Raw genomic sequence first — 72,089 nt, forward strand, 5'->3', positions numbered from 1 at the left:
GCACACCTTGAAATGATTATAACAAAATTAAAAAATGGGCTAAGAATTGCCAACAAAAAAGCTACATGCATAAAATTTCTGAGAAAACCTTTAAAGATTGGGCTGGATGTAATCAAGAAAATTAAAGACATTATGACACTAATTAAATTGTGACTAATAAAGAAGATTTGAAGGAAATCAGTATCAGCAGAGACAACTTAAAAAGAGCAATCAACACCCTCCCAAATAAAGCTACAATTGGGCCAGACAAATTCCCACTTTTTATGATTAAAATATGTAGCTGTTTCATCATCGATATATTATTACACGTATTTCAGAGAATAATGGTGGAAGAGGATTTCTCGAAGCTGTGGAAAAGCTAATATTAAAACCTATCCCCACAATAAAAAAAACTTAAATCTGTAAAACATTTCAGACCAATCGCTGTTGGATGCTCTTTGCAAAAAATCTTCGAAAAAATAAATCTGGACATCATCATCCAACATTGCTTCAAACACAGCCCTAAATACCTGCACTCAGTACTACCTCAGAGATGGAACATCACCAACCTCATGGGAACACTACTATGGATCCAGCGAGCGCTAAATAAAAAGCAACAAGTGGATGTCGTTCTTGTAGATGTGGCAGCCGCATTCCACAACATATCCATCCCAGCACTAATAGTTATTTGAGGGACTAATTCCTCATTACGGGAAATGTCCTCCATTTGTTTACGAACACTCTTCTGCGCAGACAAATCACAGTAACAAACGGTAATGTGTGCATTACATACCAAGTCGATAAAGGAGTCCACAAGGCGGCGTATTGTCTGCTACACACTTTGCATAGCCCCCGAACCCTTCGTAACTGAAAACAGGAAGCAATTCATCACATATGCGGACGATATGAAATTATTTATTACCTCAGAAGACCAGAAATCTGCCACTGGTTAACGCCAAAAAAAAGAACTACAAAAATACCTCGAATCTATCGGGCTACACCTAAGTGAAGACAAGACTGCTCAAATGACCACCGCAAATAAAATAAAGTATTCAATAATAATAAAAAGTCCGAGGAGCATGCTGTATGAAGCAGTGAAATTATTGTATAGGGCGTATTCATGGTAAGAACATACCCAGATCCTTGACATAACGTGACTTCGACAATGCTCCCGCATACACACTGCTTGGATTCACTCAGTTACCTTTTGGCAGAGTAGAAGCAGCAAGATTATTCCCTAGCTGATTTGGAAGTCTCCTCCTAGATGGTTACCAATAGGTTCGTTTCGGTGTAAGATCTAGCTGCCGGCCCGCGAACATCGGTACACATGTGAACCCTCGAAATATAAGGAAATCTGGATCTCTCCAAGTCGTTCATTTTAACCTCAAAAGACATCAAGGGATAGTTGACCGAAACTTTGCTCCGGAGACTAAACATGTGTTCCACTACATCAAGCCTCGAATAAGCAAAGTGGTGGTATTGCACCAGTTCATGATCGTCATCTACTACCTAGATCGAGGAGTTCATTCTCGAAATCCGGTTTTCAATAAAATGTTCAAAACTCTTTTTAAACTGGAATACGCTTTTTAGAGGTTCTTTTCCAGAAATATTAATCTTTTTTTTTCTCCCAAAAAAAACAAAATACCGATAGATGCTATGCCCTGTTAATACGAAGAAATAAAAATCCCAGCAAGTTATAATATCAAAAATGAAATAATACTTGACCGTATATAATGTCAGATTTAAAAAATTCCAAAAATTATTATTATGATTATTTACTTTTTTAATCGACTGTTTCTGTTTAATTTTCATTGGTTAGTTATGTATCAGTATGTTCCGTTCTCTCTCGGTTAAGTCGAAATCTGTGATCTCCAAAAAATAAAAAAGTAAATAATCATAATCATAATTTTTGGAATTTTTTAAATCTAACATTATATACGGTCAAGTATTATTTCATTTTTCATTGTCTCGCATATGCATCTTCTTCTTTGTCCTCGCCTTCTTCCCACGTTCATATCATATGGGGTCGGCATTCCGTTCCTTAATTCTCTTCCTCCATTCCTTTCTAACCAGGGCTTCCTCTCTCCTCCATACTCTCTCTCTTTCAAATCCTCTGCCACCTTGTCCTTCCATCTCAGCTTAGGTCTCCCCCTCTTCCTCTTCCCTATCACCTCGTCCCTAGATACTCCTCACTTCTTCGTTCCACATGACCAAGTCACCTCAACCTAGATTCCTGTATTTTTTTACTCAGAGGCCCCACCTTAACCGTAACTGTAATGTAGTCATTTTTAACCTGTCCTTCCTCGTCACACCACACATCCATCTTAGTATCCTCATCTCCGCCACTTCCATCTTCTCCTAATGGGCCCTAGTAATCGCCCATGTCTCAGCACCGTACATCAATGCTGGTCTAACCACAGTTTTATACACACTTCCCTTCATTCTACAATTAACTTTCTTATCACACAGCACCCCCACTCATCTTTCTCCAGTTCAACCATCCATATTGCACTTTGTGCTGTATTTCTGCACTCAATCCTCCATCACCCTCAACGTTCGATCGCAGATACTTAAATTTCGAAACAGATGGTAGCTTTTCCTCCTGCAGTTTTATAGAACTCTCAACTTCTCCATTAAATACCATATATTCTGTCTTTGTTCTACCTATCCTCATGCCTCTATCTTCCAAAGCTTTCCTCCATTCCTCCAATTTCTTCTCTGCCTTTCCTTGGGATGATTCGCACAGTACAATATCATCCGCGAACAGCATACTCCATGGTGCTCTACTCTTCACTTCTCTCACCAACACATCCATTACCATATCAAACAGATATGGGCTGAGAACTGATCGCTGGTGCAGACAAACGGGTGAGACGAGTCGAGCAACCGACAGAGCTACAATTATTGGATGAAATTGGCCTACGAATTGCTTTGCGGGAAACCTTAAATCGCTTCGGTAGTGGAAGAGGACAATATTTTCGTTTTGCCATAAAAGTAAATCTTCGACGTTTATTGCAGACTGAATATTGGATTATGGACGGTATGATCAAAACTGTTCCTCATTTTTTTTTTTATCAGCTTTATACAATACGTGCACCGGGTTGCTCTAGAAATTATCGAATTCTACCATTTATGTGTTAATGACAAGCAAGATTGAAGAAAGTTACAAATGGTTTCTTTCAAGATTTGAATGATTTTACCGAATGAAAATAAATTGAACTGAAGCCACAGACAATATTAACTGATAGAGAATTAGCTGCAATAAACGCTTATAAAAGTGAATTTCTTGATGCGTTCAACAAAGTTTGTTTCTTCCACTTCGGGGAGCGTGGTTGATTCAAGCGAGTGGATTGGCATCGAGGTGCCAATCCACTCGCTTGGATCTAACGAACAGTTTTACGTTGATGCTGGGCCATTTGTTTGCCTTGGCGTCTATTCTGTCTGATGAAATTCTAGAAGCATTTAAAGTCCAGAAGCCCCATTTCGCAAGGAAAAAAAAAAAGAAAAAAAAAAAAAAGATAATGATGTCATTGAGTTGTTCGAAAACAAATATATTTGTTTCCACCAGTTTGTTGTCTGTGTATAACTCCATAGAACTAGGATTTCCACGTACTCAAAATATCGTTGAAGCTTGGCACAGAAGAGAACATAATTGGACGACTGTACATTAGCATCTGTTATATCATCGAAGAATTTCAGAAAGAACAGCGGCAGTTACAGATGCCTAAGTTGAATGCATGGTGAACCATTTCCAGCACCGAAGAAGGCAAAAATCGATCGAGAAGCGAGAATTTTGATGATTGTGAATGACCGTGGAAATCGATCTGTGATGAATTACCTTCGTCCAATTGTCCATAATGTTTCATTCTAATTAATAATATTGTTAAATTAAGTTAATTTAGGTTTTAGTAAATTACAATTATATATGTTATTCATAAATATTATATTTATTTATGTAATTTCTCAAAAAACGTGCAATTGTTATGTATGTGTTTCACACAAACCTAAAACCAGTGTAAATATAAAAATAACGAATAAAATTAAGTTTTAAATTTACATTTGAGGCCCTTTTTCTAATTATTGCCATATGCACAAGTAGAATATTTTAATATGAAGTGAATATGAAAGAATGGGAGATCGAAATAAACATATTTAAACGCAATGAATGAAGTACAACTGGAAAAAAACTATTAATAAATAATTTCTTACAAATGTACAAGTTAGTGCAATTGCATCATTTCTGTACATAGCCATAGAGTTAAAGACAAAATCGCGGATAACGGTATTTATCTCTAGGTCGAACGTTAACTGAAGCCTTAGCTCAAGATAACTTAAATCTTAACAAAGCCATAAAATCTTTCATTATTTATCAAAAATTAATAGTAAAATTATAATTTACCCGAATACAGATTTTGAAAAAATATTGGGTTTTTGAGCATCGCCGATTGATCTAAAAGTAAAAACCTTCGATGACGCAACTGAATGTACAGTAATATTCTGTGAAATTTCCCTGTGAAATGAAAAAATTACCTTCAGATTAAATCTACATGTCCCTGCGATAACCAAAACTAACGAGCATGGAATTGCTATTACAAATGAGAAAAAAAGTCTCATCGTCAACTTTAACGAGCGAACCCATCTGACCTCTCATTAGAAATGAAATCATCGGAATATTTGATTTGCAGGTCATTGCCAAAATCATATCATATGAAGGCTGCCTTGGATATCATCATTGATACAAAGTTAAGTTTCAGTAGGCAAAACATTAATGCAGCATGGAAAGGCCAAAGATATGTGGAAAACTGTGTGGAACAGGAAACAGTATCTATGAACACAGTAAAATAATCATTAACTATCCAACTCTGCATTCTAATATATGGCTCTGATATCAATGATCACGAAATTTGCAGTCAATGATAACGAAATTCCACAACTATCAGATTACAGTAGTTTAAATTTAATGGTGTTCATAAGCTTTACTGCGTTCCATTTAGATTCAAGGATTTTTCTGGTGCACTGAAGATCGAGATCTGAGTATTCGACTTGAAGGCTTGAGCTAATGTTCAACCTAGAAATAAATACCGTTATCCGCGAATTTGTCTTTTAGCAATCAGAACTTTCAATTGCTGAAATAAATACACTACGTCCTTAATCACGATTGAAAGTCTTCTATCCGCCAAACAAGTCCACAATTTTCCAAATCTATTGCATTTTGTATATATGTATATATATATTTTTTTATATATATATTTTTAATAGATTTGCGTATAAACACAATGCTGTACATTCGTTGGTACGAAAAATGTTTTGAACTTCCCTTCGCTCGTTTACAGTTGATATTTGTGCATTTATTTGTTTCGAAAATTAATTTTTATTGATATTAATATCTCTGGGCTGTATCGTTTCATATCATTGTACCAAAGTCAGGAAAGCCATTAGTAGAAATATGTAGACGATTAAAGTTGATCTCGTGTAGGTGAGAAAGGTATAAACCTTTAGAAAATACTATTTAATTTATAAGATCTTTGGAATTTCTGTGTCGTCCATTCGGTCTCATTCTACAAAGAGGAATTACAATCTCGTTTCATGAGTGCAGTTTTGGGCTCCTTAACTGGTTAAATCTCCGAGCCAAATTTCCCTACACGGGAAGTCTAACACTAAAAGTGTTAGACTATTTAACATTTCAAATTTTGAAATGTTAAATAGTCTAAATATTTAAACACATACAACGTTTGGAACAGCTGTTAAATCGACTATTAGTGTATTAACAGAAGAAGAATTATACCTGGATCCCTCACATAGAGCGATTTTACTTTTGTTTTGTTTTGGTTTTCAAAAGAGGAACTTTTTCGTCGAGCGGGGATATAATTTCCGGTTTGCATGCTGTATCTGTCAAGGAACTTATTACGAAAATCTCAATGTTCCCGGAATATGAATCAAAATGGAGATTTTTCTGCATTTGACTTCATATATATATGCCTTTCGTTACTTAATTTCTGTGTCAGTCTTTGATCATATGTCACGCATTGAAAATTACTAGTTACGTTTTTTGCTCTACATATTTTAAAGCAATTTTTCGTTCATTATGTATTCAAAAAGACCATCTTCAACTCTTTATGCTGCTAAGAGGAAATGTATTAATTTAGAACCGAAATTGTAGCGCTTAAGCTTGAAAAGGGTCATCAATGTCGCTAATTTAATGGAATTGGATGAGTCTATTATGCATGCTATAAGGATATATAAAGACGAATTAAAGAAGTTTTATTATAACCCAGAAGTAGTGTGAGTATTTCTTTTAAATGAATGCCCAGAAGAGCTTTTATTTCTCGCAAGGAAAAGTCCACACTTGAGTTTAAGCTGGCACAAGAAATCCTTACCATTTGCTCTTTTTTTTTTTAAATCAGATGTTAAAGAGGATTTTAAGTTGAAATTCATGATAGTATATCACAGAGAAAATTCAAGGACTCATATATAAAGATCTCCCTTACTGTTGTGTGACGATCAAATAAGAAGGGGTGGGGAAAAGATCGAAGATTGGATTACTTCTTATTTTTACCTTGCTGGAGAGAAATATTCAAAAAATAAAATCCCACACAATGTGTTGTTACTTCTCGCCAAAGCCTCACGTTAACCCATTCAACTTAGACGAAAATCCGATAAAATTAGAGTGAATTTCTCCCAACTTATAACAGTAGCCTTGATTTAATCTATGGATCAAGGCGAAATATACACATTTGAGGAGACCGATTTAAAGAAATCTAATTCTTTCACAAGGAAAAGAATTCTCACCACAAAATTCAACATCACGTAAAACATTAACAATATTGGAGAATCTTTGGAGTGAAATCAAATGTTTAACGTTGGATGTAGTTTGTAGAAAATATGGATGTAAATATCTTTATTTTCCAAGGCTCTGTTCAACAAACAGCTGTAATAATGCATATTGCTGAACTTTCACAAGATATGGCTTTCAATGAGGTCGAAGATGTAGATGACAGAGTTGTTAAATATGCATTATGCTGCTCTTTCAAATGAAGTCTTACTTTAATTGAAAAGGACGATAATAGCTTCGAATTATAAGGAAGAATAAGATTGTGAAAGACAGATCACTCTCCGGTGAAATTTCAACTAAAAAGCCAAGCGAGTTTTCACTTTTACGATGCGTACTCAGTTAGTTATTGAAGGGCTGGTGCATGGATTCGCTATTTTTTTATCAGAGTACTGAATCAATGTACTGAGTGTTGCAGGGAAATTTATAGGCAGAGTTAAAGTTCTAGTACTATGCAAAGTGCAGTCGCCAAATTGTTTGGAAACAGTCCATTATCGACACCAAGCACAAGCACAAGGTGTCGATAATGGACTGTCGATAAGTGGAACACAATAATATAATGCATGCATGCAGGAAAAGCAATGAGGCTGCTTCCAATACAGACTCAAAATAAATCCATGCAATAATTTCGTATTTTTGGTGAGATTTTAACGATATTTTCTCTTGTTTTAGTTTAATTTTATAATATTGGTTATAAGTAAATATTCCGATTTTTGTAAGGTTTTATGCATGTGCAGTTATCGCAAAACAATACTTTAGAAACTGAACTACAGATGAAACTTTTTAATTATTTTCATAAACAAATTGATTAAATCAATGAACCCGTTTTAAACTGATGTAGATTTTTGGAAAACTAATACTTTGCACAGAAGATCTTTTGAGAGACTCATTGTCTAAACTTGATGTATCTATTGAAGTTTTAAACCCATTGGTGAAACGTATAATGATATTTCTACACTGTGTTTATTTTGTGCTTATTTTTATGTAACACGTATGTATTTTGTAGGCAATAAATTGAATTTTTCTAATAATATTTCTAATATTTCTAATACTTTTACAAAATAAAAAAAATTCACTAAAAGACTACAGCTCATATGGTTTAATCAGTATTAATCATAGTCCAAATGAATTCATTATAACTGCATAGGTTTACCCGAATTTTTAAAGATCGATCCCCGAAGCAAAAAGTCTAGTAAAAGCCGAAAATTTTAAGTCCTGAATTCGAAAAACAATTCTTTCGTTATAATGAATTCACGCACTGCTGGATTTATTTATGGCAAACCTTTCTACTCTAGTAATGTTCTTACTCTTCTGGAATTTGATTTTATTAGCAGACAGCGGAAGCCTTTAAAATCAAAAGGATGACTAAAGAGTCCAATACCCTATAGCAAGAAGTTGTCATCTGCTCGAAATCCACATTTCAGAACGTACCACAAATAAATAAACTACGACCTGGGATCCAGCCATTGAACAGTGTTCATTGACATTGGGAAGAACAGTTGTTGATTAAGTTAATTTACTAATAGATAAACTGATCGCTTTTAGAAATAATTTCATTAAGACCCTATTTATGAGTGACTAATTATACGTTTCTGTCAGAAGAGAGTCATATTTAAATACAAAGTACAGCATAAGGGTAGACGTAACCACAGGGATACGTACCAACTGTGAAGTGCTACACTTAGGGTGCTACAAAATGAAAAAGACCTGGGAGTAATTGTGCAGACAGATATGAAATTTGCAGAGCAGTGCAAACAGGCGGTTAGAGTAGGACAAGTGGTATTGTTAATGATAACAGGAATTTTGCTAGTAGGAAAAAGGAGGTGATTATCCCTTTCTATAAGGCAATGGTTAGGACACGCCTTGAGTACTGCGTACAGGTCTGGTGGCTCATGTTTCGACGGGTGAAGAGTTGCTTGAACGAGTACAAAGAAGGGCAGCAAGATTTTTGGGGGTTCTCTTCCCAAGAAAGACTTAAGTTCTACGAACTGCAGGCGTCTGATTGAGGTGTATGAAGACTTGAATGGATTGGGGGGGGGCCCAAATCTGAAAGGATCCTTACTCTGGCTCAGATTAACAACGTGAGGGGCCATAAATTCAAATTGAGGAAAGACAATTGTAGAATATATGTGCGGAAATATGCTTTTGTCCTGCCAGCGGGTAGTTGATTGCTGGAACAATTTGATAGCTTAAATAAATTCAAGCAGGAACTGCACAAAGGTTTAGACGAATTGGATATGTGAATTGTTTTTTTTTGTTGTTGTTTTTCTTTTGACTGAGGCTACATAAGCTTACTTTCTTGCATCAGATGCCTCCTCTACTGCTGCTATTACTGTTTAATGATTTGGAAATTCCTAACATTTTATTGCCATTAACTATTGCTAAAGCTAACCCTACATTGCTGAAAACTGTAAACTGAACTACGTATATTTTAAAATATTCTGCCCCCCCAAAAAAAAAAAAAATCCTGTTCAGAATGGACAATCGATTCACGAAAATAGCTGAACCGATTAACCCGCGCAACATTACAGAGAGAAGATATTAATATTTTAAAAGCCAAAAGCGCAGACTAACATGTAATTTAATGTTATTTTATTTTATTCATGTTAAATTATCATTTTATTTAATTAACATGAAATTATTTTTTTTTCATTAACATTAATTTATTTTATGTTAATATAATGTTATTTTATTTTCATTATTTCAGTATTTTTTTAATTAATGTTAAGTTATTTTATTTAATTAACATTAAATTATTTTATGCTAAATTGATACTATTTTATTTTCATTATTTTGCCTACATTAATTTTCCACTTTGCCATTCTCAAGATAATTTAATTAATTGAAATTCATTATTGTTCCTTAATTTTTTATAGTTATATTACTTTAATTTCCCGAATAGATTTGGGTCTATTTGTTTTCCTGGTTATGATGTTTAATTCTCTAATGGAATTACCCATAATCCCTTGTTAATTCCCTCAGGGATTACTATAACCTCTGGAATCTATGTTTTCACAAAGAGCCTATTATTCTCAACTCAATTTGGCAACCAATCAGGATGCTCATTGTCGATATCCTTTCAAACAGCCTATTAATCCCAATCCCGATTTTCAACCAATAAGGGCTCATTGACCTATGGTATATATAAGATCGTTATCTTTCCGGATCTACTGATATATTCCTGGATCAGTGATATTGCCGATTTGAGATTCTTTTACTGCCGACTTCTAGTAAGTATTTTATTGTATTTTCTGTAATTTAGCTTTTCTGATCAAATAAGTTAATTTCGATTGTATTTTACTGAGTGCAATTTGGTTCATAAATTACATTTAGATCGTACAAATAATGTTTCTATTCTTTGTTTAAATAACCAAAAATTTGTTATTTTATCCATTAATAAGTGAACCCATGCACACTTCCAAATTTACAGTACATATTTATAAGCCAGTTTAGTTAATCGAATATTCTGGAAGTTCTTATCATTAAAGGGTGAATAACTAACTGAAAGTTTCTAATCTATTAAAATTTCTTTTATATTATATTATGGATAATGTTAGGGTATAATGTTAAAGTAAAAGAACCCGAATATACCTAAAGTTCCATTTTTAATCCAAATTTCGTTGGGTATCATTTCCAGTGATTATAGAGATATTATACTAATTGCGTTATTTTACTTTTGCTATTCCTATAGCAAAAGTACCATAAAAGCAAGAAACCAATACACGAATTTTGTAAAACTTTCCATTACATCTATCTACAAAATTTCGGAAACATTATAGTCTAAAGCTTTTTAGAATCCGTTGAGAAAACTGTGGCCAAAATATACGGAACACCTTAAATACCGTTGTTTAAAACTTTAACGAACAGAGAAAATCCATTTTTCTGATATGTTGATTTATTTTTAATTTTTCTTATAACGATAGGCAACAGAACCCGAATAGACCTCCGCTATTGTGTTCCTTTTATTTTGAAGTTAATATTCCTTTCACAACTTAACTATTTTCTTAGAAACGTTTTGACTCATATTTTATGTTAGATTTCTTAAGTATTCATAGTTTTTCCGAATATTTTTATCGGTAAAGTAAGAACATTAAAGTTGTCTTAAATCTTTCCCCCTCTAATCCGTTAAGTTTTGTATGTATTTAAAGACAGGCGCATTTCGAGTTTTGGCAACTTCTGATATTTCTCTCGTGAAAGGTATTTTTATTTTTCTATAATTAGGCGTTAAAATATGACTAAAGGGGATTTTTCTGGTTTATATTATTAACTTTTTTTAAAAATTCACTGAAGTTATTAAGAATCTTGTTACTTTTTGCAATAAAATATTATGGTTTAAAAACCAGCAGGTATATATAAATAGGAGGTATATTGATTTTTAGTATTAAAATTACTGAATGAGTTATAGAAGTAAACTAAAGTAGTATCGACCGTCAAATATCCTTATACCAGTATTCTATTGCATTTTCAAAATGCAGAAGGAGAAATATTCCAAGTCCAGTGTTTGTTAAACACTGTTTCGGTCCTTCGTCAGATCTACATGCAGATACCTAATTTAAAAACTTGGTAGCTTACCGAACTAGAGATTCGTCCTCGAAAAATACCGCTTTGCATCCAATTTTTGTTGCATACGCTTTCAGGAAGAAATATTTTCCTTCTGCTTTAATTTATGATTAGTGCAACGCAGTTACAAACCCTTGTATTTATTATAGCATTAAAGCTTAATTGGCATCAGTTATACCAGTGCTGGTCAACCCGTTTTTAAATACGGACCATTTTTTTTTTTACTTAATTTGAAAACCGCTGACTATTTCAATTTTTGTAATTGAGGTCATGGACAACAAAAAAATTATAATCGTTTGCACATATACTTTATATAATAATAACGTTTTTAATGGTTGTAACAAGCATACACTATTAGCAACTTTAACCGTATTGCTTTATGAGACCAACTAATTCGGCGACATTGGGGAAAGAGCCCATAAAAGTCCTTACGGAAGTCGAACCTGGTTTTTCCCCTCGGTGTGTGGAGGATGATACCTATATCCACTTGCCATGAGTGCAAGAAACGTTTTTTGTAGTACAATAATATATACCCATACTCTCAATTCCTGTGGATAACAAGGCTGGGAACCACTACTTTACAGCAATTATATAATTTACTTAAATGTTAAGGCTAGAGAACGGGTTCAAATCCGTGCTGTTTTTGTATTCTCTGTCTTGTGAATCCCTCTCGACCCCACGTCTAGCCTTTCTTTGATGCACTAGTTGCCTATCAATGTTAAAAGCCCCATAACCGAATTATAGACTGGGTTAACCGAATCATTCATCGCTGGCTCAATTGCATCGCCATCAAAGTAAATTTTAATTTCCCTTTCGAATTTTAGAAAAAAAATTATTGTTAAAGTAGTAAATAAATTATCCTAGAGTTTATCGAGGATGGAAGTGAAAGTTTCGACTCCTAAATCTGCTAACGTAAATTAAACAAAACTCGATTCTCGTTTTATTGTTTCTGGAGGTCTTGACTTACGAATGATTAAAGATAATTTGCAATTCTGGTTTTATTAAACGTTCTTAGAATTTTTATACTTTTCTATTCTGTATAAGCTGCTGACTAGACGTGGACTCCATTCATGGCTTCACTTTCGATGAATATGCATAACTAATCGTGGACACGTTGTCCTCAATGATTTGTACATGCACCTGCATTGTGTTTTTCTCTTTGCCAACCAACATTACACATCAAAATGCACCTACTTGGGAAGTGTTCACTCAATAGTTCAATACAATTTTTTAAAAAAAAAAGATATGAGGCTTTTAGAATTCTACGAAAAGGCTCGTTTCTTTTTTAGAAAAAACTAACGAATACAATGAACGCTTTAAAATGTTATTACTTTTTATAATTTATTTCGAGAAAAGACTTGAAAAAGCTTGTTATAATGGTAATGAAAACTTTTAATTTCATTTAAAAAAGATATTGTTTTAAGTGAACAAAGTATTAATCAGCTTTACTAACAGTTCGGTTATTTTTTTCTTTTATTCTAGAGATAAGAATTTGGATTTGCCTTTGGTGTTGTAACTTTTCGGAAAGATGCCTGCGGTTATCGAAATTCCTCTCAGAGATTCAGACGAAGTAATCGAGATACGTAGTGATAAACTTCCAGAGGGCACGGAAGTATTGGAAATTCTTCGACACGAAGAGGCTCCCCTTCGTTCATGGATTGATCTTGCTATTGAATACCATCGCCAAGGAAAACAAGAGGAATTCAGGGACATATTGGAAGCTTCAAGAAGGGATGCAGGCTTAATATATGTGGATGTTCAAAATGACCAGATGCGATCCCTGGATATTCTGGCCGCTTACTATGTACAGCAAGCAAATAAGGAAAGAAACAGAGAGAAGAAAATAGAGCTCTTTAGAAAAGCAACGTTGCTTTACTCTGCAGCTGACAAGATCATAATGTATGGTAAACAACACCTTCTGGGACGAGCTTACTTTTGTTTTCTGGAAGGAGACAAGATGGAACAAGCTGAGACGCAATTTAATTTTGTCCTCGCTCATACCCCTGACAGCGTTCCAGCTTTGCTCGGAAAAGCTTGTATATTATTTAACAAGAAAGATTACACAGGAGCTCTTGCGTTTTACAAAAGAGTCCTTCGCACCAATCCTAAATGTCCGGCTGAAGTGAGAATAGGAATTGGACACTGCTTTTACAAAATAGGGAATCATTATAAAGCAAGGTTGGCCTTTGAACGAGCCCTACAGTTAGATCCAAGATGCTTAGGAGCCTTAGTAAGTTTGGCTGTCATGCAATTGAATGAAATGACACGAAAAAGCATTAGAAATGGAGTACAGATGCTAGCTGAAGCATATAGCGTTGACTCCAAGGATCCGGTGACACTTAATCATTTGGCTAATCATTTTTTCTTTAAAAATGAATATGCTAAGGCACAACAGCTTGCACTCCATGCTTTCCATAATACTGAAAACACAGCTATGAGAGCCGAGAGTTGCTTTCAACTAGCCAGGATTTTCCATGCTCAAGAAGATTATGATCACGCTTTTCAGTATTATTATCAAGCAATCAAATTCGCCCCCTCATTCTTGCTTCCTTACTATGGAATGGGACAGATGCATTTATACAAAGGAGATAAAGAAAATGCTTCTCGATGTTTTGAGAAAGTTCTTCGAGCTGAGCCTGGTAATTATGAAAGCATGAAGATCTTAGGATCCCTGTATGCACAGTCTGCATGCCCATCTAAGCGTGACCAAGCAAAGACTTATCTGACCGCGGTAACAGAACGGTTTCCAAATGATGTCGAAGCATGGATTGAACTGGCTCAATTTCTTCAACATTCAGATACCGAAGGCGCCTTGTCGGCGTACATAACAGCTATTCGCATATTACAAGAGGAAGTAAGAGCTGATGTTCCACCAGAAATTCTCAACAATGTTGCTGCGCTTCTTTACAGTTTAGGAAATCTTAAAGATGCTAAGCAATACTATGAAGCATCATTGAAGAGGTCTCACATCGAAAGCCATCAGGACCGGCCGTATTATAATGGCATTTCACTGACAACGTTCTATAACCTAGCCCGTCTGTACGAGACTCTCCTTGAATTTGATAAGGCTGAAAGGATTTACAAAAACATAATCAGAAAGCATCCTCGCTATGTCGACTGTTACCTTCGCTTGGGGTGTATGGCTAGAGACAGAGGACAGACATACGAAGCGACAGACTGGTATAAAGAAGCGCTGTCCATTAACCAGGATCATCCTGATGCATGGTCACTAATTGGTAACTTTCACCTAGCAAAACAGGAATGGGGTCCAGCTCAAAGGAAATTCGAACGTGTTCTTGGACAAAAGGAGACAAGCAATGACACTTACTCTTTGATTGCCTTAGGTAATGTCTGGTTGGCGACTCTTCACTATCCAACACGTGACAAAGAAAAGGAGAAAAGACATCAAGACAGAGCGTTATCAATATATGAACGAGTTTTACATACAGATCCAAGCAATGTATGGGCTGCTAATGGAATTGGAGCTGTCTTAGCCCATAAAGGCTACTTCCCAGAGTCCAGAGATATATTTGCCCAGGTTCGAGAAGCAACAGCTGATTTTTGTGATGTCTGGATGAATATCGCGCATATTTACGTGGAACAGAAACAATATGCTGCTGCTATTCAGATGTACGAGAGTTGCTTGAAGAAGTTCTTCAAATATTATGGTGCGGAAATCCTGATGTATCTGGCTAGAGCTTACTTCAAATGCGGCAAACTGAAGGAATGTAAACGTACATTATTAAAGGCAAGAATGGTCAATCCTCACGATACTGTTTTGGTGTATAACATTGCTCTGGTACTTCAGCTAATGGCAACACAAACATTGGAGAGCGATAAGAGTAACTTGAAGGCAGTTCTTTGTTCCGTAAATGAACTGAAATTATCACGGAGGTATTTCCATTTTCTGAGCATTCATGGAGACAGAATGAAATACAATCTTGCTCAGGCTGCAGTGGAAGTAAGGAGATGTCAAGACTTGTTAAGTCAAGCACAGTACCATGCTGCACGAGCGCGTCGGTTCGACGAAGAAGAGAGAGAATTTCGACAGAAACAAGAACGGGAACGAGAAGCACTTCGTCAAAAATTGATGGAAGAACAAAAACGTGCCGAAGAACTGCAGTTCCGACAGAAGCAAGAATTAATTAAGAAAAGACAGGATTTCATAGAAAAAAACAAAAGTAAGCTGGTATTTTCTAACGTGGCTGAAGAAAAGTCCCGTAAAAATGGCAAGAGTAAGAAGACTCAAAATGATTTGAATGGTGGTTCTGACGAAAACGAAGAACCAAAGAAAAAGAGACGGAAGAAGGATGCCGGTGGTTCAAAAGACTGCCGGAAGCAAAAGAGGAAACCAACAAAGAAAGCTAAGAAAATAGCTGCTAAAGATGCCAACTTATCTGGTAAACAAAAAAGGCGAGTAGTATCAAAAGCTTTCATTTCGTCAAGTGAGGATTCAGACAGCGACAAAGAAAACAATGTAGAAGTGCCACAGAAGAAACCGACGGGAAACCTGAGAAGTGGGTTGGTTCATATAGTGAATCTGAAGAAAGCCAGTACCTAAAGGAAACGGCAATGGATTGTGTGATACAGTCGGATGCCCAGCTCACTTCAAAAAAGAAAAGCATTCTAAAGTTCAGATGAGGTAGTGCGAAAGGAATGATATTGTTCAACGTTCCGATCTATCAATGTTCTCAATTCTGTGTTTCTACAGCACTATCATTCCAGATATTCATATGAAGAACGAAAGTGATGAATGTTCTACTGAAGAAATCGATGATTAATATTCTTACTCGGGAAAGAAAAATTTAAAGCTATGAAAGTTCTGAAAGAGAATTTCCTATCCTGTTAAAAAATAATTCTATTGTAGTGTGTTTTGATTTGGCATAAGAAATAAAAGTTTCTTTTTCATTTAAATCTGTGTTTTGTCTGTCAAATTGGTGTAATTATTTTAGTTCATTACAATTCATGTTCATTACAATGCAGGTATATCTAAAAATATATAGAAATCTAAAGATCTATCAATATATAAACATAAATACAATAATTAGTTTGGATAATTTCTTAAATTGAAATAATAATTTTTTTTTTTTTTTTTTTTTTTTTAACGAAAACACCAGAGTAATTAGAACCTCTGTACTTTGTACCGGCATGGGTTAGAGGTTGGGAAGACAAAAGAAGATATTTGTTGACATTACCATGATCTCCATAGTGTACTGTTGTTGTTATTTTTATTGTTAAATTTGTTGGTGCATCAGCAACCTGGACGATCACTAACCTCAGGGACACACTGTTCTGAATTGAAGGCACCTTGAGCAACTGGATATTGTGTTCCTCGACATGAACTTTGACATGAATTATGTGCCATACTGGGCAACTACTTTAAAATCTCTGGCCACATCCTAGTTCTCTTTAGTAAACTCATTCCAGCGGCTTATGCATCAGAACCATAATCACTGCATTCTCTGCTCCAGAGGGCTCCCCCAAGGGGGGGGGGGTTCCCTTCGCCACATCTTTAGAACCTTTCCTAACAAATCATACTAATTTTACCACTTACGCAGATGATATTAAGTTCTTCCTCATCACAAAATGCTTCCAGTCTATTACTGGGAGCACCAGCAGATGGCTACATCAACCGGAAAATTATGTTCATGCCATTGGGGACTCCATTAACAGAAAGAAAACTTTACAACTCTCTATCACCAAGAAGAAAAATACCCGCGATGCGAACATCATTATAGCGAACTCCCCAGTTAAAAAAAGTCATTCCTTATAAAAAGCCAAATTAAGGATTTAGGTGATAACTGGGACAAAAATCTCACTTTAATGCCAATCGAATGAAAATATATTCGGCTTTTTGAGCAGTAAAACAGGAGACCTACAACTTCCATAACCCGCACCTTCTAATCAAATATAATCTTCGATGCATAATCCCAATTCCTTTATATGCCTACACTATATGGTCTTCATCATACCAATCCAGGTTTCTTTCCCTGGAATACTGGGTTTTGAAATAGCTAAATAGGGTTCCCGTGCTAAGACCTACCATCTTTCGTAATCACCTGCCCGGTAAGCAGTGAAGACCGTCTCTTGGACGGAAACATCTGGCCAGTAGGATCGCTTGTGAAATCATCCAGAGAAAGTGCTGGGAAGCTCACATTTATGAACAACGAAGCGAACTGCCCAATAGCAGTCAGCAAACAACTCAACTGACGAAAACGAATCTAATGGAATCATTATTTTCCTGCAAAATGTAAGAAGTATTTTGAATAAGCTGCACACACACTTCAAAGTGTATTTCTTAACTCGGAGGATGATTGCATATGTTTAGTAGAAACATGACTCCAAAATAACAGGTACATTGATGCCCTTGCTCACTCCTCAGGTTACTATTGCCTTGCAAATGGAAGAGATTATAAATGAGTAGCCGGGGTAATGATTCTGTTCAAAAAAGAATTCACGATAGTCAGCGAACATGAATCGGAAAATTTCGAGGCTATCATTGCCATTTTTGGAACAGAAATGAATAGATTTCAATTATGCTTAATATATCTACCCCCAGAGCATATTAAAATAAACACGGCTTTTTACACAGCTTGCCTCAAACGTGAGATCGAATACAGATACACTAGTAATGGGGGTCCTCAATTTGCCATTACCAAAAGATCGGGAAGCAAAAAGTGAATTGGATGGTACAATGGAAGCCTTAAATATGAACCAATTGAATACACCAGCAACAAGAGGAACTCAGGGCCTGGATTTGACTTACTACAACCCTTCAGATATAAGGTTGAAGGAGAACGTTATGAAATTCGCCTCAGATTATCGACCACTCTCATTATGAAGACATCGAGGCATCCGACAATCTGTAGGCATTCCAAAATGAATAAAAATGGTAATCTTTTGAACAAAATATATCAAAAATGACGACATTGTAAAACACCTTGCCGAATACAACTAGCAAAATCGTTACCTCTTGAGCACCGATACTACCTTAACAACTCTCACAATCACTTTTACATACAGCGCATGAAGCAGCTTCTAAGGAACTAAAAGTGTCAGAGAGGGCAAACCCTTTTTTGAAAATGATTTAAAAAAAAAAAAAAAATTGTACAGGAAATTGAAAAGAACAGGGCATCCAGAGGACCACATCTGGTACAAGCATGAGAGATCACATTTCATGAAGGCTACGAAACAGGCACACCTTGAAATGATTATAACAAAATTAAAAAATGGGCAAAGAATTGCCAACAAAAAAAGCTACATGCATAAAATTTCTGAGAAAACCTTTAAAGATTCGGCTGGATGTAATCAAGAAAATTAAAGACATTATGACACTAATTAAATTGTGACTAATAAAGAAGATTTGAAGGAAATCAGTATCAGCAGAGACAACTTAAAAAGAGCAATCAACACCCTCCCAAATAAAGCTACAATTGGGCCAGACAAATTCCCACTTTTTATGATTAAAATATGTAGCTGTTTCATCATCGATATATTATTACACGTATTTCAGAGAATAATGGTGGAAGAGGATTTCTCGAAGCTGTGGAAAAGCTAATATTAAAACCTATCCCCACAATAAAAAAAACTTAAATCTGTAAAAGATTTCAGACCAATCGCTGTTGGATGCTCTTTGCAAAAAATCTTCGAAAAAATAAATCTGGACATCATCATCCAACATTGCTTCAAACACAGCCCTAAATACCTGCACTCAGTACTACCTCAGAGATGGAACATCACCAACCTCATGGGAACACTACTATGGATCCAGCGAGCGCTAAATAACAAGCAACAAGTGGATGTCGTTTTTCTAGATGTGGCAGCCATTGCTAAAGCTAACCCTACATTGCTGAAAACTGTAAACTGAAGTACGTATATTTTAAAATATTCTGCCCTCCCTCTCCCCAAAAAACCCCGTTCAGAATGGACAATCGATTCACGAAAATAGCTGAACCGATTAACCCGCACAACATTACAGAGAGAAGATATTAATATTTTAAAAGCCAAAAGCGCAGACTAACATGTAATTTAATGTTATTTTATTTTATTTATGTTAAATTATTATTTTATTTAATTAACATGAAATTATTTTTTTTCATTAACATTAATTTATTTTATGTTAATTCAATGCTATTTTAGTTTCATTATGTTAAATTATTTCAGTATTTTTTAATGAATATTAAGTTATTTTATTTAATTAACATTAAATTATTTTATGCTAAATTGATACTATTTTATTTTCATTATTTTGCCTACATTAATTTTCCACTTTGCCATTCTCAAGATAATTTAATTAATTGAAATTCATTATTGTTCCTTAATTTTTTATAGTTATATTACTTTAATTTCCGGAATAGATTTGGGTCAATTTGTTTTCCTGGTTATGATGTTTAATTCTCTAATGGAATTACCCATAATCCCTTGTTAATTCCCTCAGGGATTACTATAACTTTCTGGAATCTATGTTTTCTCAAAGAGCCTATTATTCTCAACTCAATTTGGCAACCAATCAGGATGCTCATTGTCGATATCCTTTCAAACAGCCTATTAATCCCAATCCCGATTTTCAACCAATAAGGGCTCATTGACCTTTGGTATATATAAGATCGTTATCTTCCTGGATCTACTGATATATTCCTGGATCAGTGATATTGCCGATTTGAGATTCTTTTACTGCCGACTTCTAGTAAGTATTTTATTGTATTTTCTGTAATTTAGCTTTTCTGATCAAATAAGTTAATTTCGATTGTATTTTACTGAGTGCAATTTGGTTCATAAATTACATTTAGATCGTACAAATAATGTTTCTATTCTTTGTTTAAATAACCAAACATTTGTTATTTTATCCATTAATAAGTGTACCCATGCACACTTCCAAATTTACAGTACATATTTATAAGCCAGTTTAGTTAATCGAATATTCTGGAAGTTCTTATCATTAAAGGGTGAATAACCAACTGAAAGTTTCTAATCTATTAAACTTTCTTTTATATTATATTATGGATAATGTTAGGGTATAATGTTAAAGTAAAAGAACCCGAGTATACCTAAAGTTCCATTTTTAATCCAAATTTCGTTGGGTATCATTTCCAGTGATTACAGAGATATTATACTAATTGCGTTATTTTACTTTTGCTATTCTTATAGCAAAAGTACCATAAAAGCAAGAAACCAATACACGAATTTTGTAAAACTTTCCATTACATCTATCTACAAAATTTCGGAAACATTATAATCTAAAGCTTTTTAGAATCCGTTGAGAAAACTGTGGCCAAAATATACGGAACACCTTAAATACCGTTGTTTAAAACTTTAACGAACAGAAAATCCATTTTTCTGATATGTTGATTTATTTTTAATTTTTCTTAAAACGATAGGCAACAGAACCCTTCGCTATTGTGTTCCTTTTATTTTGAAGTTAATATTCCTTTCACAACTTAACTATTTTCTTAGAAACGTTTTGACTCATATTTTATATTAGATTTCTTAAGTATTCATAGTTTTTCCGAATATTTTTATCGGTAAAGTAAGAACATTAAAGTTGTCTTAAATCTTTCCCCCTCTAATCCGTTAAGTTTTGCATGTATTTAAAGACAGGCGCATTTCGAGTTTTGGCAACTTCTGATATTTCTCTCGTGAAAGGTATTTTTATTTTTCTATAATTAGGCATTAAAATATGACTAAAGGAGATTTTTCTGGTTTATATTATTAACTTGTTTTAAAAATTCACTGAAGTTATTAAGAATCTTGTACTTTTTGCAATAAAATATTATATAGGAGGTATATTGATTTTTAGTATTAAAATTACTGAATGAGTTATAGAAGTAAACTAAAGTAGTATCGACCGTCAAATATCCTTATACCAGTATTCTATTGCATTTTCAAAATGCAGAAGGAGAAATATTCCAAGTCCAGTGTTTGTTAAACACTGTTTCGGTCCTTCGTCAGATCTACATGCAGATACCTAATTTAAAAACTTGGTAGCTTACCGAACTAGAGATTCGTCCTCGAAAAATACCGCTTTGCATCCAATTTTTGTTGCATACGCTTTCAGAAAGAAATATTTTCCTTCTGCTTTAATTTATGATTAGTGCAACCCAGTTACAAACCCTTGTATTTATTATAGCATTAAAGCTTAATTGGCATCAGTTATACCAGTGCTGGTCAACCCGTTTTTAAATACGGACCATTTTTTTTACTTAATTTGAAAGCAGCTGACTATTTCAATTTTTGTAATTGAGGTCATGGACCACAAAAAAAATATTATAATCGTTTGCTCATATACTTTATATAATAATAACGTTTTTTAATGGTTGTAACAGGCATACACTATTAGCATCTTTAACCATATTGCTTTATGAGACCAACTAATTCGGCCACATTGGGGAAAGAGCCCATAAATTTCCTTACGGAAGTCGAACCTGGTTTTTCCACTCGGTGCGTGGAGGATGATACCTATATCCACTTGCCATGAGTGCCAGAAACGTTTTTTGTAGTACAATAATATATATCCATACTCTCAATTCCTGTGGATAACAAGGCTGGGAACCACTACTTTACAGCAATTATATAATTTACTTAAATGTTAAGGCTAGAGAACGGGTTCAAATCCGTGCTGTTTTTGTATTCTCTGTCTTGTGAATCCCTGTCTCCCCACGTCTAGCCTTTCTTTGATGCAGTAGTTGCCTATCAATGCTAAAAGCCCCATAACCGAATTATAGTCTGGATTAACCGAATCATTCATCGCTGGCTCAATTGCATCGCCATCAAAGTAAATTTTAATTTCCCTTTCGAATTTTAGACAAAAAATTATTATTAAAGTAGTAAATAAATTATCCTAGAGTTTATCGAGGATGGAAGTGAAAGTTTTGACTCCTAAATCTGCTAACGTAAATTAAACAAAACTCGATTCTCGTTTTATTGTTTCTGGAGGTCTTGACTTATGAATGATTAAAGATAATTTGCAATTCTGGTTTTATTAAACGGTCTTAGAATTTTTATACTTTTCTATTCTGTATAAGCTGCTGACCAGAAGTGGACTCCATTCATGGCTTCACTTTCGAAGAATATGCCTATCTAATCGTGGACACGTTGTCCTCAATGATTTGTACATGCACCTGCATTGTGTTTTTCTCTTTGCCAACCAACATTACACATCAAAATGCAATTACTTGGGAAGTGTTCACTCAATAGTTCAATACGATTTTTTAAAAAAAACAGATATGAGACTTTTAGAATTCTACGAAAAGACTCGTTTCTTTTTTAAAAAAAACTAACGAATACAATGAACGCTTTAAAATGTTATTGCTTATAATTTATTTCGATAAAAGACTTGAAAAAGCTTTTTATAATGGTAATGAAAACTTTTAATTTCATTTAAAAAAGATATTGTTTTAAGTGAACAAAGTATTAATCAGCTTTACTAACAGTTCGGTTATTTTTTTCTTTTATTCTAGAGATAAGAATTTGGATTTGCCTTTGGTGTTGTAACTTTTCGGAAAGATGCCTGCGATTATCGAAATTCCTCTCAGAGATTCAGACGAAGTAATCGAGATACGTAGTGATAAATTTCCAGAGGGCACGGAAGTATTGGAAATTCTTCGACACGAAGAGGCTCCCCTTCGTTCATGGATTGATCTTGCTATTGAATACCATCGCCAAGGAAAACAAGAGGAATTCAGGGACATATTGGAAGCTTCAAGAAGGGATGCAGGCTTAATATATGTGGATGTTCAAAATGACCAGATGCGATCCCTGGATATTCTGGCCGCTTACTATGTACAGCAAGCAAATAAGGAAAGAAACAGAGAGAAGAAAATAGAGCTCTTTAGAAAAGCAACGTTGCTTTACTCTGCAGCTGACAAGATCATAATGTATGATAAACAACACCTTCTGGGACGAGCTTACTTTTGTTTTCTGGAAGGAGACAAGATGGAACAAGCTGAGACGCAATTTAATTTTGTCCTCGCTCATACCCCTGACAGCGTTCCAGCTTTGCTCGGAAAAGCTTGTATATTATTTAACAAGAAAGATTACACAGGAGCTCTTGCGTTTTACAAAAGAGTCCTTCGCACCAATCCTAAATGTCCGGCTGAAGTGAGAATAGGAATTGGACACTGCTTTTACAAAATAGGGAATCATTATAAAGCAAGGTTGGCCTTTGAACGAGCCCTACAGTTAGATCCAAGATGCTTAGGAGCCTTAGTAAGTTTGGCTGTCATGCAATTGAATGAAATGACACGAAAAAGCATTAGAAATGGAGTACAGATGCTAGCTGAAGCATATAGCGTTGACTCCAAGGTTCCGGTGACACTTAATCATTTGGCTAATCATTTTTTCTTTAAAAATGAATATGCTAAGGCACAACAGCTTGCACTCCATGCTTTCCATAATACTGAAAACACAGCTATGAGAGCCGAGAGTTGCTTTCAACTAGCCAGGATTTTCCATGCTCAAGAAGATTATGATCACGCTTTTCAGTATTATTATCAAGCAATCAAATTCGCCCCCTCATTCTTGCTTCCTTACTATGGAATGGGACAGATGCATTTATACAAAGGAGATAAAGAAAATGCTTCTCGATGTTTTGAGAAAGTTCTTCGAGCCGAACCTGGTAATTATAAAAGCATGAAGATCTTAGGATCCCTGTATGCACAGTCTGCATGCCCATCTAAGCGTGACCAAGCAAAGACTTATCTGACCGCGGTAACAGAACGGTTTCCAAATGATGTCGAAGCATGGATTGAACTGGCTCAACTTCTTCAACATTCAGATACCGAAGGCGCCTTGTCGGCGTACGTAACAGCTATTCGCATATTACAAGAGGAAGTAAGAGCTGATGTTCCACCAGAAATTCTCAACAATGTTGCTGCGCTTCTTTACTGTTTAGGAAATCTTAAAGATGCTAAGCAATACTATGAAGCATCATTGAAGAGGTCTCACATCGAAAGCCATCAGGACCGGCCCTATTATAATGGAATTTCACTGACAACGTTCTATAACCTAGCCCGTCTGTACGAGACTCTCCTTGAATTTGATAAGGCTGAAAGGATTTACAAAAACATAATCAGAAAGCATCCTCGCTATGTCGACTGTTACCTTCGCTTGGGGTGTATGGCTAGAGACAGAGGACAGACATACGAAGCGACAGACTGGTATAAAGGAGCGCTGTCCATTAACCAGGATCATCCTGATGCATGGTCACTAATTGGTAACCTTCACCTAGCAAAACAGGAATGGGGTCCAGCTCAAAGGAAATTCGAACGTGTTCTTGGACAAAAGGAGACAAGTAATGACACTTACTCTTTGATTGCCTTAGGTAATGTCTGGTTGGCGACTCTTCACTATCCAACACGTGACAAAGAAAAAGGAGAAAAGACATCAAGACAGAAAGAACAGGGCATCCAGAGGACCACATCTGGTACAAGCATGAAACATCACATTTCATGAAGTCTACGAAAGAGGCACACCTTGAAATGATTATAACAAAAGGCAACAAAAAAAGCTACATGCATGAAATTTCTGGGAAACCCTTTAAGGATTGGTGTGGATGTAATCAATAAAAATAAAGACATTACGAACACTAATTAAATTGTGACTAATAAAGAAGGTTTGAAGGAAACAGTATCAGCAAAGACAACTGAAAAAGTGCAATCAACACCCTCCCAAATAAAGCTAAAATTGGGCCAGACAAATTCCCACTTTTTATGATTAAAATATGTACCTGTTTCATCATCGATATATTATTACAGGTATTTCAGAGAATAATGGTGGAAGACGATTTCTCGAAGCTGTGGAAAAGCTAAGATTAAAACCTATCCCCACAATAAAAAAACTTAAATCTGTATAATATTTCAGACCAATCGCTGTTGGATGCTCTTTGCAAAAAATCTTCGAAAAAATAAATCTGGACATCATCATCCAACATTGCTTCAAACACAGCCCTAAATACCTGCACTCAGTACTACCTCAGAGATCGAACATCACCAACCTCATGGGAACACTACTATGGATCCAGCGAGCGCTAAATAACAAGCAACAAGTGGATGTCGTTTTTCTAGATGTGGCAGCCGCATTACACAACATATCCATCCCAGCTCTAATAGTTATTTTGAGGGACTAATTCCTCATTACGGGAAATGTCCTCCATTTGTTTACGAACACTCTTCTGCGCAGACAAATCACAGTAACAAACGGTAATGTGTGTGTGTGCATTACATTCCAAGTCGATAAAGGAGTCCACAAGGCGGCGTATTGTCTGCTACACACTTTGCTATAGCCCTCGAACCCTTCTTAGCTGAAAACAGGAAGCAATTTATGAAATATGCGGACGATATGAAATTATTTATTACTTCAAAAGGCCAGAAATCTGCTAACTACTGCAATCAACTGGTTAACGCCAAAAAAAAAAAAAAAAAAAAAAAGAACTACAAAAATACCTCGACTCTATCGGACTACACCTAAATGAAGAAAAGACTACGCAAATGACCTTCGCAAATAAAATAAATCCAAACAAAATAACAATATACGCGAACGACATCCTTGTCCAAAAGGCTCAGTCACACGTTGATTTTGGACTCAAGTGCGACAAAGGACTCAACTTGGAAACTGCAAGTGGAAACGGACATCATTGAAATTAGAATCGAGAACACGTATATTTATGAAATTATTTAGGAATTTTCAGTCTTTGGCAAGAGAGCAAACTTCGTCCAGAAACGTTTGCTGTATTAGTTTGTCAAATCATGGTGTATTCAATAATAATTCAGGGCTTACCTTTATTTTTTGATAAATAAAGCTTCTTTTCCAACTCTCCTTATCCAACTCGCTAATAATTCATGGGGAAGGCGATATCAATTTTGCAAGACATTGTCATAAAGTTAGATTTTGGGGGTCTAAACAGGCTAATAATTAAGGATCGATTTTTCTTTTTGGTCCTGTGGCTGGAATTTTGAGTTAAATTTAGGGGTATAATAATTGGGTAGGGGTTGGGGGTTATTCTCTACATTCCTTAAGTTGGACTAGAACTTTTCGGGGCATCATGTTCACAGGAAGAGAGTTACTCACAATTAATCCGAAACTCTTTTTCTTTCCTTATGTTGTAGTATTTGTTCTTCACGCATGCGTATAAGTGACCAATCGTCGGACAATAGGAATGGCCTACGGATATTGATTGAAGTTTCATGTAGTTTCATCTCTAAAGTTTCTGCAATGAGTAGTTTGTAGTAGTTGTGCTGAATATTTATAATTTTTGTTTCAGTAAAGCCGAATGTATGTCGTTCATTTATTGCATGGAACGAAAGTTCCGATGCATTTGAACGACCCGCCCGCACCGAAGCTTCGTGTTGTTTTGGGTCGTTCAAATGCATCGGAACTTTCGTTCTATGCAATAAATGAACGACGATTCATAATATAATAGAATATAGGAATTATCGAGCACGTAATAGCTCTCTAGTATCAAATCAATTCAATAATAATAAAAAGTAGGAGGGGCATGCTGTATGAAGCAATGAAATTATTGGATATGGCGTACTTATGGTAAGAACATACCCAGATCCTTGACATAACATGGCCTCGACAATGCTCCCGCATGCACACTGCTTTGATTCCCTCCAGTTAATTTTTGGCAGAATAGAAGCAGCAAGATTATTCCCTAGCTGATTTGGAAGCCTCCTCCTAGATGGTTACCAATAGGTTCGTTTCGGTGTAAGATCTAGCTACCGACCCGCGAACATCGGTTCACATCTGAACCCTCGAAATATAAGGAAGTCTGGATCTCGCCAAGTCGTTCATTTTAACCTCAAAAGACATCAATTATACTGCATGATGGGGGATGGTTGACCGAAACTTTATTCCGGAGACTAAACATGGGTTCCACTACATCAAGTCTCGAATAAGCAAAGTGGTGGTACTCCACCAGTTAATGATCGTCATCGACTACCTAGATCGACGAGTTCATTCTCGAAATACGGTTTTCAATAAAATGTTCAAAACTCGTTTTCAACTTGAATACGATTTTTAGAGGTTCTTTTCCAGAAACGTTAATCTTTTTTTTCTCCGAAAAAACGTTCTGAAGCCCCATTTGTCAAAAAAAAAAAAAAAAAAGCTAATTATCTCATTGAGTGATTCGAAAACAAATATATTTGTTGAAGAATAAGAAGGTATTTATGTAATGGCTTTGCTGTTCATACCCCACTGTTATCTCCACCAATTTCTGGTCCTTTTTTGACTCCAGAACTAGGAATTCGACCTAATGAAAATATATTTGCAGCTTGGCACCGAAGATGGGTGAATATATTTGGACTAGGTTACATTGGTATATATGGTGTCTTGGAAGAATTTCAGAAAGAACAGAGGCAAGAATATATATATATCCAAGTTGAATGCCTACTGCAAGCTGAACCATTTCCAGAACCGAAGAAGACACGACAAACGATCGAGAAGATTGAAATTTGAAGGTTACGAATGATCGTGGAAATCTATCTGTGATGGATTACCTTCGTGGAATTGTTCATAGTGTTTCGTTCTAATTAATAATATTGTTTAATTAAGTTAATTTAGCTTTTAGTAAATTATATATGTTATTCATAAATATGATATTTATTCATGAATTTCTCAAAATAACGAGCAATTGCAATGTATGTGTTTCACCTCAACTTTAAACAAGTGTAAATTTAAAAAGTAACGTATAAAAATTACGTTTTAAATTTCCATTTTATTCTTTTTATTATTTGTTGTTATTAAGAAGTATTACAACATTTCGGGATTTTGGTCTGTAATGTTTTTTTTATTTCAGAAATGTTTTATTTCAAACTGCTAAATGCAGGCGAATTTATTTACTGTATATAAAAATGTATTTACTGTTCTGTTTAACGAATGTTTAAAATGGATTCTAACTTAACAATAAACTTTTTAGCTCAGGTGGCTTGATAGATGACAGGTGCCTTTGTCAAAAAACAAATATATAGAAGAATGCAAAAAACCTTTGAAGGAAAGTAATGTACTCTACTTGATATAATTGTATTCTGTCAATGGAGGATCAGGTAGTCCGGGAACCTGGGCCCCATATTTTTGAGGATCTTTTTCTAATTTTTTGCCATATGCTCAGTCTCTTGGAATATTTTAAACAAAAATATTTTTAAATTAAATTTGAACTGCGTCAGGAAAAAATGTGAGATCGAAATAAAAATGTTTAAATGCAATTAATGAAATACGTATGAAAAAAAAAACGTATAAATAAATAATTTCTTACAATAACTGAGTTGATCCAGGATAAGCGATCTTGGGAATCCTGAGCAACCGCACTGCACCCCAGCAAATCCACCCCTGTAGTTTTTATGATAACTTTAATCTTAACAAAGCCATAAAATCTTTCATGATTTGTCAGAAATTAATAGTTAAATTATAAATTAATAGACAACAGCTTTTTAAAAAAATATTGTTGTTTTCAAAATCCCTGATTGACCTCAAAGTACCAACCTTCGATGACGTAACTCAAGGTAAAGTGTTATTCTGTGAAATGAAGCCATTCCACTGCGATAACCAAATCTAACGAGCATGTGATTGCTATTACAAGTGAGGAAAAGAGTCTCATCGTCAACTTATAAATGCACATGTAATTTTTTGTGTCATCTTTAATGAGCGAATCCATCTGATCTTCTCTCATTAGAAGTGAAATCATCGGAATATTTGATTCACAAGTCATTACCAAAATCATGTGAAGGCTGGCTTAAATATCATCACTGATACAAACTTAAGTTTCAGTCAGCAACACATTAATGCAGTATAGAAAGGCCAAACTTATATAGGACATCTGTTCCAAACAGATATAGGATATCTGTTTGGAATAGAATTAAAATTGATCTGGTAAAGGTGAGAAAGGTATAGGTATTTAGGAAATACTTTTTAACCTTTATCAGATCTTTGGAACGTCTGTGTCATTCATTTGGTCTCATTCTACAAACAGGAATTGCAATCTCGTTTCGTAAACGCAGTTTTGGGCCCCTTAAGTGGTTTAATCTCAAAGCCGAATTCCTTTCACGCAATAAAAATCTGAAATGTTTAACATATATGTGGTTTCTGACAGCTATTAAATCCACTCTTAACTTTTCTAACAGAAGAAGTTGATACCTATATCTCTCGTTTAGAGTGAATTTACTTTTATTATTCAAAAGACGAACTTTTTCGTTTACGGGGGATATCATTTCCGGTTTGCACGATTTATATGTCAAAGAACTTAATACGATGTTCCCTGCATATGGATCAAAATTCAGATTTTTTTGTATTTTTCTTCACATATATATATATATATATATATATATATATATATATATACTATGTTGGATCAAAGCATATACCTATTCAATCTCAACGTAATTAAAATTAATTACATATAACTGCAACTGCTATGACACCAACAGGATTCAAAACAAACATACTTAACCGTGGGTATTCAAAAAGACGTCTTCTTCAACTCTGTGTTCTTGTAAGAGGAAATGTATTACTTTACACGTGAATCTTGTCTTGCTTGAATCGAAGCGCCTTGAAAAGGAGCATCGATGTCCTAAATTCAATGAATATATTTTGCATGCGATAAGGAAAAATAAAGAATTTTTTTTATAACGCCGGAATTTTTCTGTGTGTTTTTTTTTTTTTTTTTTGTTTAATGAATGCTTTTATTTCTCACAAGGAAAAGTCCATACGGGAGTTTAAGGTGGCACAAAAGATCCTTACTATTTGCTCCTTTTCTTTTGAAATCAAATACTCAAGAGGATTTTAAGTTGAAATCCATGATAGTATATCACAGAGAAAATTCAAGGACTCTTTAAGGATATATAAAACGATCTCCCTTACTGTTGTGTGAGGATCCAATCAGACGGGATAGGTAAAATGATTAAAGAATTGATTACTTTTGATGGAATTGTCACGTTTATGTGCGTGTAAGTGGAAAGAATTTGGTGAGTGTCTTAAGCCATATGCGGAAGAACCTGAAATGAAAGGAAATAGAACCAAAGGAATCGCGAATATGGACTTTGCGTCCTTGAGACATTTTATAGTGAAATGCGGCCACTTGTAACCTTCCAAAGCGCCAAGTTTGGCGCACGCGCCATACGTACGCCACCGGTGGCGTAGGAGCTACAACTTGGTCAAACAGTGCAACAAGGCGATACGGTCTCGTGCTGACAAAAATTTAAAAAGTGTCTCCACATTGCAGCGTTGTGATTTTGATCTTTCTCCTTCTCTTCTAGATGTCCTTTCTCGGCTACTTTCTCGTACATGTGATTTTTGGGCAGACTTTTTCGTCTGACTCACCGAGAAAGCACATCTACCTGGTGCCCTTATAAAGGGTTTGCAAGGAATACGACGTTTTCGATTCATTGGTAGGTACAGAACTAAAGGTAAGAATCCGAATGCGCTTTACTGCTTTAAAATTCAGAAGTTTCTCGTAATATTTGGTGTTGTAAATATTATGAATATTCTTTAAGTTCTCACTCACAAAGGTATCATTTGAGTATATTAATATCAGTATATTAAAGTATCAGTTGAATGTAAAAGTTTACGAAGCTGCTTTCAAATGTCTGTTAGGAGGTCCAAGCAAGTCATCGAAGCCGTGACTCAGATTCATCTTGAAGGTAACGTTTTTGAACATGGAATCCTATAAATTTACTTCAGAAATATCTAAGTGTTAAATATAGGATTACAGAGCTGTTGACAGTTAATGTAACTATGACGATGAATGTTGTTATTTCTGTAACTATCTTTCAGGAATTCTAGAGTAATAAGTTTAAATAATAGCAAGCGTGAATAATAATGATGAAGTGTGAAAAATATTGGAATTTGAACTGCCCCATGCAAATACAACCTTCAAACATAATTAGTTAACTTTAAACTGTTTGTTTATTATGAGCTGTTCAGCACGAACAGCCCATATCTAAACAGTAAGTTAATGATATTAAAAGGCTAATAACGTTCGGTACCACATAATATTATACATAATGCATTTGAGTTCAAATACCCTTTGAATCACTTTTTCACGAGATAGCCAGCGCACTTCGCAATAGTATAGAAGTGAGGTATAATTAGATTCCATATCTTCACACAGCTTTGCAAACAACCTAACTTTTAAAGGACTGTTTTTTATGTAGTTTATAACTTTTGTAAAAATGTTGTTAAGTTCCTCGCTCATATTTTTTGACACAAGAGCTGCTCTGTGAAGCATGCAGTGCGTCCAGATAACTTCGGGTGCTTTCTTTTTAACTAATGCTTGAAGACCTGCCTTGTGTCCGTCAGTACCGAGTTCAATGCAATTATTCCACTTTATGTCGTTCTGATCAAAAAAAAGTGTCAATTGTATTAAAAATTTCATTGGATGTGGCCTTTCCAGGAATGGGGTTGCAAAATAATATCTTCCATTATATTAGTTTCTGCAACACATCGAACATATGCAATTAAATGAGCATCTTTAGCTACATATGTTTATATCGAAGTTACAGTGAGATAGGTGGGGGTAAATACTTTAAAAAATAGGTTATAAAATTTAATATTATGTAATGAAAGTTTATTTATATGTATATATTTTTTAATTTATATATATTATGTTATGAAAATTACATTTCTGTTAAACTTTTCGCGCCTCCTTTTGCACTAGTCCGCGCCTCCCAGTTTCGAAATCGCTTCCTTAAGTCATCCAAATTTCTTTGAAATCGAACCACCAGAAATTTTAACAATTTTGGTGAATCGCAAGCAGAAGTGATTAACTTTGCAAGACGCATGACTCAAGACTCGTTGATCATCCGTTTCAGAGGCTTTGTTTTTAGGTGTGGGGGGGGAGGTTTTTTGATTTAATTTTGTTTTGTATATATATTTTATATTTATATTATAAATATTTTATAATATTCGTATATATCCCCTTTTTTTTTATATTTATCCCCACTTGCAAATCTGACAATTTCTTTACAGAAAATTCCAAGTTCTAGGGGAAAATCTCCTTGAAGTGTTTAATTCCCTTTGGATAGGCCTTTATACAGAACAACAAAGAGACACACAAATGTTGTATAAAAAAAATATCAGTTTATTGGACATTTTTTACATAGATACATCAAACAAAAGAAATTTATTAAACTCATGACCAAATAGATTTAATTTCTTCTTCTTATAACAGAATGTATATGAGCAAGGTATTTTGCCTATTGAGTAAACTCAAGGAGGGCTATTTCCTTTACATAAATCATAATCAACTATCTCCTCTTTTTAACTAACAAAATGTTTCTATTTCCTTACTCCTGAGTTCAATTGACTTTCAAAAGAATCTATTAACATTCTCCTTTCATTACAAAACAATTCCTACTCCAAATTGATAAAGCTCCGATACTCTCAATTTCAGTATAAATCATTACTCTGTTTTCTAACAGATTATAGCCTACAACCTTCTCTAATCTAGGTAATTATTACTATCAAATTTCTACAATTAACTACTTGCACATTCGGGGGTTACTGACATCCGTCTATCCCCTTCCAAAATTCATACTTAGTCATTCACTTTTTTTTTACCAAATATTAACAAGTATCAATCACTTCAAAAATTTTATATCTATTCCCTTCCAAAATTTATTTATATATATATTGACTTGCCCTGGGTAATGTCCTTCAGTTCATAACATTCACTAACTTATTCATTACAATATAGTACTACTTATACATATGTGTTCAATCAAAAGTTCTGATAAATTGGTTATCGGGTGTCTATAGTCGGTGAGATGGTGAGAGTACTTAAGCAAACTAATCACTTACTTACATAACTTGGCAGACTTCACGGTACATCCTTCTCTAAGCGAGTAGGGGATCCTTTCTATCTGGGTCGCATCTCACAATCACTGGGGGAGTTCGACGCAAGATACTGGATTCCTTCTTGGGTACCTTTTATTTCTTAAGGACGCATTAATTTCATCTGATCAGAATGGCTGTACTCTTTTTGTCCGGCTTCGGATTTCATCAGCTCCAGCGTAATTGCTCTCAGAAATATCAGGCAATCTCGTTCCTTCATAATGGAGTTGACTCCTTCTCATCTACTTTAAGGATCTTGAAAATTTTTCCCTCTTTTCTATGGCACGTGTTCATCTCTCACTTCGAAACTCAGTCTACTTTTGACTGACTGTCTGACCGACTTCTGCACCTCAACTTCATCTTTCCACTTACTCGACTGCCTCTCTCACTAACTTATTAGATCAACGACTTAACTGTTCACTTAAAGCTTATCTACCCCTCATACTGACTACACATTAAAACTTAGCCACTTTTCTCCACCGGCTACTCTATCTAAAAGAACTCATTCCTTTCTTTTCTTCTCCAACTCTGACTCACTAATTTATTCTTCTACACCACCACTTACTCCCACTGAATCACTCTCCCTCTGTCCGTCTCCATCCACTAATTTTTCTTCCCAGTTTGTCCCGCCTCTCCACAGTGTTTCTACCAATCTCCTCCTTCCTATATTCATTTTTATCCTTTCATTTGTTGGCAGGTCAGCCAGCCCTGTAGCACGTGATTCACAATACCCCTCTCCTTTTTTATTTCCTACCTGTTGACATCCGTTGAGCTCTTTCATGTAGCCGAATGTATCAAAACAACTCCTCCTGTGTCATCACAGCTTGTCTCAAAAGCACTTCAGACAAACCACAAATGTGTCACTGGAGACCATCGCGTCTATTTTTAGAGGCTTGTGTGTGCGTTTTGCCGAATGCGTTTCCGGTGTGTGACCCCTCATAAACTTTAAGTTGTTTGTTGCGCCGAACCTCCTGCTGGGTTTGCTATAGTATTTTCCGTCAGTTTTCTGTTTGACGGATGTAAAGCTAATTTTTCTGTTTTTCGTTCCTCCTACCTTTTAATTTTTACAATCCTTACTGGATAATTCTTGTTTATTGAAACTGATGCTATTACCATTTCTCCCAACGGCAAGAATCCAAAAAGGAAAACTAACTTCAGAAGTCAAAAAAAAATATTTTATTTTTGTAAGATTTTCAGATCTTACATAGGTTTTCATAAAGCTGTTGAGTGGATATTGCATGGGGAAAACGAAGCTTACTTTTGAGCCATCTGAAAACCCAATATTCTAGGGCAATGGAATTTCTTGACTGTTACTTGAGCAGCAACAGACCAGATTTCGGAAGCATTGGACAGAATGGGAGAGATGCAATTTTGAACATGCTTAAAAACTGTTTTTCTCACTTGAATCGCTGCTGTTTCTTTATTGACTAACTATTTTTCTTTTTGAATTTTTTGATCAACATATAAATAGTGGGCATTAAAGGTGAGATTTTTATCGAAAACAACACCAAGGTCTTTGTGAGCATAAGCATTTGGCATTGGGACATTTGCAATTTTTATTTCTATCTGGTTGGGTTGTTTCTGAAGGGAATAAATAATCAGAGATTATCATCACTGGCTTTGGAGATTAAAAATAAAATTAAATCATCAGGATATGCCAGTAGATTTGGATTTACTTGTAGAAGTGGTTAACGAGATGCTGAAAATATAGTACTGGAGAGAACGGCTCCTTGAGGAATGCCTGTTCAGGTTGTGACAAGGATATTGTCAGGTCTAGTGGGGAAGAGTAGAAGTCTGCGATTGAAGCTGTATTGTGGTGCTCTTTTATTGTGCTTTAGCGTGGAAATTTTTGTATGACTGTTTTTTTTTTGAGTTCAAACAATTCTCTGCCCTTTTTATATTTTATGCGTGCTGATGAAGTGCCGTAATTCTTCCACTGTTTGTGGTATTTGTGCTTACTTTTAAAGTATGTTTCAGGTGGGGTTTGAACCAAGGTTTGGAGTGAGAAGATATTCTAACAAGTTTGGAAACAGACTCAGTTTACAGTTGATTCAGTTATTTTATAAAAACGAAAGGTGATGTCCTGTTTAGGAATATTTTTAAGGAAATCCCATGGGTAGTATTTTAGGAGTTGAAAAACCTTTTATGATATTCTTTTAGTGATTTTCAAAGGGGGGGGGGAGGCGTGGATTCCCGCAGCAATTTATTACTTGCAGTTCTATACTTTTGTGGTAAGATTTAATGTAATGTTGCTGCTAAGTTTTTCTTGCAGTGGAAAATTTGTGTATACAAGAACAAGCGTTTGATTATCCCTTGTAACAGGGATGTTTTTCGCTCATAGAACTAAAAATGAGTCTGACAACTAGTTCAATTGGGCAAGGGTAGGATAAAGTTGCCCATTATAGTGATGTTAGGTTGAGGCTTAAGAACAGTAGTGATCCAGGTTATTATTTCATTAATGATGTCATCAGTAAGGGCAGGCGGATTATAAATATTATAAATTGGAAGCAAAGAATCCTTAACTTGGATTAGTAGGGAAATTCCCTCAAAATTGAAGGTATTATAGTTGTACGTGTTCAAAACTCTAATATTGGATTTTAAGATTATTGCTGTCCCACCACCTCTACGATTAATTCTTGATGTCATGAATGGCGTGTAGCTGAGATTCTTCGCCAGTAGGAAAACATCCTGTAGAGATTCCTGCATCCACGTTTCAAATAAACATATGATGTCTTGAGATTCTTCAACCATTAATGAATTAAGGTAAGGCAGTTTATTTTTTATGCTTCTTACATTTTGAAGGAAAATGCTGAGATGGACATATGTGTTGGAAGGATGTTGGCACACAAATGTATTAGGTAGCAGGTTAAATGAAGGATAAGGATGAGAATCAGGAATATTATTCTCTAGCTATGCAGGAGTTCAGCATAATCAGAATTAGTTGGTAACTTTTCGCTAGAGTTGTTGAACGATCCTCCAATAGCTCTATAAAATGATATGACGAGTAAACCATTTGGACAGATATCAGGATATAGATATTGTTGTAGGTCACAATTCTAAATTATGAATATGTGGGATGTTTAGTTTTTATTTTGAAATCCCTACCTGGAATTTCTATTTCTAATAGTAGTTGGTCCATCTGCTGGGAGGTAGTGTTGGGGTCTAGTCTGCTAACAAAAATGTTACTACTTCTAAGCGTTGAACTATTTCTGTTTCTAAAATTTAACATAAGGCTGCATATTTCTTGGGAATTTCAGCTGGGAAACTTTAAATATTTCATATTTCATAGTGCATATTTCAGCTGGGAAACTTTATTAGTGAGTTTTTAGGCAAGCTATTATTGGAAGGCACTTCAGGATAAGGCTCAAAATGATCATTTTGAGAATAATGCTACAGATTAATAAACTACGATCTGGGGCCCAATCATTGAACAGTCTGTTCATTAACATTGGGAAGAACAGTTGTTAATTATGTTAATTTACTAATAGATAAATTGATCTCTTATACAAATAATTTCAATAACATCCTATTTATGGGTGAGTATTTATACTTCCAAAATCACCTTTCGGTTCTAGTCTGGAAATATATTAACTGGTTCGTCTCGTTTTATTTTTTCATTTCTAAATTCGAGATATTAAATTTACATTTGTTTCTGTCAGAAGACAGTCATATTTGAATAAAAACAACAGCATATGGGTAGAAGTAACCACAGAGAAACTTACCAACTGTGTCGTGCTACGCTTAGGGTGGAAAAAATGAAAAAGGCCTGGGGGTAATTGTGCAGACAGATATCAAATTTTCATAGCAGTGCAGACAGGCTTCCAGAGTAGGTGATGGGGTATTGTAAATGATATACAGAAATTTTGTTATTAGGGAAAAGGAGGTGATTATCCCTTTCTATACGGCAATGGTCAGGGCACGCCTTGAGTACTGCGTACAGGTGTGGAGGCCTCCATTTTGGACGGAAGAAGTGTTGCTTGGACGAATACATTGAAGGGCAACACGAATGTTGATGGGTCCTCTTACCAAGTAAGGCTTAAGTTCTGCAAATTGCAGGCGTCTGCAGACTAGGCTCCTGCGAGGTGATCTGATTGAGGTGTATAAGGCCTTGAATGGGTTGACTGTACAAAATTCTGATTAGATTCTTCCTCTTCTCAGAATACCAACCTGAGGGGGTATTAATTGAAATTGAGAAAAGTCAATTGTAGAATAGATGCGCGGAAATATGCTTTTGCCCAGCCAGGGGGTTTCTGGGACAAACGTTCATCTGTTGATGTTGAAGTTGATAACTTAAATAAATTCAACGAGGAACTGGACAAACGTTAGGAGGTTTTGGATGTATGAAATGTTTTTTTTTTCTTGACTGATGATACATAACCTTCCTTTCTCACATACATGCCTTGTCTTCTGCTGCTATTATTAGCAGGAGAAGGAATTCCATTTTGCTGAAATGGAATTTCAAAGCTGAAATTCTATTTTGTTAATAGGTTGATTTATTTTTAATTTTTTTATATAATCATAGTCAACAGAACCATATATATCTCGGCTATTGTGATCCTTTTACTTTTAAGTTAATATTCCTTTTAAAACTTAACTATTTTATTAGAAACGTTTTGATTCATATTTTATATTAGTGTTCTATTAACAGTTTTTCCTAATATTTTTATCGGTAAGGGTAAGAACATTTAAGTTGTCTTAAATATTCATACTTATATCTAATATCTTACCCGGCGGTTACCTGTAAGTTATTATCTATTTACTTTAACGAATTTAATTGATATCCTGCCTAGACTGGAAATTAAACTTGTTCCCATTTCTCCCCCTAATAATAATTATTGATTTTACTGGAGCTTTTGACATGGTGTGGCTTGAGAGTATTCTGTCTGCATTAAGGGGTATGCAATGTCCAGACTTATTGTATAGGACGATACAGAGTTATTTGTATTGTAGGACAATTATACTGAAAGCTAAGCATCTACAGTTTAATAGGAATCTTTCGAGAGGGTGTCCTCAGGGGTCTGTATTGGGCCCACTTTTTTGGAACTTAGTACTTACTTTATGGCTAGAACAATCAGTTGAAAATCTGCATAAGATTGCTTATGCAGATGATTTGGTTTTATGTGTTACTGGTAAATCCAGGGCTGTGCTTGAAATAAGAGTGGCCCAGGTATTAGAAAGTCTAGTGTCGTGGGCTGATCTGCACAAACTATTGATATCTACAACTAAAACTGTTATGATGCTTCTTAAGGGGAAACTAAATTATGCGCGACCGCCAAAAGCTTTAATTAAGGGGAGGCAGATTCCCCTAGTATCTGAGGTGAAATATCTAGGTATAAGAATTGATGATAGATTATCGTTTTTCCCACATTTAAATTACTTACACGAAAAAATTAAAAAATTTAGTGCAGCAATAATTCGATTAACACGGTCAGATTGGGGGTTGAAAAGGAAAGTTTTAAATTTATACTACAAGGCAGTCTTCTTACCCATAGTTGCGTACGGAGCATCAGCATGGTACTTCAGAGTTATTAACGTTAAATTTAAACAGAAATTGTTATCGATTCAGCGCTCAATGCTTTATGTTATTTCTAGTTTGTGCAGAACAGTCTCAACGAATGCTATGCAGGTTTTGGCCGGGCATTTGCCTCTAGACTTGTACATTGTGTATCTTTGTTATTACTTAAAAAGGCATAGTGGTTTCTTTCATGAATATTACATCTGATGTCACTATAGAGAGAGCTAAAGCTAAGAAAAATGTTCTAACACAGTTGATTGGTGTGTGGCAACAGAGATGGGATCTTAGTGCAACTGGGGAGGTGACTAGATTGTTTATTCCAACAGTTAAATTTACTTATGATAGTAAGAACAAATGGTTTTTTCCTTCTATGGTAACATCGTTTATTTTAACTGGCCATGGCTCATTGAATTTTAAACTACATTACTTTGGTCTAGTCAGCTCTCCTTTATGCACTTGCGGTCAACCTGAGACTTGGAGTCATTTATTATATGATTGTAGTTTGTACGTTGAACATAGTGAAAGGCTAAAGTGAAGATTGGTAATTTAGTTAGAGGCTGTGAAAGTGATCTTATTGCTAATCAGGATAAATTTCAAGCACTGCAAGAGTTCTGTGTAACTGTTTTTCAACGGAGAAGACATTGGAATAATCTAATGATTACTAATTAAGATTTGGTTATATACATTTTGATTATTTATTATTTGTTTTTTTTAGTTTGTTTATATTATGTGTGTGTATATATGTTTTATATTTTATTTATTTATTTTTTTTTTTTTTTGCTGGCTCTCAGGTGTGGGCAGCCTGGGAGCGGGATTGCTGGCACTCACCGGTATAGCACTACTTCCGGTGGGTGCGGGATTTTTGTGCATGAGGCACTTAAAAAAAGAAGACCAGGCCCAGCACCAAGTGAATATGGGCGGCCATTAGGGTCTCTTCGCCAACGGGGAGCGGCTGTGCAGGTGACAGCTTCTCCCTGATGGTGAAGAGACCTTCCATACAGGTCTATTTTGCAGAGGTTCTGCACAAAGTCAACTTTATCAGGTGGAGATAGACGGAAGTCTAGGTGCCGCCTTAGACATAATAATAATAATAAAATGTCCCCCTAATCCAGTATATTTTGTTTCAATTTGAAGACAGTCGCATTTAGAGTTTTGGCAACTTATAATATTTCTCTTGGGAAAGCTGATTTTTTTTCTAAAATTAAGCATTAAAATATGCCTAAATGTGACTTTCTGACTTATATTATTAACTTTTTTAATATTTCACTGAAGTTAAGAATCTTGATATATTTTGCAATAACATTTATCGGTTTAAAAAGCAAGTATATAGTGAGTATATTGATATTTAGTATTAAAATTACTGAATGATTTATAGAAGTAACCTAAAGCAGCATTGACCGTCAAATTTCCTTATACAAGTATTCTACTGCCTTTTCAAATCTACAGACTTTCACAGCGATGCAGAAGGAGAAAATATTCCCATTGCAGTGTTTGTTCAACGCTGTTTCGGTCCTTATTAAGATCTACATGCAGATACCTAACTTAAAAACGTGGTAGCTTACAGAACTAGAGATTCTTCATCAGAGAATACCGCTTTGCATCCTATTTTGTTGCCTACGCTTTCAGGAAGAAATATTTTCCTTCTGCTTTAATTTATCATTAGTGCAACCCAGTTACAAACCCTTGTATTTATTATAGCATTAAAGCTTAATTGGCGTCAGTTATACCATTGTTTCTCAACCATTTTCGTAATTGAGGCGATGAACCAAAAAAAAAAAAAAAAAATAGAATCGTTTGCACCTATTTGTTTACATATTAATTACTTTTTTAAGGGTTGTAATCGGCATATTAACAACTTTCACCATTTTGTGCAATTGCACGAGAACGCATATGCTGAAATGCGACCACTTGTAACCTCCCAAACCGCCAAGTTTCGCTCATATGCGCCATAGGTACTCCTGACGACATGTCAGGATGTCGTCAGGCGTACCTATGGCGCATGAGCGAACTGTAACTTGTTTTGTCGACAACAGGCGATACGGCCTCTTGCCGACAAAAATTAAAACGGTGTGTGCACATTGCAGCGTTGTGATATCGATCTTTCTCCTTCTCTTTAGATGTCCTTTCTCGGCTACTTTCTCGTACATGCGATTTTTGGGCAGACTTTCGAAAGTAGATGTGCTTTCTCGGCTGACTGTCCGAGAAAGCACACCTACCTCGTGCCCTTATAAAGGGTTTGCAAGGAGTACGACGTTTTCGTTTCATTGGTAGGTACAGAACTAAAGTTAAGAATCCGAATGCGTTTTACTGCTTTAAAATTCAGAAGTTTCTCGTAATATTTGGTGTTGTAAATATTATGAATATTCTTTAAGTTCTCACTCACAAAGGTATCGTTTGAGTATATTAATATCAGTATATTAAGTTAATGTAACTATGACGATGAATATTGTTATTTGTGTAACTATCTTTGAGGAATTCTAGAGTAATAAGTTTAAATAATAGCAAGCGTGAATAATAATGATGAAGTGTGAATAATAATGATGAAGTGTGAATAATATGGGAATTTGAACTGCCCCATCCAAATACAGCGTTAAAACATAATTAGTTAACTTTAAACTGTTTGTTTATTATGGGCTGTTCAGCACGAACAGCCATATCTAAACAGTAAGTTAATGATATTAAAAGGCTCTTGATTTTTTTAAGGAGTCCTTATGTGCTGTAATGTAATAACTAGATCGTATGTATAGCTTAGCTTAATTTTCAGCACTCACCTCATAGTAATCCGTTTAGCTGGTGGAGAGTTTTACCACATACATAGTGGTTATAGGATTCTAATACTTTACAGGGATTATGGGTTTAAAATTAAGTTATGTGCTATAAAAAAATTTTAAGAAAGGAAAGTGCACCTTCCATTCCAAGGTTGTCTAATTAAATTAAATTAAGAAAAAATAGAAGCTAAAAGTCGCGCACGAGCGACTTTCGAGATTCCTCGTCTTCAGTTAGCTATAGTGGGGGGGGGGGGGGGGAAGAGAGCGCGCTTGTGTTATATAAGGGTTGGGTTCCGGAAATGCATTTCAGTGCACGTGGAAACTTAATGCGTGCTAAATTCCAAATGGGGAAGAAATTGGCGGGAATTTTTTTGTTTAACACGTTGAGTGATGTATGGCGCTGAAACCATTCGATGACAAAATGGTTTTCAAGGATTTTGTAGCTAGAATTTAATTTCACTACTGTGATGGCCGAATCGATGATTTTGAGATTGGACGAGTTGTGTTAGTTCTGTACTTGCTGAATTAGTTTTGAAGCTATTAAAGTGGTAGTATGCACGCGTGTTGGAAATTTTTGATGTCCCGAATTTTGCTGTTGTACTGCCTATGTAACATGCTTGGCAATCTGATTAGCATCTGATCAAATATATAATGTTGTTGTAATCCTGTGTTGTCTTGTATGAATTGAATTTGGAACTTAATTTGTTATAAGATGTGAATATTAATTTGATATCTGTATTTTTAAAAATCTGTTGAAGTCATCTAGCGTATTGTTGATGATATGGGAGCGCGATAAGGGGTTTATGTATCTTATTCTTGTTCACGTGGTTAATAATTTTGTTTGGGTTATTAGTGTTATTATGGACTTTGGTGATGGTTTCTTTTATTAGTTGTCATGGGTATTTCCTGTCGATGAATTTTTTGGTGAGGTATTGCAATTCTACAGATAGGTCTGTTTGTGTGTGGCTTTATTTTACAGCGTTGTATATCTGGTTGTATAGAACTGCTTTTTTGATGTATAGAGAGTGGTGTGAGTGGTAAAGTAAGAATTTACCTGTATGCGTGTTTTTTCTGTATATTTTGGTGCCTAAAGATGTGCTTATTTTGTATATAGTGAGGTTTAGAAAATTAATTTTATTATCGGTTTCTACTTCGAGGAAAAATTTGAGTCTTTCATGTGTTGTGTTAAAGGTGTTCAGTAAAGTATCAATGGTGGTTCTGTTGCCTATTAAGAGGAGGTCATCTGCATACCTGATGTATAGTTTAATTCCTGGGGGAAAGGGTTGGAGAATTTTTTCTTCGATAGACGCGAGGTAGATCTCGGACAAAGGGGCAGAGATACCGAGGCCCATGGGAAGGCCGAAAATTTGTCCATAGATGTTATTTTGGAATTTAAATTGTTTTGCGTCAAGTAACACTGATGTGAGTTCTATAATGTCATTAATGTTTAAGTCGGTACATTTTGTTAATGTGTCGTCTTTAATTAATAGTTCTTTAAGGGCCAGTAGCATGGATTCAATGTGCACGTTTGTGTATAGGGAGACGACGTCGAAGGACGCGAGAATATCGTTTTCAGATATGGTTATTGTTATTATTGTTATTAGCAATGGCCACATGGTTCGAGGAAGCCTAGGGCTTATGCTGCACCAGCCAAAAAAAAAATAAAAGAAAATAAATTTAAAAAATAATAATAAAATAAAATAACCATTTATCAAAATACTCTGCCTGATGTTCTGAAGACATTCATCTAAGGATTTTCCCTGTGATTCCAACCTGTTTGAGCTTAAAAAGTAACTACTCATGTGGGACTGAGGCAAATGCTTTGCTGAAATCCAAATAAATTATGTCGAAATTATTCCCTAAGTCCAGCCCTTGAGTGACTGTCAAAATAGCTAACCAGATTGGTTAAACATTATCTTCCCTTTAAAAATTTTGCTGAGTATCCTTCAGAATTCCATTTCTATCTAAATTATCCTAAATTCTACCCTTAATCATTGTCTCCATGATTTTCAGCTACTACTGAAGTTAGACTAACCGGCCAGTAATTTCCTATTTCACTCTTAGAACCGTCCTTATATATTTGAGATACATTGGCACTTTTCCAATCCAATGGAATTACTCCTGAGTCCAATGATACTCCCATAATTAGCTTCATTGGTCCATGCACTCACTTGCCGCCTCCCCTAAGATTACAAGTTATACGCCATCAACCCTAGGAGTCTTACTGGCCTGTAGGCTCGAAAGTTTTTTAATTAAATAAACATAAATTTCAATTTCATTAATTACATTTTTCAACTTCACTCCCATAATTTCTCATTTACACAAAGCGATTGTATAAATTAAGACCTTAATATTCTCTGTAGTCATTTGATTGGAGATCTCACTTGACACACATGCCCACCAAGATCTCTTCAACTGTTATAACTAAAGGTGCTAACAGAAAAAGCAAAATTTTGTTTGGACTTCTATCTTAGTTACTTGAAATGTGAATAATTTGGTATGACTAATACAGTTTGTAAATAAAAATTTTTACATATACAGTAAATTCAATTTCACAGACCTCAATTTAAAATACATTGGATTTAATGGATGAAAACTGTCAATGCCACCAAAGTGTATTCTGGGATTCTCATTCACTTTGCCTTCACAATGAATTTTACTGGTATTGCGCTAATTTCAAATAAATGATATCTCCCATTTATTAAATAACTACAGACAATTTAAAAGCAAATATTATTTTAATTACAAAGAAACACAATTTCAAGCTTCACAGTGTTAATACAAAAGGTCTTTATGCTCACAGAAGGAAAAAAAATTGCCTTAAAATGTTGCGCTGGTATCGCACTACTTTCAAATAACAGGATACAAGCAGTAATGCTCTAATACTGCAGAATTAAGGAGTTTTCTTTGATGATGAAGTGTTTCAACAGTTAAAAATAGAAAGCACATGAAAGCAGCAATCAGTATTAACCTTGAAGATGCAGTTAGTTATAAACAGTTTGTACAACAGTGCTTAATTTAATGTTCACTGCTTTTATGCATATGTGTAAAAAACTGTAGGAGTGATGTGCTGCAACACATATGAGCAGGCATTCTTAAGCAGTCAACAAACTGTGTTCAAAATGTGCCCAAACATTATGCAGTAACACGTATGAACAGTAATTCTTAAGTAATCAACCAATAAGAGCTGTAAACATAAAGGCACATGAAATTAATAACTACTCAGTACTGACACACTAATTGAAAGCTTTGCAGTAATGTTTAGCTTTTGTTTATAGACTTGGTATATTTTATTTCTTCTCCAGTTGTGCTGATGTCAGTTTATGTGCATGAATAAACTTTTATAAAATATTAAGATTTCTGATGTACAGCTCAGCACAAAAGTTCAGTGTTTGTTTTTAGCAATGAATTCCAAACGTTCATCAGTATCTTGACTTCAATTTCTTAGCTCTGATTCAGAATACAGTTTTTCCAGGCACTGCTATATGTCATGATAAATTAACTTCTACTGACTATGTATCAACCAATAAAGTCAAAGTGAATAAAATCTTTTTATTTTTTAGCTTTATTTTGGTTTTCTAATGCATTCAAAACATATACAGAGTAACAATTTTAAGTTTTCAATTATGTGATGTAAAAATGGTCTAAAAAACAACTTTTGATTTAATGAGCATTGCATGATAGTAGACACCCCTTTCCCTTATTGGTCTGTAAAATTGAGGATTTACCGTATATGTATATTTTTTTGCTTTTCTGCTTTAGTGTTGATTTTTTTAAATGTTTTAATAAATAGTTTAGTAAAGCTTAAAGCTGAGAAGTCCAAAAATTTTTAATCATGGGAATGGACCTCCCCTTAATAACATATATACTCAGTGATCACTGAACTACACCACCTCATTAGTAATGGACCGTGCCACATAGCTCGCAGTAAAAAAAGCCAACAGCTTTCTATGCTAGAGCAGTAGTAATTTGCATCTGATTGTGCAAGTCAAAGTGATAAAGCATATGGAAGTTATATATTCGTGTGCTTGTTTAGTATTGTGGACCCTGAACCGAGAAAATCTCATTAAAGGTGAAATAATTTTGACCAGGAATATGGATAGGTTAGCATAGGCGGACTGTTTATAGGAAACGATGGGCCTTAAAGGATAATCTTGTTTATGGAGTTTGACTATTCCAAAAATGTGTGGGAGAATGTTACTGGGCATGCCTATTTGCTGGAGGGTGTGTAAATTAATTTCTTTGTTGGCTCTGAGTTTTCTTAGGATCCCATCAAGTTTATTTTTAAGCTTATTAATGTTAGACGTGTTGCAGGCTCTGTATGTTGTTGAATCTGATAAGATGTGTAACATTTTATTTATATATGTGTTTTTGTCCATGATTGCGATGGTATCTCCTTTGTCTGCCTTTTGTATTACAATGTTCGGGGTTTTCATAAAGTCTCGTATGTGGGTTAATTGTAGTTGGGGAATGTTAGGTTTACTAGTTAATTGGGAGTTAAAAACAGCGTTAGTTTCATGTATGATTCGATATTTATCTGGGTGGTTATCAAGTTTGGTTTGTATTTCTATCATGGCGTCTTTAACTGGGTATTTGTTGCTGTTAATGGCGAAATTGAATCCGCATTCTAGACTGGCAAGTTGGTTAGGGGAAAATGTTTGTGTAGAGATGTTAAAACTGAGTTTGTGGGGGTCTTTTTGTGTCTCCTAGTGAGTGTATCCCATTTCTTGGAGTGCTTTTGGGTAATCTGATTTAAAGTTGCTTGAATTCGTGTGTTGTTCTGTTGTACGTAATCGTACCAAGTCGTGGGGGTTAGTTCTCTTTTAAGTTTGAATTTAAGGGTATGTATTTGATCTAAAAGGAGATATTTTTCTCTGTATCTTTTCCGTAATTCGGCTTTAATTATGGCAATAGAGGCTTGGTGTATGATAAAAGGGTATTTTTAACAGTGTTTTTGGTGCAGATACGAGCGAAATTGGGGATTATGTCATGTATATGAGACATTTCTTTAAGAATGTGATGTGGAGTTTGTCTGAAAAGTATTTAACTAATAGTTTTGTGAAATGGAGTTTCCTATCGTGCAGATCTGAGTGCATTGGGGGAAATGTGGAAATGATAGGTGTGCGGAAGAGGTGTAATGTATGGTTAAAGGATTTGTGTTAAATTGATCTAGTTATTACATTACAGCACATAAGAACTCCTTAAAAAACCAAGAGTCAATTTAACACAAATCCTTTATGAGTTTCTCATAAAATCTTCATCCTCATGAGAAGTTCCTCATGAGGATGAAGAAATGGAAGGAGGTCATTCTGTCGAAGAACATATTAACGACGAACCACCGATGAAAATAGAAGAAGCGCTCATACAAATCAATCGTTTAAAAATGTTTTTCGCCGCTGAAGAAGATACTGAAGGACTTTCGATGGTTTCTTCACTCCAAACAAATGTTGAAAACAAAATTATCAGCCGGAAGAAGGTGCAGAAGAAAATAAGGGATTACTGTATGTATTTTTCTTAAGATAAAGTCATAATATGCATACCACAATTGTATGTATATTATTTACAAAAATATTGTGCAAAATCTGTATATAATTTAATTTAATTTTACATTAAACGTTTAACGATTTTTCTTTCTTTCTTTTTTTTTTTTTCTCCCTCAGACTTCTTGTTAGCAGACACTTCTCTCTAACGGACACATTTTCGTTCCCCATGGCTGTCCGTTAAACAGAAGTTTCACTGTAATTAGATTCCATATCTTCACACAGCTTTGCAAACAACCTAACTTTTAAAGGACTGTTTTTTATGTAGTTTATAACTTTTGTAAAAATGTTAAGTTCCTCGCTCATATTTTTTGACACAAGAGCTGCTCTGTGAAGCAATCAGTGCGTCCAAATAACTTCGCGTGCTTTCTTTTTAACTACTGTTTGAAGACCTGCCTTGTGTCCTGACATTGACCGTGCTCCATCAGTGCAGAGTCCAATGCAGTTATTCACCACTTTATGTCGTTCTCATCAAAAAAAGTGTCACTTGTATTAAAAATTTCATTGGATGTGGCCTTTCCAGGAATGGGGTTGCAAAATAATATATCTTCCATTATATTAGTTTCTGCAACATATCGAACATATGCAATTAAATAAGCTTCTTTAGCTACATATGTTTATATCGAAGTTAGTGTGCGTAGGTGGGGGTTAATGCTTTAAAAAATAGGTTATAAAATTTAACGTTATGTTATGAAAGTTTATTTATATGTATATATTTTTTTAATTTATATATGTTATGTTATGAAAATTACATTTCTGTTAAATTTTTTGCGCCTCCTTCTGCACTAGTCCGCGCCTCCCAGGTTCGAAATCGCTGCCTTAAGTCATCCCAAATTTATTTGAAATCGAACCGCCAGAAATTTCACAATTTTGGTGAATCGCAAGCAGAAGTGATTAACTTTGCAAGACGCATGACTCAAGACTCTTTGATCATCCGTTTCAGAGGCTTTGTTTTTAGCTTTTCATAAAGCTGTTGAGTGGATATTGCATGGGGAAAACGAAGCTTACTTTTGAGCCATCTAAGAACCCAATGTTCTAGGGCAATGGAATTTCTTGACTGTTACTTGAGCAGCACCAGACCAGATTTCGGAAGCATAGGACAGAATGGGGGAGATGCAATTTTGAACATGCTTAAAAACTGTTTATCTCACTTGATTCGCTGCTGTTTCTTGTTTGACTAACTATTTTTCTTTTTGAATTTTTTGAGCAACATATAATAGTGGGCATTAAAGGATAAATTTTAATCAAAAACAACACCAAGGTCTTTGTGAGCATAAGAATTTGGCATTGGGACATTTTCAATTTTTATTTCTATCTAGTTGGGTTGTTTCTGAAGGGAATAAATAATCAGAGAATATCATCACTGGCTTTGGAGATTAAAAATAACATTAAATCATCAGGATATGCCAGTAGATTTGGATTTTCTTGTAGAAGTGGTTGAAGAGATGCTGAAAATATAGTACTGGAGAGAACGGTTCCTTGAGGAATGCCTGGTCAGGTTGTGACAAGGATATTGTCAGGTCTAGTGGGGAAGAGTAGAAGTCAGCGATTTAGATTGTATTGTGCTCTTCTATTGTGCTTTAGCGTGGAAATTTTTGTATGACTGAATTTTTTTGAGTTGAAACAATGCTCTGCCCTTTTTATATTTTATGCGTGCTGATGAAATGCCGTAATTCTTCCACTGTTTGTGGTATTTGTGCTTACTTTTAAAATATGTTTCAGGTGGGGTTTCAACCAAGGTTTCGAGTGAGAAGATATTCTAACAAGTTTGGAAACGGACTCAGTTTACAGTTGATTCAGCTATTTTATAAGAAGAAAGGTGACGTCCTGTTTAGGAATACTTTTAAGGGAATCCCATGGGTAGTATTTTAAGAGCTGAAAAACCTTTTATGATATTCTTTTAGTGATTTTCAAATAGGGGTGGGGCGTGGATTCCCGCAGCAATTTATTGCTTGCAGTTCTATACTTTTGTGGTAGGATTTAATGTAATGTTGCTGCTAAGTTTTTCTTCCAGTGGAAAATTTGAGTATACAAGAACAAGCGCTTGATTATCTCTTGTAACAGGGATGTTTTTCGCTCATAGAACCAAATATGAGTCTGATAACAACTTCAATTGGGCAAAGGAGGTTAAAGTCGCCAATTATAGTGATGCTAGGTTGAGGCTTAAGAACAGTAGTGATCCAGGTTATTATTTCATTAATGATGTCATCAGTAAGTGCAGGCGGATTATAAATATTATAGATTGGAAGCAGAGAATCCTTAACTTGGATTAGTAGGAAACTTTCCTCAAAGTTGAAGGTATTAGAGTTGTATGTGTTCAAAATTATAATATTGGATTTTAAAATTCTTGCTGTTCCACCACCTCTACGATTAATTTTGGTGTCATATATGGTGTGTAGCTGAGATTCTTCGCCAGTAGGAAAACATTCTGTAGAGATTCCTGCATCCATTTCAAATAAACATATGGTGTCTTGAGATTCTTCAACCATTAATGAATTAAGGTAAGGCAGTTTATTTTTTATGCTTCTTACATTTTGAAGGAAAATGCTGAGATGGACATATGTGTTGGAAGGATGTTGGCACACAAATGTATTAGGTAGCAGGTTAAATGAAGGATAAGGATGAGAATCAGGAATATTATTCTCTAGCTATGCAGAGAGTTCAGCATAATCAGAATTAGTTGGTAACTTTTCGCTAGAGTTGTTGACCGATCCTCCAATAGCTCTATAAAATGATATGACGAGTAGACAATTTGGACAAATATCAGGATTTAGATATTGTTGTAGGTCACAATTCTAAATGATGAATATGTGGGATGTTTACTTTTATTTTGAAATCCCTACCTGGAATTTCTATTTCTAATAGTAGCTGGTCCATCTGCTGGGAGGTAGTGTTGAAGTCTAGTCTGCTAACAAAAATGTTACTACTTCTAAGCTTCGAACTACTTCTGTTTCTAAATTTAATGCAAGACTGCATATTTCTTGTTCCGATTATGCTTGCATATCTGTTGTTTCAGCTGGGAAACTTTACATTTAGTGAGTTTGTAGTCAAGTTATTATTGGAAGGCACTTCAGGATAAGGCTTAGAGGATCAATTTGAGAATCATGCTACAAATTAATAAACTACGATCTGGGGCCCAATCATTGAACAGTCTGTTCATTAACATTGGGAAGAACAGTTATTAATTTTGTTAATTTACTAATAGATAAATTGATCTCTTATACAAATAATTTCAATAACATCGTATTTATGGGTGAGTATTTATACTTCCAAAATCACCTTTCGGTTCTAGTCTGGAAATATATTAACTCGTTCGTCTCGTTTTATTTTTTCCTTTCTAAATTCCAGATATTAAATTTACATTTGTTTCTGTCAGAAGACAGTCATATTTGAATAAAAACAATAGCATATGGGTAGAAGTAACCACAGAGAAACTTACCAACTGTGAAGTGGTACACTTAGGGTGGAACAAAATGAAAAAGACCTGAGAGTAATTGTGCAGACAGATATGAAATTTTCATAGCAGTGCAGCCAGGCTTCCAAAGCAGGTCATGGGGTATTGAAAATGATATACAGAAATTTTGTTATTAGGGAAAAGGAGGTGATTATCCCTTTCTATAAGGAAATGGTCAGGGCACGCCTTGAGTACTGCGTACAGGTCTGGAGGCCTCATTTTTGCAAGGAAGAAGTGTTGCTTAAACGAATACATTGAAGGGCAACTCGAATGTTGAGGGGTCCTCTTACCAAGAAAGGCTTATGTCCTGCAAATTGCAAGCGTCTGCAGACTAGTCTCCTGCGAGGTGATCTGATTGAGTTGTATAAGGCCTTGAATGGGTTGACTGTACCCAATTCTGATTAGATTCTTCCTCTTCTCAGAATACCAACCTGAGGGGGTATTAATTGAAATTGAGAAAAGTCAGTTGTAGAATAGATGCGCGGAAATATGCTTTTGCCCAGCCAGGGGGTTTCTGGAACAAACGTTCATCTGTTGATGTTGAAGTTGATAACTTAAATAAATTCAACGAGGAACTGGACAAACGTTTAGAAGTTTTGGATGCATGAAATGTTTTTTTTTTTTTTTTTTTTGACTGATGATACATAACCTTGCTTTCTCACATACGTGCCTCCTCTTCTGCTGCTATTATTAGCAGGAGAAGGAATTCCATTTTGCTGAAATTTAATTTCAAAGCTGAAATTCTATTTTGTTAATAGGTTGATTTATTTTTAATTTTTTTATATAATCATAGTCAACAGAACCATATATATCTCGGCTATTGTGATCCTTTTATTTTGAAGTTAATATTCCTTTTAAAATTTTAACTATTTTATTAGAAACGTTTTGATTCATATTTTATATTAGTGTTCTATTAACAGTTTTTCCTAATATTTTTATCGGTAAGGGTAAGAACATTTAATTTGTCTTAAATATCCATACTTATATCTAATATCTTACCTGGCAGTTACCTATAAGTTAATATCTGTTTACTTTAACGAATTTAACTGATATCCTCCTTAGACTGGAAATTAAACTTGTTCCCATTTCTCCCCCTAATCCAGTATATTTTGTTTCAATTTGAAGACAGTCGCATTTAGAGTTTTGGCAACTTATAATATTTCTCTTGGGAAAGCTGATTTTTTTTCTAAAATTAAGCATTAAAATATGCCTAAATGTGACTTTCTGACTTATATTATTAACTTTTTTAATATTTCACTGAAGTTAAGAATCTTGATATATTTTGCAATAACATTTATCGGTTTAAAAAGCAAGTATATAGTGAGTATATTGATATTTAGTATTAAAATTACTGAATGATTTATAGAAGTAACCTAAAGCAGCATTGACCGTCAAATTTCCTTATACCCAGTATTCTACTGCCTTTTCAAATCTACAGACTTTCGCAGCGATGCAGAAGGAGAAAATATTCCCATCCCAGTGTTTGTTCAACACTGCTTCGGTCCTTAGTCGCATTAGATACCTAACTTAAAAACGTGGTAGCTTACAGAACTAGAGATTCGTCCTCAAGGAATACCGCTTTGCATCCTATTTTGTTGCCTACGCTTTCAGGAAGAAAAATTTTCCTACTGTCTATTTTAGGATTAGTGGTACCCAGATGTAAAGCCTTATGTTTATTTTAGCATTAAATCTTAATTGGCGTCAGTTATATCGGTGTTTCTCAACCATTTTTGTAATTGAGGCGATGAACCAAAAAAAAAAAAAAAATTAAAATCGTTTGCACCTATTTGTTTACATATTAATTACATTTTTAAGGGTTGTAATCGGCATATTAACAACTTTCACCATTTTGTGCAATTGCACCAGACCAACTAATTTGGGCACTTTGCCCAAAAAGCCATTAAAATTCCTTGCGAAATTTGTGGAAATCCAACCAGTTTTTTTCCACTCGGCGTGGCGAGGATTATGGCTCTATCCACATGAGTGGGAGAAACGTTTTTTTTTTTTTTTCAGTACAATAATATATACCCATACTCTCAAGTCCTGTGGATAACAAGGCTGGGAACCACTACTTTACACCAATTATACAGGGTGATTCACTACCAGTGCGACAAAATTGCAGGAGGTGTAGCGGGCACAAAGGCGAATCGGAATCACATAGCATTGCAGGGTCCGAAATGCCTTCGTCATGCAGTAGAGGACGTTGAACGGGAGGTCGCGTGAACAGTGATCCTGCTGGAAGTCAGCATTTGCGGACTGGTTCCTGAGGCAGTAGGATGAACGAGTATTCAAACGTTGAACTGGCCGACATGCACCTCGCGTATGCAGCTGCGGACTGTAACGGGCGCGCCGCTCTGCGCTTGAACCAGGAACGTTTCCCGCACAGGCGTGTTCCTCATAATACGATTTTAATCGTATGATGAGGAGGTTACGTGAGACTGGTTGTTTCACGAGAGGTACCATGAATCGAGAGCGAACGACGAGGATACCAGATAATGAGGAGAATGTCCTTCGTCTTGCAGAAGGCAATCCGAGTACGAGTACACGAGAGATAGGCCAACGATTGGGTATTTCCCAATCCACTGTATGGAGGATATGTTCAACAAACCAATGAGTTCATACCATCTGCAACGCGTACAATCATTGGAGCCTGCGGATTATCCACTCCGGAGGACTTTTGCTACTTGGTTTGTTCAACAGAAACGATTCGCAAATGCTAACTTCCAGCGGGATCGCTGTTCACGCGACCTCCCGTTCAACGTCCTCTACCGCATGACGAAGGAATTTCGGACCCTGCAATGCTATGTGATTCCGATTCGTCTTTATGCCCCCTACACCTCCTGCAATTTTGTCGCACTGGTAGTGAATCACCCTGTATAATTTACTTAAAAGTTAAGGCTAGAGAACGGGTTCAAACCCGTGCTCTTTTTTGTATTCTCTGACTTGTGAACCCCTCTGACCCTATGGTCTTCTTCGATTATAAAGAGAAAATTTAAATATTTTATATAGAAACAAAAATGGTCGAAGCACATAATCCTGAGAGACCCCATTTCTAGACTTTCGTCGATGCTCTCGTTGCCTCTCAATATTAAAAGCCCCATAACCAAATTACAGACTGGATTAACCGAATCATACATCGCTGGCTCAATTGCATCGGCATCCAAGTAATTTTTAATTTCCCTTTCGGTTTTTATAACAGAATTTTAGAAAAACGTTATTGTTAAATAAATAAATAATCCTTGGATAAATAATTGAATTATCCAATGGTTTATTAAGGCTGGAAGAGGGAGTTTCGACTCTAAAACGCCGTAACGTAAATGAAAAAGACAAAATCGAGTCTCGTTTTATTGTTTCTGGAAGTTACGACTTATAAATGATTAAAGATAATTTCCACTTTTAGGGTTAGTAAAAGTTCTTGGAATGTTTATACTTTTTTATTTTGTATAAGCTACTGACTAAAAGACTCCATTCATGGCTTCCCTTTCGAAGAACATGCATATACGAAATCATGGATACGTTGTCTTCGATGATTTGTACATACACGTGCATTATGTTTTTCTCTTTACCAATCAACAGGACACATCAAAATGCACTTACTTGCCAAGTGTGCATTCAGTACAATTTTTTTTTAAAAGATATGAGACTTTTAGAATTTTAGACATTTAGAAACGAAAAGACCCATTTTTTAAAAAAAAAACTAACGAATATAATGAACACTAAAATGTTATTGCTTATAATTTTTATAATTTATTTCAATAAAAGACTTGAAAAAGCTTTTTATAATGATAATGAAAATTTTTAATTTCATTTAAAAAAGATATTGTTTAAGCGAACAAATTATTTAATAGCATTACTAACAGTTCGCTTATTTTTTATTTTATTCTAGAGATAAGCAAACAATTTGGATTTGCCTTTGGTGTTGTAACTTTTCCGAAAGATGCCAGCGATTATCGAAATTCCTCTCAGGGATTCAGACCGAAGTAATCGAGATACATAGTGATAAACTTCCAGAGGGCACAGAAGTATTGGAAATTCTTCAACACGAAGAGGCTCCCCTTCGTTCAAGGATTGATCTTGCTATTGAATACCATCACCAAGGAAAACACGACGAATTCAGGGACATATTGGAAGCTTCAAGAAGGGATGCAGGCTTAATATATGTGGATGTTCAAAATGACCAGATGCGATCCCTGGACATTCTGGCCGCTTACTATGTACAGCAAGCAAATAAGGAAAGAAACAGAGAGAAGAAAATAGAGCTCTTTAGAAAAGCAACGTTGCTTTACTCTGCAGCTGACAAGATCATCATGTATAATAAACAACACCTTCTGGGACGAGCTTACTTTTGTTTTCTGGAAGGAGACAAGATGGAACAAGCTGAGACGCAATTCAATTTTGTCCTCGCTCAGACCCCAGACAGCGTTCCAGCTTTGCTCGGAAAAGCATGTCTATTATTTAATAAGAAAGATTACACAGCAGCTCTTGCATGTTACAAAAGAGCTCTGCGCATCAATCCTAAATGTCCGGCTGAAGTGAGAATAGGAATTGGACACTGCTTTTACAAACTAGGGAATCATTATAAAGCAAGGTTGGCCTTTGAACGAGCCCTACAGTTAGATCCAAGATGTGTAGGAGCCTTAGTAAGTTTGGCTGTCATAGAATTGAATGAAAAGACACGAAAAAGCTTTAGAAATGGAATACAGATGCTATATCAAGCATATAGCGTTGACTCCAAGGATCCGGTGACGCTTAATCATTTGGCTAATCATTTTTTCTTTAAAAATGACTATCCTAAGGCACAACAGCTTGCACGCCATGCTTTCCATAATACTGAAAACAGAGCAATGAGAGCCGAGAGTTGCTTTCAGCTAGCCAGGATTTTCCATGTTCAAGAAGATTATGATCAGGCTTTTCAATATTATTATCAAGCAATCAAATTCGCCCCCTCATTCTTGCTTCCTTACTACGGAATGGGACAGATGCATTTATACAAAGGAGATAAAGAAAAGGCTTCTCGATGTTTTGAGAAAGTTCTTCGAGCTCAACCTTGTAATTATGAAAGCATGAAGATCTTAGGATCTCTATATGCACAGTCTGCATGCCCATCTAAGCGTAAACAAGCAAAGACCTATCTGACCGCGGTAACAGAACGGTTTCCAAATGATGTCGAAGCATGGATTGAACTGGCTCAACTTCTCCAAAATTCAGATACCGAAGGCGCCTTGTCGGCGTACATAACAGCTATTCGCATATTACAAGAGGAAGTAAGAGCTGATGTTCCACCAGAAATTCTCAACAATGTTGCTGCACTTCTTTACAGTTTTGGAAGTCTTAAAGATGCTAAGCAATACTATGAAGCATCATTGAAGAGATCTCACATCGAAAGCCATCAGGACCGGCGCTATTATAATGGAATTTCACTGACAACATTCTATAACCTAGCCCGTCTGTACGAGACTCTCATTGAATTTGATAAGGCTGAAAGGATTTACAAAAACATAATCAGAAAACATCCTGGCTATGTCGACTGTTACCTTCGCTTGGGGTGTATGGCTAGAGACAGAGGACAGACCTACGAAGCCAAACATTGGTTTAAAAAAGCACTGTCCATTAACCAGGATCATCCTGATGCATGGTCACTAATTGGTAACCTTCACCTAGCAAAACAGGAATGGCGTCAAGCGCGAAGGAAATTCGAACGTGTTATTGGACAAAAGGAGACAAGCAATGACACTTACTCTTTGATTGCCTTAGGTAATGTCTGGTTGGCGACTCTTCACTATCCAACACGTGACAAAGAAAGGGAGAAACGACATCAAGACAGAGCGTTATCAATATATGAACGAGTTTTAAATAAAGATCCAAGCAATGTATGGGCTGCTAATGGAATTGGAGCTGTCTTAGCCCATAAAGGCTACTTCGCAGAGTCCAGAGATATATTTGCTCAGGTTCGAGAAGCGACAACTGATTTTTGTGATGTCTGGGTGAATATCGCGCATATTTACGTGGAACAGAAACAGTATGCTGCTGCTATTCAGATGTACGAGAGTTGCTTGAAGAAGTTCTTCAAATATTATAATGTGGAAATCCTGATGTATCTGGCTAGAGCTTACTTCAAATGCGGCAAACTGAAGGAATGTAAACGTACATTATTAAAGGCGAGCATGGTCAATCCTCACGATACTGTTTTGATGTATAACATTGCTCTGGTACTTCAGCTAATGGCAACACAAACATTGGAGAGCCATAAGAGTTACTTTAAAGCAGTACTTCGTTCCGTAAATGAACTGAAATTATCACGGAGGTATTTCCATTATCTGAGCATTCATGGAGACAGAATGAAATACAATCTTTCTCAGAGTGCAGTGGAAGTAAGGAGATGTCAAGCACAGTACCATGCTGCACGAGCACGTTGGTTCGACGAAGAAGCAAGAGAATTTCGACAGAAACAAAAACGGGAACGAGAAGCATTTCGTCAAAAATTTATGGAAGTACAAAAACGTGCCGAAGGACTGCAGTTCCGACAGAAGCAAGAACTAATTCAGAAAAGACTGAATTTCATAGAAAAAATCAAAAGGAAGCTGAATTTCATAGAAAAAATCAAAAGGAAGTTTTCATCAGATTCAAAAGGTTCTGATGAAAACGAAGAACCAAAGAAAAAGAGACGGAAGAAGGATGCCGGTGTTCAAAAGATTGCCTGAAGCAAAAGAGGAAACCAACAAAGAAAGCTAAGAAAATAGCTGCTAAAGATGCCAACTTATCTGGTAAACAAAAAAGGCGAGTAGTATCAAAAGCTTTCATTTCGTCAAGTGACGATTCAGACAGCGACAAAGAAAACAATGTAGAAGTGCCACGGAAGAAACCGACTGGAAACCTAAGAAGTGGGTTGGTTCATATAGTGAATCTGAAGAAAGCCAGTACCTAAAGGAAACGGCAATGGATTGTGTGATACAGTCGGATGCCCAGCTCACTTCAAAAAAGAAAAGCATTCTAAAGTTCAGATGACGAGGTGGGAAAGGAATGATCTTGCTGAACGTTCTCAATTCTGTGTTTCTACAGCACTATCATTCCAGATAGCTATGAAAGTTCTGAAAGAGAATTTCCTATCCTGTTAAAAAAAATCCTATTGTAGTGTGCTTTGATTTGGTATATGAAATAAAAGTTTCTTTCTTCATTGAAATCTGTGGTTTGTCTGTCAAATTGGTGTTATTATTTTAGTTCATTACAACGTAGATATATCTAAACACGTTATATCTGTACAAAAATTAGTTTGGATAATTTGTTAAATTGAAATAATATATATGTTTTTTTTAACGAAAACACCAGAGTAATTAGAACCCCTGGTTCTAATTACCAGGGGTTCTAATTAGCTATTTGTTGACATTAGCATGACCTCCATAGTGTACGACCTGGACGATCACTAACCTCATGGACACAGTGTTCTGAATTAAACGCACCTTGAGCAACTGGATATTGTGTTCCTCGACATTAAGTCAGCCTTTGACAATCTGTCCACTCATGCATTATGCGCCATACTGGGCAACTACTTTAAAATCTCTGGCTACATCCTAATTCTCCTTAGGAATCTCATTCCAGACCCTATGCATCAGAACCATAATCACCGCATTCTCTGTTCCAGAGGGCTCCCCCAAGGTGGGGTTCTCTTCGCCGCATCTTTAGAGCCATTCCTAACAAATCACACTAATGTTACCACTTACGCAGGTGATATTAAGTTCTACCTCATCGCAAAATACTCCCAGTCTATTATTGCGAGCACCAATCGATAGCTACATCAACTGGAAGATTATCTTCATGCGATTGGGGTCTTCATTAACAAAAAGAAAACTTCACAACTCTCTATCACCAAGAAGAAAAATACCAGCGATGCGAAAATCATTATAGCGATCTCCCCAGTTAAAAAAAGTCATTCCTTGTAAAAAGCCAAATATAAGGATTTGGGTGAGAACTGGGACAAAGATCTCACTTTAATGCCACTCGAATGAAAAATATTCGGCTTTTTGAGCAGTAAACCAGGAGACCTACTACTTCCATAACCTGCACGTAATAATTAAATATAATCTTCGATGCATAATCCCAATTCCTTTATATGTCTCCACTATATGGTCCTCATCATACCAATCGAGGTTCCTTTCCCTGGAATACTGGATTTTAAAATGGCTAAATAGGGTTGCCGTGCTGACACCTACCACCTTTCGTAATCACCTGCCCAGTAAGCAATGAAGACCGGCTCTTGGACAGAAACATCTGGCCAGTAGGATCGCTTGTGAAATCATACAGAGAAAGTGCTGGGAAGCTCACATGTAGGAACAACTCAGCGAACTTGCGAACTGCTCAATAGTAGTCAGCAAACAACTCAGCCGATGAAAAAGAATCTAATGGGATCATTATGTTTCTGCAAAATGTAAGAAATATTTCGAATAAGCTGCACACACTACAAAGTTTATTGCTTAACTCGGAGTATGATTGCATATGTTTATTAGAAACAGGGTTCCAAAATAACAGGTACCTTGATCCATTTGCCACTCCTCTGGTTACTCTTGCCTTGCAAATGGAAGAGATTATAAGAGAGGTGGTGGGGTAATGATTCTGTTCAAAAAAGAATTCACGGTAGTCAGCGAACATGAATCGCAATCGGAAAATTTCGAGGCAATCATTGCTATTTTTGGAACAGAAATGAATAGATTTCGATTATGCTTAATATGTCTACCCCCAGAGCATATTAAAGAAAACAGGGCTTTTTACACAGCTTGACTCAAATATGAGATCGAATACAGATACAGGAGTAATGGGAGTCCTGAATAAGCCATTACCAAAACATCGGGAGGCAAAAAGTGAATTGGATGGTACAAAGCAAGCCTTAAATATGAACAAATTGAATACACCAGCAACAAGAGGAACTCAGTGCCTAGATTTGACTTACTACAACCCTTCAGATATAAGGTTGAAGGAGAACGTTATGAAATTCACAATAGATTACCGACCACTCACATTAGGAAGACGACGAGTCATCCGACAATCTGGTTGGCATTCGAAAAGTATAACAAAGGTAATCTTCTCAACAAAATATATCAAAAATGATGACATTGTAAAACACCTTACCGAATACAACTGGCAAAACCTATACCTCTCGAGCACCGATGCTACCTTAACAACTCTCACAATTAATTTTTACATATAGCTCATTTAGGAGCTTCTAAGGAACTAAAAGTGTCAGAGATGGCAAACCCTTGGTTCAGTCCACAAGTAAAAATAATTTTCAAAAATAAACAAAAACTGTACAGGAAATGGGAAAGAACAGGGCATCCAGAAGATCACACCTGATACAAGCATGAAAGAGCACGTTTCATGAAGGCTACAAAACAGGTACACCTTGAAATGATTATAACAAAATTAAAAAAAGGGCAAAAGAATTGCCAACAAAAAAAGCTACATTTTAAGGATTGGGCTTAATGTAATCAAGAAAATTAAAGACACTATGAACACTAATTAAATTGTGACTAATAAATAAAAAATGAAGGAAATCAGTATCAGCAGAGAGAACGTAAAAAGAGCAACAACACTCTCCCAAATAAAGCTACAATTGGGCCAGACAAATATCCATTTTTATGATTAAAATATGTAGCTGTTTCATCATCGATATATTATTACACGTATTTCAGAGAATAATGGTGGAAGAGGATTTCTAGAAGCTGTGGAAAAGCTAATATTAAAACCTATCCCCACAATAAAAAAAAACCCTAAATCTGTGAAAGATTTCAGACCAATCGCTGTTGGATGCTCTTTGCAAAAAATCTTCGAAAAAATAAATCTGGACATCATCATCCAACATTGCTTCAAACACAGCCCTAAATACCTGCACTCAGTACTTCCTCAGAGATCGAACATCAGCAACCTCATGGGAACACAACTATGGATCCAGCAAGCGCTAAATAACAAGCAGCAACTCGTTTTCTTTTTTCTAGATGTGGCAGTCGCATTCGACAACATATATATCCATCCCAGCTCTAATAGTTATTCTGAGGGACTACTTCCTCATTACGGAAAATGTCCTCCATGTTTTTACGAACACTCTTCTGCGCAGACAAATCACAGTAACAAACGGGAATTGTGCACTACATACCAAGTCAATAAAGGAGTCCACAAGGCGCCGTATTTTGTCTGCCACACTCTTTGCCATAGCCCTCGAAGTCTTCTTAGCTGAAAACAGGAAGCAATTCATCACATATGCGGACGATATGAAATATTTTATTATCTCAGAAGGCCAGAAATCTGCTAACTACTGCAACCAACTGGTTAACGCCAAAAAAACAAAAGAACTGCAAAAATACCTGGACTCTATCGTGCTACATATAAATGAAGACAAGACTGCGCAAATGACTTCACAAATAAAATAAATCCAAACAAAATAACAATATACGCGAACGACATCCTTGTCCAAAAGGTTCAGTCACACGTTGATTTTGGACTCAAGTGGGACGAAGGACTCAACTTGGAGACTGCAAGTGGAAATGGACATCATTGAAATTGGAATAGAGAATACGTATATTTATGAAATGATCTAGGAAGTTTCAGTCTTTGGCAAGAGACCAAACTAATAGAGCAAACTTCGTCCATATATGTTTGCTGTATTAGTTTAACAAATCATGGTGTATTCAATAATAATAAAAAAGTAGGAGGGGCATGCTGTATGAAGCAATGAAATTATTGGATATGGCGTACTCATGGTAAGAACATACCCAGAACCTTGACATAACGTGGCCTCGACAATGCTCCCGCATACACACTGCTCGGACTCTCTCCAGTTACTTTCTGGCAGAGTAGAAGCGGCAATTTTATTCCCTACCTGATTTGGAAGCATCGTAGATGGTTACAAACAGGTTCGTTCCTGTGTAAGATCTAGCTGCCGGCCCGCGAACATCGGTTCACATCTGAACCCTCGAAATATAAGGATGTGTGGATCTCGTCAGGTCGTACATTTTAACCTCAAAAGACATCAATCATACTGCTTGATGGGGGGGGGGGGGGATAGTCAACCGAAACTTTGCTCTGGAGACTAAACATGGGTTCGACTACATCAAGCTTCGAATAAGCAAAGTGGTGGTACTGCACCAGTTCATGATGATCATCTACTACCTAGATCGACGAGTGCATTCTCGAAATACAGTTTTCAATAAAATGTTCAAAATTCGTTTTAAACTTGAATACGCTTTTTAGAGGTTCTTTTCCAGAAATTTTAATCTTTTTTTTCCTCCCAAAAAAAACAAAATCCCGATAGATGCAATGCCCTGTTAATACGAAGAAATAAAAATCCCAGCAAGCTATAATATCAAAAATGAAATAATACTTGACCGTATATAATGTTAGATTTAAAAAATTCCACCAATTATTATTTATTTTTTTCTTTTTTGGAAATTACAGATTTTTCGAGAAATCTGTTGAAAATGGATTACGGTAGGTAGGTAAGTAAGACAGCGGATATAAAAGCGTGTAGAAGATGCTAAAACTAATCAATGTTTGTTCATTCCTTTTGTCTAAATGGACGAAACTTGGGAAATATTTCCAACTTAAAAAAGGGAATAACAAAATTAAAACATGTGGATATTTATGGTGAAAGAGAAATGTTGCGAAGTAATGTGTTTGTGTTGCGAAAGGGGAAAATCAGAAGTATCAACTACAAAATATTTGAATGGGCAAAACAAATTTCAAAAGCATATGAATCAAAATCATGCTTCACAATCATCACTCATAATCATGCTTCACAAAGAAATGTTCCCGCTCTCACAAAAATCATTGGGCAAATTTCCGTGTCAGATTATTCAAATTTACGGAATTTCCATTGCCATCCCTGGACAAGTTAAGTCGTATATGCCTCCAGAAACCGGACTGCGAAAGAAAATAAAACTTGAGAAGAGCGGAACAATGGACAGAGTTGCAATCATTGGACGAAATTGGCCTTCCAATTGCCTTCTGGGAAACACTAAACAGTTTCGGTAGTGGAAGACGACAGTATTTTGGTTTTGCCATAAAAGTAGATTTTTGACGTTTATCGCAAACTCAATATTGGATTATGGCATGTACGTTCATGATGGTTCCCCAATTATTTTTCAGAATCAGCTGGTTCTAGAAATTACCGAATTCTACGCTTTATATGTTAATGACCAGCAAGAGTGAAAAGGTGGCAAACATTATAACAAGAATTGACTGATTTCCCGAAGAAAAAGAAATTGAACGGAGGCCACAGACAATATTAAGTGATCCAGAATCGGCTGCAATAAACACTTATGAATGAAAGTGAATTTTCTGATGAGTCAAACAAAGTTTGTTTCTTCCATTTATGGCAGTGTGGTTTATTCAAGCGAGTGGATTGGCATCTCGAAAAGACACTGACGAAAAGTTCCATTTTGATGCTGCGCCGTTTGTTTGCCTTGGCGTTTATTCTATCTGATAAAATTCCAGAAGCATTCAACGTTCTGAAACCCCATTTGTAACAAAAAAAAAAAAAAAAAATGAAGCTAGTTATCTCATTGAGTGATTCAAAAACAAACATATTTGTTGAATAATAAGAAGGTATTTATGCAGTGGCATTGCTGTTCATACCCCACCGTTATTTCCACCAATTTCTGGTCCTTGTATGACTCCAGAACTAGGAATTCCATCTAACCAAATTATCTTTGAAGCTTGGCATCGAAGATGGGTGAACATATTTTGACGAGGTTACACTGGTATGTATGGTGTCTTGGAAGAATTCCAGAAAGAACAGAGGCAAGAATATATATATAACCAAGTTGAATGCCTACTGCAAATATACTTGTCACTGCGATATCCAAATCTAACGAGTATGTAATTGCTATTACAAGCGAAGAAAATAGTCTCATCGTCAACTTATAAATGCACATCTGATTTTTTGTGTCATCTTTAACGAGCGAACCCATCTGACCTTCTCTCATTAGAAGTGAAATCATCAGAATATTTGATTCACAAGTTATTACCAAAATCATATCATATGAAGGCTTTGTATCAATGAATATCATCATTGATACAAACTTAAGTTTCAGTCAGCAACAGATTGATGCAGTATAGAAAGGCCAAACAGATATAGGATATCTGTTTGGAACAGATATCCATGGTAACACGTGTCCAGGTTTCTTTTGAATATCATTGTAGCAAAATCAGAAAAGCCATTTGTACTACAACATAGCCTATTAAAATTGATCTGGTAAAGGTGAAAAAGGTATAAATATTTAGGAAATACTTTTTAACCTTTATCAGATCTTTGGAATTTCTGTATCGTCCATTTGGTCTCATTCTACAAACAGGAATTACAATCTCATTTCAACAACGCAGTTTTGGGCCCCTTAAGTGGTTCAATCTCAAAACCGAATTCCTTTCACGCAATAAAAATCTGAAATGTTCAACATATATGACGTTCCTAACAGGTATTAAATCCACTCTTATTTTTCTAATAGAAGAAGTTGATACCTGTATCCCTCGCTAAGAGCGAATTTACTTTCATTATTCAAAAGATGAACTTTTTCTTTTACGGGAGATATCATTTCCGGTTTGCACGGTTTATCTGTCAAAGAACTTAATACGATGTTCCCTGCATATGGTTCAAAATGCAGATTTTTTTGAATTTTTCATCATATATATATATATATGTATTATGTTGGATCAAAGCATATACTTATTCAATCTCGATATTAAAAATTAATTACATATACCTGCAACTGCTATGACACCAACAGGATTCAAAGCAAACATACTTAACCGAGTGTATTCAAAAAGACGTCTTCTTCAACTCTGTGTTCTTGTAAGAGGAAATGTATTACTTTACACGTGAATCTTGTCTTGCTTAAGAGCGTCTTGAAAAGGGGCGTCGATGTCCCAAATTCAATGAAGTTCGATGAATATATTTTACATGTTTTAAGGAAAAATAAAGACGACATAAAGAAATTTTTTTACAACCCAGAAGTTCTTCTTAGTGTTTTATTTTTTTTTTAATGAATATCTTTTATTTGTCGCTAGGAAAAGTCCATACTGGAGTTTTAAGGTGGCACAAAAGATCCTAAGTATTTGTTCCTTTTCTTTTAAAATCAAATACTCAAGAGGAATTTAAGTTGAAATCCGTGATAGTATATCACAGAGAAAATTCAAGGGCTCTTTAAGGAAATAAAACGATCTCCCTTACTGTTGTGTGAAGATGAAATCAGACGGGATGGGTCAAAAGATCGAAGGATTGATTACTTTTTTTTAACCGTGCTGTGTAGAAATATTCAAAACATAATACCACTCACAATGTTTTGTTATTTCTCGCCAAAGCCCAATGTTAACCCATTCAACTTAGACGAAATTCCGATAAAACTAGAGTTGAATTTCTCCCACCAGATAACTATAGCCTTGATTTAATCTGTGGATCAAGGAGAAATCTACAAATTTAAGGAGAACTATTTAAATAAAATCCAATCTTTCTCAAGGAAAAGAATTGTCACTACAGAATTCAAAATCACGCATACCATTAACATTATTGGAAAATCTTCAGGGCGAAATCAAACATTTAGCGTTGGATGTAGTTTGGAGGAAAAATATGGCCAAAATTACATTTAATTTCCAAAGCTTTTTGAAAGAACCGCTGTAAGATTGGACATTGTTGAACTTTCACAATATATGGGCTTCAATGAGTTCGAAGATGGAGATCATAATTCGCATAAAGATGCTTTTTCAAATGAAGACTTCCTTGAATTGAAGAAATTGATAATAGTTTCGGAGTAAGAGGAAGAAAAATATTGTGTAGGACAGATCACTCTCTGGTGGAATTTCAACTAAAAACCAGGACGAGTTTTCCCTTTAACGATGCTCACTCAGTTAGTTATTGAAGATCATTGAATAGCTTTTTATCAGGGACATAGTTCAATGAACTGAATGTTGCAGGGAAATTCACAGGGCGAGTCTAGCACTATACAATGTACAGTCGACATATCTCCAGCAAGAATAAATTGTTCCTCCAGTTTAATGCAATGATGTAATGCATGCAAGCAGCGAAAGCGATGAGGCTGCCTCCAGTACAGACTCTAAATAAATCCTTGCATTAATTTCTTATTTTTGGAGAGATTTTAACGATATTTTGTTTGGTTTTTAGTTTAATTATTTAATTTTGGCTTTAAGTAAATATTCCGATTGCTGTAAAGTTTATATATGTGAAGTTATCGCAATATAATACTTTAGCAACACAACTACAGATGAAAGTTTTTAAAATTTTTATTAATAAATAAATTAAATCGATGAACCCATTTTCATCAGATGTCAATTTTTGGAAAATTGTACTTTACACAGAGGATGAGGATCGTTTGAGAGATTCGTTGTCTCAATACGGTATTTCTGTTGAGGTTTTTACCCCATAAGGGAAACGCATAATGATATTGCTACGTTGTGTTTCTTTTGTGCTCATTTGTATGTAATTTGTAGGCAGTAAATTGGATACTGTATATATAGTCTTCTATCCATTACAGTTAATCCTAGATGTTATTAGGCAATTATATTGTGTGGGATTTTTTTGGAATATTTTTACACAATAAAATTCACCAAACAACTACAGCTCATATGGTTTAATCAGTATTATTCATAGTCCACATAACTGTGTAGGTTTACCTGAATTTTTAAAAATCATTTCCTGAAGCAAAAGTAAAACTCAAAAAATTTAAGTTCTCATTTAGAAAAAGATTCTTCGTAATGCACATTAAAAAGCCATACATAAAACCATTCGGTATAATAAACAACCGAAGCTGTGTCTATACGTTTAAGCAATCAATGTAAGCGAGTAAATGGTCACACTGGAGAGTTCTGCCCCTGAACTTGGCCAACTTGTCCCTGGAGAAATTAGTTGGAAAAATCAACGCCTGTGTGCGTATATTTGTTCCTTATTTAATAAATTCGCCAGAGTATTTTAGTTTTGGTATCCCTGTGTGGTTTTCACCATGGTGGTAACATATTTCATTATAATATCTAAATATTCATTTATTGCAAATAGCGCAAGCCCATCGGAGCACATGGCTGGGGGGCAGATAATAATGATACAAAGGAAATGACATAAAATAATCGAATATATGTACAGAGCAGATTTCATGCAGATATTCACAATGACTAGGAATTATAGTTAAAAAGAATTTGCAGAACAGGACATTTGGCTTTCAGTTGCAATATCTACGTTGAATTATTTTTCTTCCTTTTATTGGAGATCTGACTCCCGAGTTGATTCAGAGTTGATTAACCTGTTGCAATCAACGTTGCGATAATTTATGAGGTGAAGGGATGAATTGGGGAGCATTCTGTCCATTTGTATGAGCCTGGAGAGTTTGGATTTGAATTGCTCGTTTCTTGAATTTTCCCTGTTGGGGGCAGCTATTATATTGGCTAAGTTTGGTGAATCGCATGCAGAGGTGATTAACTTTGCTAGAAGCATGACTCCAGACTCGTTGATCATCTGTTGCAGAGGCTTTATTTTTAAGTTTTTATAAAGCTGTTGCCTGGATATTGTATGGAGAAAACGAAGCTTACTATTGAGCCATCTAAGAACCCAATATTCTAGGGCAATGGAATTTCTTGACGGTTACTTGAGCAGCACCAGACCAGATTTCGGAAGCATAGGACAGAATGGGAGAGATGCAATTTTGAACATGCTTAAGACTGTTTTTCTCTCTTGAATCGCTGCTGTTTCTTGTTTGATTAACTATTTTTCTTTTTGAATTTTTTGATCAACATATAAATAGCGGGCATTAAAGGAGAGATTTTTATCAAAACAACTCCAAGGACTTTGTGAGCATAAACATTTGGCATTGGGACATTTGCAATTTTCATTTCTATGTGGTTGGGTTGTTTCTGAAGGCAATAAATAATCAGCGAATATCATTGCTGGCTTTAGAGATTATAAATAACATTAAATCATCGGCATATGCCAGTAGATTTGGATTTTTTTGTAGAAGTGGTTGAAGAGATGCTAAAAAAATAATACTGGAGAGAACGGCTCCTTGAGGAATGCCTGTTCAGGCTGTGACGTGAATATTGTCAGTACTAGTGGAGAAGTCTGTGATTTAGGCTGTATTGTGTTTTACCTTGGAAATTTTTGTATGATTGAATTTTTTTGAGTTGAAACAATGGTCTGCCCTTTTTATATTTTATGTGTGCTGATGAAGCGCCGTAATTCTTCCACTGTTTGTGGTATTTTTGCTTCCTTTTAAAGTATTTTTCAGGAGAAGATTTGGAGTTCAAGGTTTGGAGTGAGAAGATATTCTAACAAGTTTGGAAGCCGACTCAGTTTTCAGCCATTTCATAAGAGGAAAGGTGACGTCCTGTATAAAAATAATTTTAAGGGAATCCCATGGGTAGTATTTTATGAGCTGCAAAAACCTTTCGTGATATTCTTTTAGTGATTTCCAATGGGGGCGTTGGATTCCGGCAGCAATTTGTTGCTTGCAGTTCTATACTTTTGTGGTAACAGTTAAATGTATTGTTGCTGCTAAGTTTTTCTTGCAGTGGGAAATTTGAATATAAAAGATCAACCGCTTGATTATCTCTTGTAACAGGGATGTTTTTCGCTCTTAGAACTAAAAATGAATCTGACAGCAACTTCATTTCGGTAAGGGAAGGTGAAAGTCGCCAATTATAATGATGTTAGGTTGGGGCTTAAGAACAGTAGTGATCCAAGTTATTACTTCATTAATGATGTCATCAGTAGGTCCAGGCGGAATATAAATATAATAAATTTGAAGAAGAGAATCCTTAAATTGGATTAGTAGGGAAATTCCTTCAAAGTTGACGGTATTAGAATTAAAAGAGAGAATAGAGAACAAAACCTAGTCATTCTTCGCGCGACCCAGGAAGGTAGCTTCACTTTAAGCGAGGCTGTCAAGGAGGTTGTTACTACCAACGTGAAACCTCAAATGAAAACCATAAAAATTGAAAGCTTCAGAAAAATCCGTAATTCTGGGATCATCATTGAGACCGCTTCCAAAAAAGATGCAGAAAACATTATCCAAATCCCACAGACAAATGAACTTGGTTTTAGCACTGAGATACCCAAACCGAAAGGCCCATCTATTGTAATCTTCAATGTCGAAAAAGGAATTTCCAAAGATGACTTCCTTGAGGAAATATATGACAGGAACCTTGCTGATCATATCACTAGACATGAAATTCAATGTGAACTCAAAGTCAAGTACTCCACCAAATCCAGATCGGGTACTTGTTGCAACTGGGTAGTCGAACTCTCCCTGAATATATGGAAAATATTATCCCAACAACAACGAATATTTATTGGCTGGAGCTCTTGCCGGTTCAAGGAGCACATACCTACCATCAAGTGCTTTAAATGCCTCCGATTCGGACACACATCCGATGTCTGTGCCCGACAAGACTTCACCTGTGGGCACTGTGCTGAACGCACACACACCTACAACAATTGTCCAAACAAAAATCGAGCCCCTAACTCCGCCAACTGCAAAGCAGCAAAAATGGATCCCAATCGCTCGTCCGGGATGTCAAATGTCCAATCTATTTAAGGGTATCGAGAACCATCCAGAACAAAACCGACTATGGCTGTACACCATAATCGCCATTCAACCAACGTCCTCAAGATTCTCCAACTGAATGCCCAAAGTGCCAGAAACGTGATCGAACAAATTAGAATGAAAATGGATGAAGAAGAAATTGATATCCTCTGTTCTCAAAGACCCTACACCCACAAGGGACGGGTACAGGGCTACCCTCGAGCATATAGGATCATTGAGACAACCACAGATACTCCATGGGCAGCCATCATTATTAGAAATACTACAATTACAGTCACAAAGATAGACTCCTTATGCACTCCCTTTGGTGTTTGTGCACACATTATCTGCCAACAAGGCTCTCTGCACGTAGTCTCGTTGTACTGCCAACCACAAACTGATATCTCACAATATATTGAATATCTCCAGTCAGTCATAACTCTCTTACCTTCCAGCAAAATCCTAGTAACGATGGATGCCAATTGTAAATCTCGCTTGTGGCATAGCCGGGTGGATGGCCACGTAGTTTCCCAGAATGAACAGCGATTAGAAGATTTCATTTCATCTTCTCCATTTGAGGTCCTTAACCAACCACATCACCTTTATACCTTCAGCAATACCCTGTGGGAAAGCAACATTGACGTTACCCTCGCCACACGGTCCATAGCACAAAAGTTCTCATCATGGATGGTTCATGAGGCCTGGACCACCTCCGACCACAGGGCCATCTCCTTCCATCTATCTAGACAACTTGATAGTACTCCTCCATATACCACGATATGATCAGATACTCCACCAAAACAGCTGGTTGGAATGCCTTCAAGGACAATATAAAATCAAAGCTACAAATGGATACATCCCAACTAAACCATCTTGATCCACAGGAGCACCTCTCCCTCTTAACAACCACAATCCAACAAGCATGTGAGAGAACAATGAAAAAAACGTCAGAAGCACCTAAAAGCAGTCCCTTGGTGGTGCAGGGAACTAGAAAACCTAAGGCGCAAGTCCACACTGCCCGAAAAGCCTTCCAGAGAGCGAGGCACTCCTGGCCTCCTACTGAGGTCTAGGCTCTACGGGAAATATAAAGAAGATATCGTAACGACTACACAAGCCTCATTCGGCAGAAAAAGAAAGTGTCTTGGCATAACCTTGTGACAACTACTGGTAATAAACATCCTTGGGGGGGTCGTTTATCCCCTGGGCAGCTTGTTATGAACAAGCTGCCCAGGGGAGAAATGTTAAATGCAACCCTGACTCCCGATGGCAATCGAACACACATACATGGGCTGAATCCATGAATAATAATCTGAATTCCCTACTTCAGACTGATGAGAGTCCCGTCAATGATGAATAAAAGCAAATTAAACAAGACAACTAGACCTTCTCCAACAATAAAATAGAACCTCCTTTCACCTCTGAGGAAATAGAACAAAAATAAATAAATGCTCTGGTCATGATAATATTAAGGCTGAGGTCATCAAGAAAGCAGCAACACATCTCTCAAACCACCTATTAGCACTGTTCAACAAATGCCTTGCGAAAGGAATTTTCCCTGATTCTTGGAAACAGGCGGTGCTTTGACTCATCCTAAAAGGTCCAGATAAAGACCCTACTCTACCCAAATCTTACCGCCCCATTGCGCTTAGCATTTTAGCATTAGTAGAAGTATTTGATGCAAGAAAGCAAGCTTATGCAGTATCAGCCAAAAAATTAAAAAATAAAATAAATAAATAAAAAATAACCACTGCCACTTCACCCCTCTGTTCGTTCGAAATACCTGTCCAGCTGAGCCTTAAACTTATTTAGGCTATCAACTTCCACGACAAGGAATAGAAGTCTATTCCACCAACCAACCACCCGCTGGCTAAAGGCAAATTTCCTCACTTCTTCCTACATCTGTCTTTTTCTCAATTTGAATTTATGCCCTCTCAGGTGATTATTCTGAGCAAGAGGAAGAATCCCATCAGCATTGAGCATGCTCAAACCATTCAAGGCTTTATACACCTCTATCAGATCACCTCGCCGGTGCCTAGTCTCCAGACACTGTAATTTGCAAAACTTAAGCCTTTCTTCGTAAGAGCACCCCTTTGTTCCATTCACATTCCATTCAACAATATTGTTGCCCTTCTCTGTACTCGTTCCAGCATCTCTACATCCTTCTTGAAATGAGGCCTCCAGACCTGTATACAGTACTCTAGGTGTGGTCTGACCATTTCCTTATACAAGGGAAATATTCACCTCCTTATCCCTGCTAGAAAAATTGCTATATATCATCGACAATACACCATGAGCCACTTTTGCAGCCCGTCTGCACTGCTCAGAAAACTTCATATCTGCCTGCACAACCACCCCCAGGTCCCTTTCATTCTCTCCCACTGTCAGTGTAGTACAACAGAGTTGATACGTTGCTCTGGGGTTGCTGTTTCCCATATGTAGTACTTTACATTTGTCAATGTGAAACTTCATTTGCCACCTCTCAGCCCATCTGCTCAACCTTTCCAGATCCTGTTGCAGTAGCATAGTGTCAGTAGTGTCCTTAACAACCCTACCAACCCTCGTATCGTCTGCAAACTTGGACATTAAGCTAGATATACCATCATCAATATCATTTATAAATACAGAAAACAACAATGGACCCAATACTGAACCCTGAGGGACTCCACTAATAACATTAGTCCACGATGAGCAGTGTCCATTGATTACCACTCTCTGTCTTCTCCCCCTCAACCACCCCTTTATCCATAGCAGCAATTTGCCTCCAATGCCACACTGCTCCAATTTGTGTAGCAGCCTTCCATGTGCAACAGTATCAAAAGCCTTTCTAAGATCCAAGTATATAATATCAAAGTTGTTCCCTGTATCCATTTCTTTTGTGACTGCATCATAGTATCCAATCAAATTGGTCAGGCAAGACTTCCACTTAACAAAACCATGCTGTGTCTTAGCTATAACTGAAGTCTTGTCTAGATGTTCGTGCAGTGCTTCTTTAACCAGTGCCTCCATTAATTTTCCAGGAACAGAAGTTAAACTAACAGGTCTATAATCACTTGTGTCGCCCTTTG

General features: G+C 35.9%; 1 protein-coding gene and 2 pseudogenes across 1 annotated transcript; all 3 read left to right on the top strand.

Annotated features, from left to right (window-relative positions):
- The first annotated feature begins 12,896 nt into the window (after nt 1–12,896).
- On the top strand, nt 12,897–15,929 carry LOC150076100 (RNA polymerase-associated protein CTR9 homolog pseudogene; annotated as a pseudogene).
- Nucleotides 15,930–22,870: 6,941 nt separating this feature from the next.
- Nucleotides 22,871–24,817, top strand: LOC150076101 (RNA polymerase-associated protein CTR9 homolog). Its single transcript, XM_090387259.1, has one exon. It carries the CDS (start codon nt 22,871–22,873, stop codon nt 24,815–24,817), a length of 1,947 nt encoding a protein of 648 aa, XP_090243385.1.
- A 29,538-nt stretch (nt 24,818–54,355) lies between these two features.
- Nucleotides 54,356–57,644, top strand: LOC150076102 (RNA polymerase-associated protein CTR9 homolog pseudogene; annotated as a pseudogene).
- Nucleotides 57,645–72,089: the final 14,445 nt, after the last annotated feature.

The sequence above is a fragment of the Mastigoproctus giganteus genome, chromosome 13, assembly GCF_048544385.1.
Source record: "Mastigoproctus giganteus isolate SK-2022 chromosome 13, ASM4854438v1, whole genome shotgun sequence".
Lineage (NCBI taxonomy): Eukaryota > Metazoa > Arthropoda > Arachnida > Uropygi > Thelyphonidae > Mastigoproctus > Mastigoproctus giganteus.

Coding starts and splice junctions, on each gene's coding strand:
- LOC150076101 (XM_090387259.1), top strand. CDS start 22,871: ATGCCTGCGATTATCGAAATTCCTCTCAGAGATTCAGACGAAGTAATC.